At 38.6% G+C, this 72,089-nt stretch overlaps 2 long non-coding RNA genes across 3 annotated transcripts; one reads left to right on the top strand and one right to left on the bottom strand.

The window, feature by feature from the left end:
• Positions 1-12,971: 12,971 nt before the first annotated feature.
• Positions 12,972-25,926, bottom strand: LOC129651548 (uncharacterized). Of its 2 annotated transcripts, XR_008714189.1 has the most exons (4): positions 23,997-25,926; positions 16,762-16,929; positions 15,541-15,616; positions 12,972-14,638 (listed from the first exon to the last, which is right to left on the bottom strand). It is a non-coding gene; the product is annotated as an uncharacterized LOC129651548 (long non-coding RNA). The 2 variants fall into 2 exon arrangements; XR_008714190.1 differs by lacking the exon at positions 15,541-15,616 and having other exon boundaries at positions 23,997-24,245.
• A 17,388-nt stretch (positions 25,927-43,314) lies between these two features.
• Positions 43,315-63,453, top strand: LOC129649979 (uncharacterized). The gene is made up of 3 exons (XR_008713498.1): positions 43,315-43,551; positions 62,547-62,605; positions 63,264-63,453. It is a non-coding gene; the product is annotated as an uncharacterized LOC129649979 (long non-coding RNA).
• The last annotated feature ends 8,636 nt before the right edge of the window (positions 63,454-72,089 follow it).

Here is a 72,089-nt window from a genome sequence, read left to right as displayed (position 1 = left end):
TAATTAGAATTTTGAGTTATTAAGATTGATTTATATGGTCTGGGCTTTAATTGTAGGAAAAACAAACAAATTACTCCAAACAGTTTACAGATGTGGGGTTTTCTTCATGCTCTGATCTCTTTAATGTGACCCAAATGAGAGACTTGATGTGAAACGATCCACTAAAAGCAGATGACCTTGGCTTGCCATGGAGAAGAGCTTAGGGCACCTTTTGCCTTCTATCCCAAGTGTGCTTGTGTGAGTGTGGACAGATAAAGGAAGGATGGCTTTTTGAAGAATGATTCCCCCACGTGGGCTCTGACAGCACGGGGCAGGGAGTGGCTGGGACCTTCTCTGTGAGGCTCCTTTGGAACGATCACTTACAGAGCAGGAAAAAGTAGTCATGCTCTTCAGAATGATTTTTTGAATAAGGGCTATAAAGGAAGGTTACAAGATCTGTAAGGAAAAACGTTTCTTTTTTTTTTATTCATGAGGGTGTCTTAACCATTCCAATTCTGGGCTATTTTATTTAATCGGGTTTTCTTGTAAAAATGATTCTGAAATTAGGTAATGACATAGGTGCTTCTGATGTCCCAGATATATCCTCAGCTTTTCTAATAACATGACAATAGTTGCTTATGACTATTCAGTCCCCACTTTTTCTTTCCCATTTGTCTCTCCACTTTGAAGAGAAAATGAAGCTCTTTTCAGAAATATGAAAAAAATTTAGTTCAAAGGGTTAGTGTCTTTTTAAATTTGTTGAATCTCTTTTTTTTTTTTTTGGCTTGGCTGATATTTTAGATCCCCAAGTCCAACGCACACCTTGTTGAATCCATTTTTAAGGGACATAAGAACAAGAAAAATTATGTAACTAACAATTAATTTAAATTATTTTTCATTAATTTAAGTCAAGTAATAGAGGTATATAAAGAATTATTGATTTTCTCTTTTGCTACCTCTTACTACCACTGCCTGTGAACTAAACATGGTTAACAGTTTAGTATTTATACATCCTTCTATATATTTCTCCATGCTCAGAAAATATATTTATTATATAGTTCTCTTTTAAAAAATGAGATGACTGTTAACATTCCTTTGCAAAATTTTTTCCACTTCACGTGGAAAACTTTCCTGGTTAACATATAAAATTGTAGCAATATTTTAATAGCCAAATAAACTACATAGTATGGCCATACCATGATTTATTCAATCATTCTCCTATTAATGGATAGTTCAGTTGATTCCAGATTTTGATCACTTTCAATGATGTTGTAATAACTCTACAGCTGGCCACATGAAGGAAGGTGTTCCCCTTTTCAGGATCGATTCCCAGTGTGACATTGCTGGATCAAAAATAAAGTGCATTTTGCATTTCACAGATGCTATTACATTACTTTATAAAAAGATTATAGCAATTCACCTACTCATCAGCAATTAATAAATGTGTTACTGATCATTCAAGGGGGAAAGTGATATCTCATTATTATTTATTTTTTAACGTGAAATATACCATATATTCCAAAATATAAAATACCATACCTGCAAAAGAAAATTTATAGTACATATATGCGCTTTTAGAAGAATTACTATTTTAAACACCTGTGTGACTGCTATGCCACTTATTAGTAATATTTTATTTAACAAATAAGTGATGCAACAAATACTACCAACATTTTAACATCCCAGATGTGCTTGAGCACCATGCCCCATTAGTCCTGGTGTGGGTAGCACTACTCTGATTTGTTTTTTATTCCTTTGTATTTCTTCATATTTTACCATATGTATATATCCATACATAGTGTATTAGTTAGTTTTGCATGATTTTGAATTTAATACACATGGAAGAAGTTTGTATGCATTCTATGACTTGCTTATTCTACTCAGCATTATGTTTATGATACTAATTCCTGCTGACGCGTGCAACTAGTTCACTGATTTTTGCTGTTTTTTTCCATTGGATGAATATATCACAATTTATCCTTTCCCAAATCAGTAGACATTTTGGCTGTTTATACATTTTTTTGCCATTATAAACATAGGCACTGAGAACAATTTTGCCAATGTTTCCTGCTGCTTATATGCAAGAATATTTCTACAGTAATGGTTCTCAAACTTTTTGGTCAGGAAACCTCCATACCTGTACAAATTATTGAAAACCTCAAGTTGACAGGTGTTTATGTCAGTAATACTTATAGATATTTACTGCATTAGAAATTAAAACAGGAATTTAAAAATATTTATTAATTCATTTAAAATGACAACAAGAAACACATTCCATGTGAACATAAACCTTTTTTTATTTGCAAAAAGATGTATTTTCCAAAATAAAAATACTTAGCAACAAGAGTGGCATAGTTATACAGTTTTGTAAAAGTTTTTAATGTCTGATTTAATTAAATAACAGCTAGATTCTCTTCTCTGCTTTTGCATCAGTCTTTTGCTATACATCATTTTTATTGATGTGTATGAAGGAAGTCTAATCTCACACAGATATGAAGTTGGAAAAGAGAGCAGTATTTGAATAGCCTTTTCAGATACTTGTAGATAGGTTTGTTGGGATGGTGCACCAAAACTTGACAAGTAGTGGCTTCTTAAAAGTTAGTTGTTTAATAGAATTTGAAATTGTAGAAATGAACATTCTATACTCTTTTACATTAAAACCCACTGTCTGTCTTCTACTTTGAATGAGTATTTCACTCATGCAAGGTTTTGTAACATTATATATTGGTCAAAATATTGGTTAACTGTGGGTTCTTCTAATACGAAATTCTTTTTTAAAAAATTTATTTATTTATTTGAATTGGAGGGTAATTACTTTATAATATCGTAGTGGTTCTGCCATACATTGACATGAATCAATCATGGATATGCATGTGTTCCCCATCCTAAACGCCCCTCCCACCTTTCTCCCCATCCCATCCCTCAGGGTCATCCCAGTGCACCAGCCCTGAGCACCCTGTCTCATGCATCAAACTTGGACTGGCGGTCTATTTCACATATGGTAATATACAAGATTCAATGCTATTCTCTCAAATCATCCCACCCTCACCTTCTCCCACAAAGTCCAAAAGTCTGTTCTTTACATCTGTGTCTCTTTTGCTGTCTTGCATATAGGGTCATCATTACCATCTTTTAAATTCCATATATATGAATTAATATACTGTATTGGTGTTTGTCTTTCTGACTTACTTCACTCTATATAATAGGCTCCAGTTTCATACACCTCATTAGAACTTATTCAAATGCATTCTTTTTAATAGCTGAGTAATATTCCATTGTGTATATGTACCACAGCTTTCTTATCCATTCATCTTCAAATGGACATCTAGGTTGCTTCCATGTCCTAGCTATTGTAAACAGTGCTGCGATGAACACTGGGGTACACGTGTCTCTTTCAATTCTGCTTTGCTTGGTGTGTAGGCCTAGTAATGGGATTGCTGGGTCATATGGCAGTTCTATTTCCAGTTTTTTAAGGAATCTCCACACTTCTCCATAGTGGCTGTACTAGTTTGCATTCCCACCAACAGGGTATGAGGGTTCCCTTTTCTCCACACTCTCTCCAGCATTTATTGTTTGTAGACTTTTGGATAGCAGCCATTCTGACCAGTGTGAGATGGTACCTCATTGTGGTTTTGATTTACATTTCTCTGATAATGAGTAATGTTGAGCATCTTTTCATGTGTTTGTTAGCCATCTGTATGTCTTCTTTGGAGAAATGTCTATTTAGTTCTTTGGCCCATTTTTTGATTGGGTCGTTTATTTTTCTGGAATTGAGCTGCATGTTCAGTTCAGTTGAGTTCAGTTGCTCAGTCGCGTCTGACTCTTTGCGACCCCATGAATCGCAGCACACCAGGCCTCCCTGTCCATCACCAACTCCAGGAGTTCACTCGATGGCATCGAGTCAGTGATGCCATCCAGCCATCTCATCCTCTGTCATCCCCTTTTCCTCCTGCCCCCAATCCCTCCCAGCATCGGTCTTTTCCAATGAGTCAACTCTTCGCATGAGGTGGCCAAAGTACTGGAGTTTCAGCTTTAGCATCATTCCTTCCAAAGAACACCCAGGGCTGATTTCCTTCAGAATGGACTGGTTGGATCTCCTTGCAGTCCAAGGGACTCTCAAGAGTCTTCTCCAACGCCACAGTTCAAAAGCATCAATTCTTCAGCGCTCAGCTTTCTTCACTCATGAGCTGCTTGTATATTTTTGAGATTAATTCTTTGTCAGTTACTTCATTTGCTATTATTTTCTCCCATTCTGAAGGCTGTTTTTTCACCTTGCTTATAGTTTCCTTTGTTTTGCAAAAGCTTTTAAATTTAATTAGGTCCCATTTGTTTATTTTTGCTTTTATTTTCATTACTCTGGGAGGTGGGTCATAGAGGATCCTGCTGTGATTTATGTCAGAGAGTGTTTTGCCTGTGTTTTCCTCTAGGAGTTTTATAGTTTCTGGTCTTACATTTAGATCTTTAATCCATTTTGAGTTTATTTTTGTGTATGGTGTTAGAAAGTGTTCTAGTTTCATTCTTTTACAAGTGGTTGACCAGTTTTCCCAGCACCACTTGTTAAAGAGGTTGTCTTTTCTCCATTGTATATTCTTGCCTACTTTGTCAAAGATAAGGTATCCATAGGTGTGTAGATTTATCTCTGGGCTTTCTATTTTGTTCCATTGAGCTATATTTCTGTCTTTGTGTCAGTACATGCTATCTTAATGACTGTAGCTTTGTAGTATAGTCTGAAGTCAGGCAGGTTGATTCCTCCAGCTCCATTCTTCTTTCTCAAGATTGCTTTGGCTATTCAAGGTTTTTTTGTATTTCCATACAAATTGTGAGATTATTTGTTCTAGTTCTCTGAAAAATTGGTAGCTTAATAGGGATTGCATTGAATCTATAGATTGCTTTGGGTAGTATACTCATTTTCACTATATTGATTCTTGCAATCCATGAACATGGTATATTTCTCCATCTATTTGTGTCATCTTTGATTTCTTTCATCAGTGTTTTATAGTTTTCTATATATAGGCCTTTTGTTTCTTTAGGTAGATTTATTCCTAAGTATTTTATTTTTTTCTTTGCAATGATGAATGGAACTGTTTCCTTAATTTCTCTTTCTGTTTTCTCATTGATAGTGTATAGGAATGCAAGGGATTTCTGTGTGTTAACTTTATATCCTGCGACTTTACTATATTCATTGATTAGCTCTAGTAAGTTTCTGGTGGTGGATGACACATTTTATTATACAAAATTTAAAAATCATTTTTAATATTACTATCAATCTCTTGAGCAGGGATGCAATGGGGCTGAGGGAAATGAGGCATACGGGGTGCAGAATTAAGGAGAAAGTCACTCTCAGGGTTGTGCACCCCTGTATCTGCCTGACCCTGAAAGTGAATACCTCCTTGAGAGTGAGGTGCCTTGCTGCAAGTGAGTGTCTCGTTATATTTTGTGCCCTAGGCACCTCACTTGCTTCACACTGGTCTTGATCCTACTCACCAGAAAAAGTCTTTTAAGCTGTTATGGTCACAATGGTTGAGACATTTACCAAATTCTAACATTTCTTTAAGGCTGAATTTTACCATTATTGACAAATACTGTCAGATGTTTACCTTAAACAGATATGTTCATTTTGTTCATTTTTGAGATGTTTGCTAAATCTCTGAGTCTGAATTCTATAGCTTGTCATGAGTCTCACTTTCAAGTAAAAGTGGTATTCCATGAAAAAAAGTGGCTAATTCAGTTTGTAATAGAAATCATCCCTTAAGTACTTTTCCTTGAGATAGTCATCCTGCTTTAGTATTCTGAGAAAGTGCTTTTTGGTTACTTTCTCTTTTGTCACACAGCCTATTAAAAAGACATACACTCAAAGGTTAAGTTTAATAACACTAATAATATTTACTTCTTCATCAAGGGCATTCTTTAATAAAACTGCTTTTGTGTTTTTATTTTATTTTTATTGAGATAATATTGATTTCTAACATTATATAAGGAACAAATATATATTATATTTCTACTTCTGTATACACTACAGCATGCTCACCTCCAAAAATGTAGTTTCCATTCATCACCATACAACTGAGGACTTCCCTGGTGGTCTAGTGTTTAAGACATTGCACTTACATTGTAGGGGACACAAGTTCGAACTTTAGTCCAGGAACTAACATCCAACATGCCAAGTGAAATGGCAAAACAAAACCCCCAAACTGTGAGTCATACAGTTGATCTTCTTATACTCATTTAAGTGTACACTTGAGTGGCATTAGATACATTCACGTTGTTATACAACCATTACCACCATCCGTCTCAGAACTCTTTTCATCTTGCAAAACTGAAATTACTACCCATTGAACAATAACTCCCTATGCACTCATCCCACCATAGCCACTGGTAACACCATTCCATTTTCTACCTCAATGAATGTGACTAATTTAGGTACCTCATACAGTACTGGTCTTTCTGTGACTGATTTACTTTATTTGGCATAAAGTCCTCAAAATTCATGCATGTTGTAGCATGTGTCAGAATTTCTTCCCTTTTAAGGTGGAATAGTATTCCATTGTATAGCTAGTTTGGTTCAGTTCAGTTGCTCAGTCGTGTCTGACTCTTTGCGACCCCATGAACCACAGCACACCAGGCCTCCCTGTCCATCACCAACTCCTGGAGTCCACCCAAACCCATATCCATTGAGTTGGTGAGGCCATCCAACCATCTCATCCTCTGTCGTCCCCTTCTTCTTCTGCCCTCAATCTTTCCCAGCATCAGGGTCTTTTCAAATGAGTCAGGTCTTTGCATCAGGTGGCCAAAGGATTGAAGTTTCAGCTTCAACATCAGTCCTTCCAATGAACACTGAGAACTGATCTCCTTTAGGATGGACTGGTTGGATCTCCTTGCAGTCCAAGAGACTCTCAAGAGTCTTCTCCAACACCACAGTTCAAAAGCATCAATTCTTCAGCACTCAGCTTTCTTTTATAGTGCAATTCTCACATCCATACATGACCACTGGAAAAACCATAGCCTTGACTAGACAGACCTTTGTTGGCAAAGTGAAAGTGAAAGTGAAGTTGCACAGTTGTGTCCAACTCTTTGCGACCCCGTGGACTGTAGCCCACCAGGCTCCTCTGTCCATGGGATTCTCCAGGCAAAAATACTGGAGTGGGTCACCATTTCCTTCTCCAGGGGATCTTCCTGACCCAGGGATCGAACCCAGGTCTCCCGTATTGCAGGCAGATGCTTTAACCTCTGAGCCACCAGGGAAGCAAAGTAATGTCTCTGCTTTTTAATATGCTATCCAGGTTGGTCATAACTTTCCTTCCAAGGAGTAAGCGTCTTTTAATTTCATGGCTGCAATCACCAACTGCAGTGATTTTGGAGCCCAGAAAAATAAAGTCTGACACTGTTTCCACTGTTTCCCCATCTATTTCCCATGAAGTGATGGGACCAGATGCCATGATCTTAGTTTTCTGAATGTTGAGCTTTAAGCCAATTTTTTCAACTCTCCTCTTTCACTTTCATCAAGAGGTGCTTTAGTTCTTCTTTACTTTCTGCCATAAGGGTGGTGTCATCTGCATATCTGAGGCTATTGGTATTTCTCCTGGCAATCTTGATTCCAGCTTGTGCTTCATCCAGCCTGGCCTTTCTCATGATGTACTCTGCATATAAGTTAAATAAGCAGGGTGACAATATACAGCCTTGACGTACTCCTTTTCCTCTTTGGAACCAGTCTGTTGTTCCATGTCCAGTTCTAACTGTTGCTTCCTGACCTGCATACAGATTTCTCAAGAGGCAGGTCAGGTGCTCTGGTATTTGCATCTCTTTCAGAATTTTCCACAGTTTATTGTGATCCACACAGTCAAAGGCTTTGGCATAGTCAATAAAGCAGAAATAGATGTTTTTCTGGAACTCTCTTGCTTTTTGTATGATCCAAAGGATTTTGGCCACTTGATCTCTTGTTCCTCTGTCTTTTCTAAAACCAGCTTGAACATCTGGAAGTTCACGGTTCACGTATTGCTGAAGACTGGCTTGGAGAATTTTAAGCATTACTTTACTAGCGCGTGAGATGAGTGCAATTGGGCGGTAGTTTGAGCATTCTTTGGCATTGCCTTTCTTTGGGATTGAAAAGCAAAATGGCTGTCTGAGGAGGCCTTACAAATAGCTCTGAAAAGAATGGAAGAAAAAGCAAAGGAGAAAAGGAAAGATATACCCATTTGAATGCAGAATTCCAAAGAATAGCAAGGAGAGATAAGAAATCTTTCCTCAGTGATCAATGCAAAGAAATAGAGGAAAACATTAGGATGGGAAAGACTAGAGATCTCTTCAAGAAAATTAGAGATACCAAGCGAACATTTTATGCAAAGATGGGCTTAAAAAAGGATAGAAATGGTATGGACCTAACAGAAGCAGAAGATATTAAGAAGAGGTGGCAAGAATACACAGAAGAACTGTACAAAAAAGATCTTCATGACCCGGATAATCACGATGGTGTGATCACTCACCTAGAGCCAGACATCCTGGAATCTGAAGTCAAGTGGGCCTTAGGAAGCATTACTATGAGCAAAGCTTGTGGATGTGATGGAATTCCAGTTGAGCTATTTCAAATCCTGAAAGATAATGCTGTGAAAGTGCTGCACTGAATATGCTAGGAAATTTGGAAAACTCAGCAGTGGCCACAGGACTGGAAAAGGTCAGTTTTCATTCCAATCCCAAAGAAAGGCAATGCCATTTTATAGATATGCCGCCTTTTATTTATCCATTCATCAATCAATGGACACTTACGTTGGTTCTATATTTTGGCTACTGTGAATAATGTTGCTATAAACATGGGTGTGCAAAATTCTATATGAGACCTTGCTTTCAGTTCTTTTGGGTATATACCCAGAGTAGAATTGCCAGATCATACAATAGTTCAATTTTTAATTTTTTGAGGAACTGCTATACTGTTTTCTTGGGCTTCCCTGATAACTCAGGGGGTAAAGAATATGCCTGCAATGCAGGAGACATAGGAGACTCAGGTTCGATCCCTGAGTTGGGAAGATCCCCTGGAGGAGGAAATGGCAACCCACTCCAGTATTCTTGCCTGAAGAAACCCATGGACAGAGGAGCCCGGTGGACTACAGTCCAAAGTGTTGCAAAGAGTTGGACATGACTGAGCACACACACACACACACACACACACTATACTGTTTTCTAGAGCACCTATATCATTTTACATTCCCACCAACAGTAAACAAATGTTTAAATTTCTCTACATCCTTTCCAACACTTTTTATTTCCTGTTTGTTTGGGGGTTTGCTCTTGACAGTAGTTATCCTAATGATTGTGAGGTGGTTTCTTGTTATGATTTTGATTTGCATTTTCTTAATGATTAGTGATGTTGAGGATCATTTCAAAGGGGCATTGGCAATTTGCATATTTTCTTTGGAGTAATGTTTATTCAGGTCCTTTGCCCATCAGGTTATTTTTTTCTTATTTCCTTCTAAAGCCAATGATTCATTATGAATAAATTTTATTTTAGAAAAACATATTTAAAAATAACAGTTTTACATGAAATTTAAACATATTAAAAGTTTGTAAAATAAGACAGCAGACTCTACTTACTCTTGTTGTATGTGCATAGGTGCTGGGAACATTTTGAAATTTCAGAATAATTATTTATTGGATTATAAAAGATAACCAAAGATAACTTATAAGAGAAATTCAGGGATGATGTAAATTCAGGGTTGCAGTAGAAATTCAAGGATGAAGTTGAGTTAGTCCCTGCAAATGCAAACTTTTATATCCTAAACCTTCTAGATTAGAAAATTTGGAAAATACAAGAATACACAAGCATGCATTCTATCAGTTATAAAAGCAACCGTGTCCTCACACATGATCAAGTCCCTTGAAAACACCACTGGACACTCATGAGAAATTAAAAGACATTTGCTCCTTGGAAGAAAAGCTAGGACAAACCTAGACAGCACATTAAAAAGCAGATACATCACTTTGTCGACTAATGGGCATGAGTTTGAGCAAACTCTGGGAGATAGTGAAGGACAGGTAAACCCAGCAAGCTGCAGTCCATGGAATCGCAGAGAGTCAGACACAACTGAGTGACTGAACAACCACCACACACTTGTGAGATAAGGGCAGTGATAACAGCAGTATTATTATAAAAATAGTTTTGAATTTACAGACCCTGCCAAAAGTTTTTAGAGACCTTCAAGTTTTCTCTGAAACACACCTTGAGAAATACTTTTCTAGATTATCTCCCTATAAATGGAGTTTATATTTTGTATACTCTATGCCTCTTCATTTTCACTAAATGATGCCATTTTTTCCAAAGTAGTTTTTTTTTTTTTTTTTTTTTTTTTTTTTTTTTACCAATTCATACTCCTACCACCAGCAACACAGAGTGAATATTTTTCCACCTCTCTCATTGTTATTTTGTGTTAGTTTGGGTTTTTAAAAGCAGCTGTCAAAACAGGATTATAAGTTCAAGATATGTTAGGCAAATAATGGTAAAAGATAAAGGAAAAGGAGAAAGAAGAGATAGTCTTTGAACCATGATGCAGGTGTGGCACCTATAAAGGGTTGGGGAGAGAACTGGGTAGGAAGAGTCTCATATCTCAGCATAGTTTGAAGAACGCTTCTGCCAGTGTGAGTGAAAGTCACTCAGTCATTTCCAACTCTTTGCGACCCTATGGACTATACAGTCCATGGAATTCTCGAGGCAAGAATACTGGAGTGGGTAGTTTTTCCCTTCTCCAGTGGATCTTCCCAACCCAGGAATTGAACTGGGGTCTCCTGCATTGCAAGCAGATTCTTTACCAACTGAGATATCAGGGAAGCCCAACTAATGGTAAATACCCAAGCCAATGACCAGAGTCTTACTTGTCACAGGAATGAGCTTGCATTTGCACCTCCACTGTACAGTCATTGACTGGCAGTTCCTTGGAAAGCTTGACCTTTGTGGATCTAGCAAGACAACAGCTGAAGTCATCACTCAGTTGTGATCTTCACAGATGGGGATCTGACCATTCATGGGCTCCAAGCAAGTTATTTATCCTTGGATCTTATTGTATGATAAGTGTCTGTTTGAACTTATATCCTAGAAATTTCTTATTAATTTCCATCCCCCCCTCTAATTTCTATTGTTGTTACTATTCAGTCCCTAACTCGTGTCCAACTCTTTGAGACTCCCTGGATTGCAGCATCCCGGGATTCCCTGTTCTTCTCAATCTCCTGGAGTTTGCTCCCACTCACGTCAATTGAGATGGTGATGCCATCCAACCGTCTCATCCTCTGTCACCCCCTTCTCTTCCTGCCCTCAGTCTTTCCCAACATCAGGATCTTTTCCAATGAGTCAGCTCTTCGCATCAGGTGACCAAAGTATTGGAGCTTCAGCTTCAGCCTCAGTCCTTCCAATGAAAATTCAGGATAATTTCCTTTAGGATTGACTGATTTGATCTCCAAGGGACTCTCAAGAATCTTCTTACACACCTCATTTCAAAAGCATTAATTTGTCGGCACTTAGCCTTCTTTATGGTCCAACTCTCACATCCGTACATGACTACTGGAAAAACCATACCTTTGGCTATAATGACCTATGTCAGCAAAGTGATGTCTCTGCTGTTTAATATGCAGTATAGGTTTTTCATACCTTTCCTTCCAAGGAGCAAGCATCTTTTAATTTCATGGATGCAGTCACTATTTGCAGAGATTTTGCAGCCCAAGGAAATAAAGTCTGTCACTGTTTCCATTTTTTCCCCATCTGTTTGCCATGTAGTGATGGGACAGGATGCCATGATCTTAGTGTTTTTTGAATGTTGAGTTTTAAGCCAACTTTTTCACTCTCCTCTTTTAACCTTATTAAGAGGCTCTTTAATTCCTAGTTGCCTTCTGCCATTAGGGTGGTATCATCTGCATATCAAGAAGAGAAGGGAAAGGCAAAGTAGAAAAGGAAAGATATACCCATTTGAATGCTGAGTTCCAAAGAATAGCAAGAAGAGATAAGAAAGCCTTCCTCAGTGATCAGTGCAAAGAAATAGAGGAAAACATTAGGACAGGAAAGACTAGAGATCTCTTCAAGAAAATGAGAGATACCAAGGGAACATTTCATGCAAAGATGGGCACAATAAAGGACAGAAATGGTATGGACCTAACAGAAGCAGAAGATATTAAGAAGAGGTGGCAAGAATACACAGAAGAACTGTACAAAAATTATCTTCATGACCCAGATAATCATGATGGTGTGATCACTCACCTAGAGTCAGACATCCTAGAATGTGAAGTCAAGTGGGCCTTAGAAAGCATCACACTGAACAAAGCTAGTGGAGGTGATGGAATTCCAGTTGAGCTATTTCAAATCCTGAAAGATGATGCTGTGAAAGTGCTGCACTCAATATGCCAGCAAATTTGAAATACTCAGCAGTGACCACAGGACTGGAAAAGGTCAGTTTTCATTCTAATCCCAAAGAAGGGCAATGCCAAAGAATGTTCAAACTACTGCACAATTGCACTCATCTCACACACTAGTAAAGTAATGCTCAAAATTATCCAAGCCAGGCTTCAACAGTATGTGAACCATGAACTTCCAGATGTTCAAACTGGATTTAGAAAAGGCAGAGGAACCAGAGATCAAATGGCCAACACCCTTTGGATCATAGAAAAAGCAAGAGAGTTCCAGAAAAACATCTGCTTTATTGACTATGCCAAAGCCTTTGACTGTGTGGATCACAACAAACTGTGGAAAATTCTGAATGAGATGGGAATACCAGACCACCTGACCTGCCTCTTGAGAAATTTGTATGCAGGTCAGAAAGCAACAGTTAGAACTGGACACAGAACAACAGATTGGTTCCAAATAGGGAAAGGAGTACGTCAAGGCTGTATATTGTCACCCTGCTTATTTAACTTATATGCAGAGTACATCATGAGAAATGCTGGGCTGGAGGAAGCACAAGCTGGAATCAAGATTACAGGGAGAAATAGCAATAGCCTCAGATATGCAGATGACACCACCCTTATGGCAGAAAGTGAAGAAGAACTAAAAAGCCTCTTGATGAAAGTGAAAGTGAAGAGTGAAAAAGTTGGCTTAAAGCTCAACATTTAGAAAACTAAGATCATGGCATCTGGTCCCATCACTTCATGGCAAATAGATGGGGAAATTATGGAAACAGTGGCTGACTATTTTTCTGGGCTCCAAAATCACTGCAGATGGTGACTGCAGCCATGAAAGTAAAAGACGCTTACTCCTTGGAAGGAAAGTTATGACCAACCTAGATAGCATATTAAAAAGCAGAGACTTTACTTTGCCAACAAAGGTCCATCTAGTCAAAGCTATGGTTTTTCCAGTAGTCATGTATGGATGTGAGAGTTGGACTATAAAGAAACCTGAGCACTAAAGAATTGATGCTTTTGAACTGTGGTGTTGGAGACGACTCCTGAGAGTCCCTTGCACAGCAAGGAGATCCAACCAGTCAATCCTAAAGGAAATCAGTCTTGAATATTCATTGAAAGGATTGATGCTGAAGCTGAAACTCCAATACTTTGGCCACCTGATGAGAAGAACTGCCTCTTTTGAAAAGGTCCTAATGCTGGGAAAGAATGAAGGCTGGAAGAGAAGGGGACGATAGAGGCTAAGATGATTGGATGGCATCACTGACTCAATTAACATGAGTTTGAGTAAACTCCAGGAGTTGGTGATGGACAGGGAGGCCTGGTGTGCTGCAGTCATGGGGTCACAGAATCAGAAACGACTGAGCGACTGGACTGAACTGAACTGAACATCTGCATATCTGAGGTTGTTGATATTTCTCCCAGCAATCTTGGTTCCAACTTGTAATTCATCCAGCCTAGCACTGCTTGATGAACTCTGAATATAAGTTAAATAAGTAGGGTGACAGTATACAGCCTTGACGTATTCTTTTCCCAATTCTGAACCATTCCATTGTTCCATTTCCAGTTCTAACTGTTGCTTCTTGATCTGCATAAAGGTTTCTTAGGAGGCAGGTAAGGTGATCTGATATTCCCATCTCTTTAAGAGTTTTTCACAGTTAGTTGTAATCCACACAGTCAAAGGCTTTCATGTAATCAATGAAGCAGAAGTAGATGCTTTTTCTGGAATTCCCTTGCTTTTTCTATGACCCAGTTGTTGTCAACAATTTGATCCCTGGTTCCTCTGCCTTTTCTAAATCCAGCTTGTACATCTGAAGTTCCTGGTTCATGTACTGGATTGTGTTTGTCTTCTAAATTGATAAGGTCTTTGTGCATAAAAATTATTAGCTCATGTTTTGTCATATAATTTCTCTTAGTTAACTATCTTTAGATTTTGAATATGATACTTTTTTCATACAAATAATTTTAATTTTTGACACTGATAGATCTATTGTTGTCTTTAAATTTTCCCAGCTCCTACATCATATAAAGTATTCTAAATTTTCTTCTGTTGTCGAACAGTTTTTTTTTTGGCATTTACATCTGTAATTCATTTGTGTTTTTTTGTTGTATAGTTATAATGAAGTAGAAGTTTACATTTATTTTCCTCTAGTTGGATAGCCAATTATGCAAGCATTATTTGTTAGAGTATCATTCATTTTCCACGGCATTGAAACACCACCTTTATTCTTTCTAATCTGAGATCTTAGAAACGTGTAATTTCAATGTTCCTCAGTACAAATATTCACTTCAGTACCTGGAAGACAGTAAATCAGATCATTTTGGGAAAACAAATTATACTAAGTTGAAAGTTGTATATTAGTAAAAGGTGCCAGTTCCCTGAAAGTAGCATAAGACTACCAGAGACTTAATATGTACTTTTTTCTAGTAGGAAAAAGAGAAATAAAAAAATCTGTCTCCCACTAGTGTCACAAACAATGATGATTTTAATGTCAGTTTTTACTTTCAACTTTTTAGAAAGGAAGGAAAAAATTATAGTGAAAACATATGGAATGATATAAATCCTCAGCATAGTAGACTCTCTAATCTATTTGCTACTTTAAACGGGAAATTGTCCAAAAAATTGGTTTCTTGAAATTATGATAAAGAATCTGCCTGCCAGTGCAGGAGATGCAGTTTCAGTCCCTGGAAGATTCCTTGGAGAAGAGAAGGACAACCCACTCCAGTATTCTTGCCTGGAGAATTCCATGGACAGTGGAGCCTGGTGGGCTACAGTCCGTTGGATTGCCATGAGTATGACATGACTAAGAGACTGAGCATGCACACATATGCATATGTAAAGTTTTGTATATATTTAATTTCCCCATGATCTAGGTTCAATGATGTAGTCATGTGACTATATAAATTATTTAGCTTTCTTGAAACTCAAATTCTAATAGTTGTGATGAAAGCCAATTGTAATGTTTTCAATAAAACCTGTCTGTGCTAAATCTTGTTATCATAAATGTTAGGTGACACACTTAATTATGCCATTCTTTAGAAATGCTCACTATCAGGCCTTTTAATGCAACAATGAGTTAAGTATGCTGCTTCCTGTACCACAGTGCAGAGACAAGTGAATGCTGACAGCGCTACCCGCCAAATCCCAGGACAAGTCTCCAAATTGCTCAGCTACTACGAAAGAAGCAATTGACTCACCAGTGGGGTGATCACTCTTGCAAGCAGCACACACTTAATTGATCCTGTATGAGGGAGCAATCCTTTCCAGGAAATCCTAGGAACGGATTATTTTCTCAACAAGTAGAGACCAAGTAGTGGCGGTTTTTCAATGACTGAGAGACATTTGGCAGAACAAAAACTTGGAAATTGTGGTTTGCAAGGGTGTGTGCAAATCTCAACATAATGGGTCCTAGTCTAGGTATCTGGAGGTTAGCGTGACTGCAAGGATAATTGTTTTGTGGGTGAAAATACAAAGATACATATCTTAGCAACAAATAGGAGTTCTGGAGGGAAAATCAGGCTAAACCCTGAAATGGCAGAACCCTGAATGTTGATGTCATTTGTAAAGAACACTTTAGTACTCTCTAAAAATACACACAAGTGCTTGCAAAATTTCATGAATGCAACTCTCTCTCATTTGCTCCTGGCATGTTATTGAACTAATGCCCCCATTTAGGAGCCTAAGTATCTTTGAATGTCTGACAAAATTAGAGATCTCCAAGTATTAGGAGGGAGAACTTAGCTTTCTGAAAGAGGCAATAACTGTTGTTTCACACTTAATTATTTCCATGCTTTGTTCATTGTTAAATTTTGTTACAAACTGTGCAGTGGTAAAATGGAGAACAAAACTCTCAACAGCAGACTCCTTTAGGGCTGTGTTTAACTCTAGTCCAAGAAAAAAATAATATTTACATGTTATATTATGCCAGTGTTATAGATTATCTCACAGGGATCACTTTTCATTTCCATCCTTTTCATTTTTGGTGTTACTTATAATTGGGAGGGGGGATCATTTGTGTATGGAAACTTGACTTTGTTTACACAGTCTCCTCCATTTTATGTAGAGTAAAAGTATATTCCTGCCAATCATAACATTCTCTTCCCATCATTTAAATACTTTGCAATTTTCTATAAGCAGCTTCATATGTACTCTTACTTTGCGATTTAGTAAATTTTACACATAGCAATTAGACCTGGCAGGCCGTATTTATATAATAAAGTGTTACTTAGTACTTAACAATAATATCAGAGAGTAGGAGAGAAGAGTGTTTAACCTCTGAAAAAATGGGGTTGGCAAAATATTTGAGAATTTTACTGTTAATATGTTTGGCTTGTCCAATATTTGTAATAGAGGTTTCATTTGAGCTCCTATTTTTTCTACAATTTAAGGAAAGTACAAAGAACTCCAGGCATTCTTACCTCTGCTGGAATTTTATTGAGAGAGTCACTGAAGTCAGGGAAGGGTCACTGCCTCCAATCCTGGACTGTTCAGATGATGGTACACAGATTACTTAATATGTTTTCTCTCTTCTCTAAATCAGCTTCTACTCTACTGTGTTTATAGCATCGAACATTTGTTGTCTAGCCCTAGAAAATAAGACAGTTTTAGGTGTGGACAGTCATTCTTCTATGTGTTTACTAATTGCAGAATAGGGAAGAGTGGTACTGGCCTCTGGAAGTTCTTTTTTGAGTTTGACATCCAGTGTTAATTTCAGAAAACAAGTGGAAGAATCCTGAGGTTATATGTTGTAACTAACATCCAGCAGGCGCCTCTCTCTCTTGTTTTGAGTCCTTTCTTTTTTTTTTTTTTTTTTAGGAAAGTACTCTTTCCAAAAAATATATAAAAATATGAATCTTCCAAAGTCTTGAAAAATAGTATGTCTCTACTAAGTTAATGTTTAAACACTGTGTAAAGGGAAAGAATTACATCTCACCAAGTAAAGTAAACCTTCCTACAAATTCTTGTTACCTTGGTTTCTCCTTAAAGTTCCTTGTCTGTGTAGTAGCGCGTTAGTGCTCAAAACTCTAGTTACTGCATAGTCTGTTTCTTTTTCTCTCTCTTTGCAGATTTTTCCTTCCTAGGGCAGCATGGCAATGGCACCCCACTCCAGTACTCTTGCCTGGAAAATCCCATGGATGGAGGAGCCTGGTGGGCTGCAATCCATGGGGTCGCTAAGAGTCAGACACAACTTCACTTTCACTTTTCACTTACATGCATTGGAGAAGGAAATGGCAACCCACTCCAGTGTTCTTGCTTGGAGAATCCCAGGGATGGGGGAGCCTGGTGGGCTGCCGTCTATGAGGTCGCACAGAGTCGGACACGACTGAAGTGACTTAGCAGCAGCAGGGCAGCATGGTGTCCTTGCCTGTGTACATTAATCTACTCCCTTCTTCTGAAAGTGTTAGTTGCTCAGTCGTGTCCGACTCTTTGTGACCCCATTAACTGTAGCCCATCAGGCTCCTCTGTCCATGGAATTCTCCAGCCAAGAATACTGGAGTGGGTTGCTATTTCCTCCACTAGGGGATCTTCTCAACTCAGGGATTGAACCCTGGTCTCTTGCATTGCCAGCAGATTCTTTATTGTCTGAGCCACCAGTGCTTCCAGTGCTTTCAATTCTGTAGTTCTGTTCATTACTACCATGGTCAAAACAGAGACCCAAGTCCTATAGCATGCAACAGAGAATGTTTTCTTCTTGGCAGTAGGGTGGAGCAAATGCTTCTATGTTAATTTAATTTCATCCTTGTCACATGTATCACCGGGTATATATAGGAAACACACAGTAGAGGCCTCCTGGAGGATGGCCTCTTATATACTACAGATAGCCCAGTAGATTCAGAATCATCCAGCACTAGGAAAGCTAATGCCTAAAGTTTGCCTGCCATGATCAAAAGTTCTACAAAAGTATAGCAAGTTAACAGAAATCTCTGATGTTATTTGAAAATATTTAAATCTGCAGCAGATTTTCAGAATGTATAGTGAAAGTATTACAATTAGGGGGGAAACCAGTGAAAATGTAGAGTTTAGGTAAAAATGAGGCAATAATTGGAGTTTTGCACTTGGTTTCATTAACTGCCAACAATCCAAATGGTGCACAATGAAATCCATAAAACACGTTGCCAAGTTTCTGGTCAGTTGAAACTGCTATATTTCATTCTTCTCTGGTAAAAAAAAAAGTCTTCATTCTGGCTACGTGATATTATTTGTCTCATCTGGTTTCTTGGAGACTGAAGGCCCCTTCTTAACTGTACTAATAAATAGAAGAGTCACAAAGACACTGGGAGAAACGATGCAGCAACGCCACCCACTGAAGCCACTGTGGGAGTGATAACGGAAGACTGCAGGCCCCACAGATGGTAAAAGAATAAGAAGATGGGGAGCTGTTTTGGGGGTAAAATCTAACTTGCAAACTGGCTAGGATTCTGAGACGAGGTACTATGATGTGGTGGAGTGTGCTTTGGAATCACTTGGACTCACGTGTCCTCAGGCAAATGACTTGTTCTCTTGGAGCCAGTTTTCTCCTCTTTAAACATTGGAAGGGAAAATTTCTCTGCCTTTGACCTTGCAATTTAATGCGTTTCATCGACTCTAAGATGCCTTTTGTTCCCCCTACATTTTAACATTCTTGAAACGGTGTGTGCTTTGTAATCAATAGTGACTTACAATAACTGTTGTCTCAGTGTACTCATGTCGCATTGCCTGTGCCCTTATAAACATAAAATGTGCCAGTATCAAAACTACAAAATGTGAATGGGGGTCTTGGAAGAAAATCACAAGTGTATGATATAGTGGAACGGTGTTTTACCCTTCAAGATTTAATGATGATAAGGAAAGAGTGAGGAGGTGATGAATCAGATGTTTGGAGCTTTATCTACAAAGCTGAAGTCAAAAGCTAACTACATAATAGCAAAGCAGATTCAAGAACTCGAACTCAGTGCTCAGGTGCTCTGACTCTTTGGGACTCATGGACTGCAGCCCACCAGGTTCCTCTGTCTGTGGAGTTTTCCAGGCAAGAATACTGGAGTGGGTTGCCATTTCCTAGTCCAGGGGATCTTCTCAACCCAGGGATAGAACCTGCCTCTCCTGCATTGGCAATCAGATTCTTTACCATTGAGATACATGGGAAGCTCCAAGAACTAAAGACCAGTGGTTTAATTATTTGATGTAGTCTTTTAAGAAATGTAGCATCACCAGTGCCTTTGATGAATAGAGGAAAGTATTATATTGGAAAATGTGGACAATTCTGAGGGGGAAAGTGATTTAGAAGACAACCCCACAATATGCAGCAGGGTTAGGAAAAACTTAATCAACTCATTTTGCCCACATTTCCTGTGTATGCAGAAGCATGATATATAATTTTTAAAAAGTGCTCTGAGACTGTAAAATTAACATGTTAAATGACAAGAAAGCACAGTGTTTGTTTTTAAATGAAAATTGTCTTTGCTTTCTGGTTTTTAAAATATTTGTGTCTTAATGGCAAGTTGTCTTAAATTCAACAAGTTTCAATGTATCAATAGAAGTCTATCCACTAAAGCAAAAGATACTGCCCAATACCAAGAGATGTTTTTACTGGACACTGAGAGGGTGACTCTTTGGTTTTATGACTGCTGCCTCCCTGCCCCAATAAAAAGGACTGAAAAATTGCACTTATGGAAGTTGTTCATAATTAGGGAAGCTTTATAGCTTGTTCATAGAGTTTGCATAAACCCTGATGTAGAACCCTTACTAGAGCTAATTTGTTGTTGTTTAGATGCTCAGTTGTCCAACTTTTTTTGTGACCCCATGGACTTCAGCCTGCCAAATTCCTCTCTCCATGGGATTTTCCAGGCAGGAATACTGGAATGGGTAGCCATTTCCTTCTCCAGGGGATCTAACTGACCCAGGTCTTGAAGCCACATCTCCTGCATTGGCCAGTGGATTCTTTGCTACTGAGCCACCTGGGAAGCCCCTAGGATTAATTAATGTGTAGTAAATTATAAACGATTTATGAAAAGATCCCAGCCTAGTCTGATACAAAATAGTTGATATAATTATGGTTACCATTATTAATAAAAAGTATATAGTCTATGTATGAAAGAAACTCAAAGTGATTTTGGGTAAATAAACCAATTATTATACACTTTTATGAATCAATAAATTTAGTTACAGTATGGTAAATAGACCTGCCCAAACCATACAGTTTGCTATGCTAGAACCAGGGCTTGAATTAGGTTTTCCTGATTCAATTATTATCATGTGGCTTCATTTGTTGATTGCCTACTACATGGACACTGGGTGCATGTACAAAAATGTGTACAGTGTAGTAACATTACGTGTGCATTTGCTTTATTCAAATTCAACCAAAGCACCGGGAAATGTGAATGAGAGCAAGAGACAATTTAAGAGAGCAGCTAGTTCTGCCCACCTTCCCACTCAGTAAGCAGATGTCCAGAGTGAGTGTGAGGTTGGGGCTGTGAATGTTTCTTTTCCTCAAAAGCCTCAGCTTTCAAGTGTTTCTCATGATGTGAACCTCTCACCACACTGAGGATGATGATTGTTTTTATAGATGTGCATGTATCATACAATATCACCCTAAAACACAATTCAACTACTCCATCGAGTGTTTAACATGAAGATACAATCTGTTCTAGTGCAGGAAAAACAACTAGCTATGTTGAACTAACTGGTAGATTTAAATTTAATACACTTCTATGCAGAGTACATCATGAGAAACGCTGGACTGGAAGAAACACAAGCTGGAATCAAGATCGCCGGGAGAAATATCAGTAACCTCAGATATGCAGATGACACCACCCTTATGGCAGAAAGTGAAGAGGAACTAAAAAGCCTCTTGATGAAAGTGAAAGTGGAGAGTGAAAAAGTTGGCTTAAAGCTCAACATTCAGAAAACGAAGATCATGGCATCCGGTCCCACCACTTCATGGGAAATAGATGGAGAAACAGTGGAAACAGTGTCAGACTTTGTTTTTTCAGGCTCCAAAATCACTGCAGATGGTGATTGCAGCCATGAAATTAAAAGACGCTTACTCCTTGGAAGGAAAGTTATGACCAACCTGGATAGCATATTCAAAAGCAGAAATGTTACTTTGCCAACAAAGGTTCATCTAGTCAAGGCTATGGTTTTTCCCGTGGTCATGTATGGAGGTGAGAGTTGGACTGTGAAGAAGGCTGAGCGCCAAAGAATTGATGCTTTTGAACTGTGGTGTTGAAGAGTCTTGAGAGTCCCTTGGACTGCAAGGATTTCCAACCAGTCCATTCTGAAGGAGATCAGCCCTGGGATTTCTTTGGAAGGAATGATTTTAAAGCTGAAACTCCAGTACTCTGGCCACCTCATGAGAAGAGTTGACTCATTGGAAAAGACTCTGATGCTGGGAGGGATTGGGGGCAGGAGGAGAAGAGGACGACAGAGGATGAGATGGCTGGATGGCATCACTGACTCGATGGACGTGAGTCTGGGTGAACTCCGGGAGTTGGTGATGGACAGGGAGGCCTGGGGTGCTGCGATTCATGGGGTCGCAAAGAGTTGGACACGACTGAGCGACTGAACTGACTGAATGTTTGTTCTCTAGTGTGTTAACAAAACTACTTCATACTATGCTTCCTAGACCATACTGTGCTTCCTAGGCCAAAATATTTAAGAAATTTTCAAGGGTAATTTTGACTCTGTTTCTTAAAATCTTGGAGCTTGTGGTACATGAAAAAGGATACAATGATGGATGTGGGGATAGTGGATTGACAAGATGGATCAGAAAGGATAAAAACTGACAGGGAACCCAGTTAGAAGACTCCCACAATACTTGGAGCAAATGATAACAGAAGTCTCAACCAGTACAGTGGCAGCAAGGGCAGAGAAAAAGGGACTATGGAGCAGGTATGGAAGAGGCAGAAACAACAGGTAGGCAATGACTAGTTGTGGCCTCTTCTAGAGAAGGAAGAATTAAAGCTTACTCTGAGTTTTCTAATCTGGTAGATGAGGACAATGATTAGGATAAAAATGACAAGTGAAACAGAGAACTTACATGAATCATTTTATCAATTTGAGGGAATATTGAGTGGTCCCAGGTGAGGTCAGTTGTGGATATATTGAGCTATTTGAGTTAGCAGTGTTTGAGAGACAGCTGGGTGGAAAGCTCCAGTATGCAGAAAATACGAGATTTGTATTGGGGGGCATTGGGGGCTTCATATTTTAATCTAGTGAAGAAGATACAACTTTAATTAACCTGCCTTTGCTAGACTGAGAAGTATAGAATGAGAGAGTCTTGCATTTTAATATCCCAGATTACAATGGCTCTAACCCCACTAATTGATTGCCCAACCATAGCTCCACCCTGTCTCATTCTTTGTTCCCCAGAAAGCAGAACCTGATGCAAACCCTTGTGCACCACTTCACTGTTAGGGATTTTAACCCCAGGTTGCTGAAATGAGGGAAAAGGGGAGTGAGGCAGCAAAGAAGAGGAGCTGGCTTAAGAGTGTGTTTATTAGATTGCCAAAGCTTGGTATCAAAGATGATAGATTACCCAATCTCCCAAGATTCCATTGACATGACTAGTTCTCAGGGAAGCCCAGGGGGAGGAAGAGGGATTAATTTACTTTCTGGCTGCATTTCACCTGGGTCAAAGATTGCACTGTGGAGTTATAACTCTCTCAGGCTTTCAGGTGGTCTTGCATGGGTACTGCAGGGATCCCACTGCCTCTAAAGCCACAAAGTCTTATAAGGAAGCTCTCAGGTGAGGGCAACATGTGGGTGGTATGAGATGACTTTTGTGTTTTGCCCTGTGAACTCATGGCTGGTCACCAGAGCAGTGTCATGGTGGAAACAAATTGCTAATGGCTCTGGAAGATTGGAAAGGTCAAAAGGACCTCAGAGGGGTAAATTTCTAAACTAAAGCTGTCCCAGTAGATTCTGAGGATTCTGAGAGTCCCCAGAAGAATGCCTGAGAAGTGCCCATAAACCAGTCTGCCCACTTCATCGACTGTGCTCACTCCAGCTTTGCGCCATCCAACTGATGCCGCTCCGAGGTGCTCAAGAAAATGGCACTGCCTCTGCTGGCAGTGATCTTCAGGCAACAGTAGTGTCTGAGCAAGTTTGTGGTTCTGTGTTGCTGCCAAAGCCACTACTTGTGGGGTGTTAGAATTATTCTGGGTTCATGTGAGGGTTGGGAATGAGGAAAAGGACAAGAATCTAATCTCCAGCCTCTTTCCACACTTGTCACCAGCAGCTGAAAAACTCTGCTCTTACCGGTCACATGAAGTCCCACAGGACTGCTGCAACTTCTCCCTTCTGTTTCTCAGCTTCAGATCATCCCTCTCCTCACTCCACACACCAAAACAGTTCATGTTTCTCTCATGAACTCATCTCTATCCAAAGCAAACAAACAAAAACCACCTTCCAAAAAATTAACAAACCTATGCCCCACCCCCACCCCCACAAAACAAAGGCAAGAAGTTCAGAGAAGCAGTCTTAAGCAAAAGCAGGAATTTATGTGGGAATCCAGTACACTGAGTACCAGTGCTCAGGTAAGAATATTTTCAGTTTCTCTGAGGACCATGGGTAGCTACTTACTTTTCATATATGTCACCGAACGGGCCTATTCCAGTGACCCCCCACCCTCCTCCAAAGACTAGTCTTAGGCTCCAAATTAATTGAAGTCCCTTACCTTAGAGATAAAACCGCACAGAAGATAATCCTTGAAGTTAAATACTACTCGACTTAATAAATCAGTGTCTTAGCTTGGTTTTTCCCCAAAACAACCTGAGGCAAAGACTTGCAGCAGAAAATTAGTCTGGAAATTTGATCCCAGGGAGCAGAAGTTAGAAAGGAGTAAATTCAGGGAAGGAGAGGAAGCCAATCAAGAAGTCATTATCAAACTGTTTCCTAGTTAAGGGTGTCTTGGGACCTTGTGAGCAGCTGTTTGAAATGAACCACTCACCTAAGGGCTAAAAGAGAGGAGGAAGTGTTGATCTGTCTCTTGTTCCCCATTGGTCAGGAATGCCCTCAGAAGAGTGGACTTACCTGCATGTTTGTGTTGCAAGTTTTCTGCAAGCGGCCCATGTCAAGAAATACCTGTTAGGGACCCAAAGTGAGGTGCTGTGGGTTGCACCCATGAGAAACTGGCCAGAGCCTGCAAGGACTGGTCACCACAGCAGTGGCTACAGAGGGAAGTGGGGTTCAGAGGGTCTGAGTGGTACACAAGCAAATCTGATCCATCTGACACAAGGAGGTTTCCTTTATGAAGCAAGAAAAAAGAGGCCCAAGAACACAGATACACTTAGGAGTCTGGAGGAAAGATAGAAGGGGTTGAGAAGAGACCGATGAAAAGACACCAAAGAGAAGAAATAATAGCAATAATAACAGCTGCAGCTGTAAGAACCATAGCAATAGTAAAAATACTAATAACAGCAAGTGCTCTATAGATGTAGATGCTGGGAGGCACTTTTCTATAATTAATTCATTTAATGCACCCCTATGAGTTGGGCACAGTTATTTTCCCCATTTTATACATGGGGACACCACGTTGCTAAGAAGTTAGGATCAGCACTCTTGATTGGTGGAGACAAGCTTTGACTCTAGAGCCCGTACTCTTAATTACTTCATCACGCTGACCCAAGGAATATAAACATCCAGGAGAGGAGGGAATGGGATAATTTGACAAAGAAGGGAGTAGGCAAAGGTCAGTGTTACTTGTTAGGGAGAAGTGAATGAAGATAAAGAAAAGGCCATCTGATTTGTGACCAAGAGGTAATTGTCACTTTGGAAAAGAAGTTTGAGCTGAGTGGAGAGGGTGGAGTAGAGCCCCAGATCCATTTCTGAAGACATTTGCTAATAAAGGGAGCAGTGTATTATTTTAGTGTAATACTCCTTTGTCCTAATTTCCTCATAGAAGAGAGGGATTTTACATCTCGGGAAGGAGAAGGCAATCATCAGGACTCTGAATATTGCTAAGTTTGAAGAGGCACAGTTCTGTCAGGTACAGAAAACGCCCCTCAGGTGATGTCCCTCGGGCTAAATGTCATCAGTGAAAGGTTAAGGAGCAACACAGGACCCATCAGTGATAGACAAAGTCTTTGGAGAGAAGAATAATGAGTATATTTTCATTCTCTCTCTCTTTTTTTTTTTGCCCTTTCTGATTTCCTGCAAAATGGCAGAAAGGGACCGCTGTTGCCAGCCTTTTCTTTGCCTCCTCCCGCCTCATTATCTGAGGCCAGCCATTATGCTACATTTTCTGTGCCTTTGGATAGAAAAGCCAACTCTTCAAACCATAACGTTGGCAGCAGTTTTCTTCCTACAGTTTGTAAAAATTAGCTCACAAATCAAAAGAATATGAGCCAAACATGCCACAGCCATTTGGATTTACATGAAAGAGAAGCCATCAACACCTCCCTATCTTGGCTGATGAATGTATCTGATATTGCAGACTTCTTTCTTGGTTCTTTCATGACCGCAAGACCAAAGCTAATCACTCCAGTTAGACAAACTTCCAGATTATAGCTCTGAAGTCAACTCAACAAGTAACATATCCAGCAATGTAATTTGCCAAGTTTAATTCAGAGGTTGAGGGAGGGTGGTAGGTGGAGGGGAGACAGTTCCTGATTTATCACAGCAGCTAAAACTATACTTCAGTCTGAATACAAAACAAAGCAATAAAGCTAGATTCAGGGCATTCTAGCTTCTGATCATCACGCTTTACCAATATTAAAAAAAAAAAAGAAAAAAGAAAAAGAAAAACCTAAGTTAAGAACATTATCTTGTAGAAGCTCTCAAAATAGTTGCAAAATATGTGAGACGTCTTCAAAGGATTTAGTTAAATGTTTTTAAAAATCAAACCCAAAGAGAACTAGAATATATGCATAAATATTTACCAATTATGATGGTAGGGTAGTCTTTCTTGGAATGGAAAAGAAAAAAAATCATGTGGAAAAAGATTAACAGATTTCATCATACAAATACTTGATTTTTCTGTACTAAACAAAGACTGACTCAGTTCAGTTCAGTTCAGTCACTCAGTTGTGTCCAACTCTTTGTGATCTCATGAACCACAGCATGCCAGGCCTCCTTATCCATCACCAACTGTTGGAGTCCACCTAAACCCATGTCCATCGAGTCAGTGATGCCATCCAACCATCTCATCCTCTGTCATCCCCTTCTCCTCCTGCCCTCAATCTTTCCCAGCAGCAGGGTCTTTTCCAATGAGTCAGCTCTCCACATCAGGTGGCCAAAGTACTGGAGTTTCAGCTTCAACATCAGTCCTTCCAATGAACACCCAGGACTGATCTCTCTTATGATGGTCTGGTTGGATCTCCTTGCAGTCCAAGGGACTCTCAAGAGTCTTTTCCAACACCACAGTTCAAAAGCATCAATTCTTCGGTGCTCAGCTTTCTTCACAGTCCAACTCTCACATCCATACATGACTACTGGAAAAACCATAACCTTGACTAGACGGACCTTTGTTGGCAAAGTAATGTCTCTGCCTACCTGCCTGCTAATCCACTTCAGTTGTGTCCGACTCTTTGCGACCCCATGGCCTGTAGCCTGCCAGACTCCTCTGTCCATGGGATTCTCCAGGCAAGAATACTGAAGTGGGTTACCATGCCCTCCTCCAGGAGATCTTCCTGACCCAAGGATCGAACCTGTATCTCCTTCCGCTCCTGCATTGCAGGCAGATTCTTTACCTGTCCTAAGACAAATGGAGAAGTATGTTTTCAACATATATAATATGCAGATGATTTATAACCTTACTTTACTTTTAAAAGATACATTGGGATATAATTCACATACCATAAAATTTACCCAGTTTAAGTGTACAATTAATGGTATTTCGTATAGTCATCACTGCAATTAATTTTAGAATATGTTATTACCTCAAAAAGAAACCTCTGCCTATTAAAGATCATTCCCATTTCCTCCCATCCTATCAGCCCTAGGGGGTTTCCACTTTCTGTATCTGGATATTTTCCACTAAGGACATTTCATACAAATCGAATCAAACAAAAAGTAGTCTTTTGTGATTGGCTTCTTAGCATGTTTTCAAGGTTCAACCATTTGCAACATCTATTAGTACTTGGCTCCTTTTTTTTTTTCCCATTGAGATGTAATTCCCACATCATAGATTTAACCCTTTTAAAGTATACAATTCAGTAGTTGTTTTTTATATTCAAAAAGTCATGTAACCATCACCGCTATCTAATTCCAGACATTTTTGTCACTCAAAAAGAATTACCATACCCATTAGCAGTCAGTCCTCATTTCCCCCTTTCTTTAGACTCTGGTAACAAGGAGCCCACCTACTCTGTGGATTTGTGTATTCTGGATAATTCAAATCAATGGAGTCAGAAAATATGTGGTCTTCTTTTACTTGAAATACTGTTTTCAAAATTCATCCACGTTATAGCATGAATTGGTACTTCATTCCTTTTTAATGGCTGAATAATATTACATTATATGGATATGCCATATTTTATTTATTCATTTACCAGCAGATGGACATTTGCTGGGGTTTTCCACTACTTAGCTATTAAAAATAATATTGTTATGCACACCCATATACAAGTTTTATGGGTTTTTTTGTGAATATGTGTTTTCATTTCTCTTGACTATATGCCTAAGAATTTCTGGGTGATATAGTAAGTCTATGTTAAACCTTTTGAACAACTGTCTTCCTATATCAAGATATTCCCACCAGCAATTTATGAGGATCCTGACTTCCCTACATCCTCTTCAAAACTTGTTATGATCTTTTAGTTTATAACCATCTTAGTGAATGAAAGTGATACCTCATTGTGGTTTGGATTTGCATTTCCCAATACACTACTTTAATACTTTAATACCTAATGATGTTGAGAGTTTTTCATGTGTTTATTGATCATTTGTATATTTTCTTTGGAGAAATGTCTGATGACATCTTTTGTTCATTTCTTAATTGGGTTATTTGTGGTTTTGTTATTAAGTTGTAAGTGTACTATATGTATTCTGGACACAAGTCCCTTATCTGATAGATACTTTATAAATATTTTATCCCTTCTTTGGGTTGTCTTTTCATTTTCTTGACAGTGTTCTTTGAAACACAAAAGATTTTAGTCTGAAAATGTCCAAGTTTTTCATTTTGCTGGGGTTTTGGGTATTGCATTTAAGAATTCCTGCCTAATTCAAGGTCATAAAGATTTACCCATATTTTCTTCTAAGAATTTTATAACTTTTAGATCTTCTATATGTCTTTGATCCCTTTTGAGTTAATTTTTGTGTGTTATAAATTCTCTTGCTTTCTTTTACATGTAAGTCTCCAGTTGTCTCAGCATTATTTATTGAAGTGACTTCCCCAATGAATTATCTTGGCTTTCCTGTCAAAAGTCAACTGACCATAAGATATAAGGATTTATTTCTGGGCTGTAATTCTATTCCATTGACCTATTTGTCTATCCTTTTGCTAGTGATACTGTCTTAATTCCCATAGCTTTGCAATAGCTTTGAATTCAGGAATTTTAAGTCCTCCAAATTTGTTCTTTGTTTTTTTTTTAATATTGTTTTGGTTCTTCTGCATCCTTTAATTTTCCATACGAATTTTAAGATCAACTTGTCACTTTCCAAAGCTGTGATTTTGATAGGCACTATGTTATGGGGTCGCAAAGAGTCAGACATGACTGAGTGACTTCTGTGTGTGTGTGTGTGTGTGTGTGTGTATGTTGAATCCATAGATCAATTTTGGAAATATTACCATCTAAACAACATTAGTCTTTGCCCTAGAAACATGGGATATCATTCCAATTAGGTATTCTTTAATTTCTTTCAATGATTTTTTGCTGCTTTGAGAATACAAGTTTTGTGCCTCTTTTGTTAAATTTTGTTTTATTCCTAAACATTAAATTTTAATGCTATTTATAAAGGAATTCTTAACTTCATTTTTATTTTTTGTATTGTATAAAAATACAATTGATTTCTGAATTATGATCTTATACAGATACCTTGGTGAAACTGCTTGAACTTGTTCAAACAGTTTTTTAGTAGCTGCCTTAGGATTTTTATATACAAAATTATGTTATCACAAACGGTTATACGTCTTATATCCTTAACTTTTAAGAAGTTCTTTCAAAGCAACAAGAAAAAGACAAACACCCTAACAAAAATTGGCAGTGAATGTGAGTACATAGTTCACAAAAGAACTGTACATGGCCAGTAAGATACACTTAACCTCACTAGGAATTAAAGGGGTGCAAACTTAATCAATATGATACTACAATTTGCCTGTGAAAATAGCAACACTTTTAAAAAAGGAATAATATCCATTTTTGACCAGAATCCTACACTTAATTGAGTGGACAATTCTCCTGTAGTGTTATTTGGGGATGTGTATTAATTGTTTTAACGATGTCTACAATGTTAATCCGATAATTCTTATTTCAGAAATTTATTCTAAAGAACTAATCAGAGACGTACATAATGATCTATGTACAAAGAGACTCATAAAGCATTATTTGTAATATAGAAAAATGGAAAAATCTCAGATTCTTGACAATAAAAAACAGATTCATATTCATACAATGGAATACTACAATATCATAAAAAATTAATTGCTTGAGATGTGCCTGGTCATAGGAACAGGCCCCTGATATATTATTAAGTGAAATAAACATACATATTATAATTCCAATTTTCTTCAAAATTACTTTGTGTATGTGTGTTATGAGTGTAAATATATAAACATATACACATAGTGGTTTATTGCTGAATGAGAAAATGTGAATTTCATGTGATTTATTTTCTTCTTTGTACTACTTTTATTCTCCAAGTTTTAAATTTATACTCATTTATTACTTTTATAATAACAAAAAGCCATAAAATCATTAGAAAAACTTATTGAGGCTGATGTTCTGATCCATAGAGCCTCTATAGCTAGGACAATTGAAGTGGTATCAAAAACCAGATTCTTCCAAGTGGGAAGGCTGTGCTATGCAAGTGTAGCTAAATACAAGTAGAGAAACTGAAAATTTTCTGACCTCTGTTGCCAGCCTTGAACATACGGTACGTGCATGTTCAGGCTCTAAGTCGTGTCCCACTCTTTGCAACCTCATGGACCATATTCTGCCAGACTCCTCTGTCCATGGGATTTCCCAGGCAAGAATACTGGGAATATTCCAATAGTGGGTTGCCATTTTCTTCTCCAGGGCATCTTCCCAACCCAGGGATTGAATGGTATTTTTCCCCTGTGTTGGTTTATTTGACTTTTTTCCCTTGTGAAGACTCACCTAAAGAGAATTAAAAAGTATGTCTGCTTCTCAGGCTCTCTGCCCTGGAAAAAACAGACCTCTGATATGATTCTAAAGTATCTAGCATTCTATACACTATCTCACTCCCACAAGTAAATGGATTTTGCACTTCAGGACCAATAAAGGGATTGATAGGGGCTTCTGAGAATCAGAAAATGTGGCGTTGACTGGACTAAAGAAAGGAAGAAGGCAGACACTGAGAAAGGAACAGCCTTGGAGGCTAGTGAGTCCAACAGAAGCCCAGGTTGAATTTACTTTCTGGTGAGGTGGCTGCAAGGTACACCTCGTGAGGCTAAATAACAACCTTGGCTGCCTGGAATGTGCAGATTTGGGGAGCTAGGTTTGGCCTGAAAGACTGGAGACACCTGACTTTGTTCTAAATGGATTAGGCTGCCCACCGTGAAACTCGGCAGTGACAGTGATGAACTGAAGGCCTGAGTACCATTGTTTCAAATGTTCTGGACAGCATCAGTCCAGAGATTTTTCTGGACCCTAGGAATGGTGTGTGAGACCTCCCCTCCTGTAATGATACTGTGCCTCTCCACAATCTGGCAAGTAGTGACTTAGGCCTAGAATTTAAAAGTAATATACTCTTTCCTGCATCTGAGTATCATGGATGGGATTCATAGCTATTTGGCAGTCATAAACCAAAATTAGCAAATTATCAATGCTTGCTGAAGGCTAGTTCAGCATTTTCCTAATAAGTCTGGCAGAAGTATAGTAATTTGGCTTCTACTCTGTGAGGTATTAGGAATTCCTACTAGTTTCAGAAAGAATGCAGAGTTATCTGTGTATAATTATTGTTGACTGAAACTTTCCATGATTTTCAACTTCCAATCTCTTAGCTTTTTCATTATTTCACTAATTTTAAATTTTACTGTTAGTTTTGCTTCACCCTTATTATTTTTGTTTGCTGTGGTTTGTTCAGTTCACCCAGTGATGCATATGATGATGTGTGTTTACATCAACAGAATTGTACCCTGCAATTTCTCCATATATAAATAGATTTTTAGACATCTGTGGGTCACTCTATATCAAATACCCATCCCTTGTTGCTAAACAGGTGTTTGTATAATAATTATGACTCCTCCCTCAATCAAATTGAATAGTGGAATTTGATTGTGATTGTCAATTTTTTTTTTCCTGCTAAAATTTGGAATGGGTGGAAACTTACTTACTAAATGAGACTTGATCAGTAAGTTTGGGGATTTCCTTATAGCTCAGTTGGTAAAGAATCTGCCTGCAATACAGGAGACCCCAGTTTGATTCCTGGGTCAGAAGATCCACTGGAGAGGGGATAGGCTACCCACTCCAGGATTCTTGGGCTTCCCTTTTGGCTCAGCTGGTTAAGAATCTGCCTGCAATGCAGGAGACCTGGATTTGATCTCTGGGTTGGGAAGATTCCCCTGGAGAAGGCTACCCACTCCAGTATTCTGGCCTAGAGAATTCCATGGACTATACCATGGGGTTGCAAAGAGTCGGACACGACTGAGTGACTCTCACTTTCACTCAGAGTTCGTAACTACCCTGCCGTCTCTGAGGCTCTTGGCTTCTTCACTTTTTCCTTCCCTTGCCTTTTTGCCTTAGAAGTTATAGAAACAAGAGATGAAATTCCAGTTTATCAGTTTCAGTGTTGGAACCATATGTTTTGCATTTGATATAAAAGTCATGAAGAGGTATTAGCTTATACAAAGTAAAAAAAAATTTTTTTTGATGTGTCAACAGCAAAAATTCTGTGAGGTAAATCACTTGTGATGATAAGTTTTAAGACTTGATTTATACCTTGCAAGTCAGCTATTCCTTAGCATTGATGCTAAATTTTATTTGGGGCAATGTTTTAAAATTATGAAAAAAAGTTATTTTTAGTACTTAAAAATTTAGAAAATAATGTAATGTATATCGTACCTAGCACCCACAATTAGTAACTATTAACATTTTATAATAGTCCCTTCTTTAATTTTTTAAACTAAAACATTTCAGAGATAGCTGAAGCTTCTCTTCTTATAGTTCTGTTTTCCTTTTTCTCAGGACAAGCATGTGCATAATTTTGATATACAACTGACTTCTGGTACAAGTTTCTATACTATTGTTACATAAGTGTGTTTTCCTAAACTAAAGCATTGTTGTATGTTTTTAAATTTTGTTTATTTTTTAGTTGAAGGACAATTGCTTTACAGAATTTTGTTGTTTTCTGTCAACCATCAACATGAATCAGCCATAGGTGTACATATGGTGTCCCCTCCCACTTGAACCTCCCTCCCATCTTCCTCCCCATTCCACCACTCTAGGTTGATACAGGGCCCTTTTGTTTGAGTTTCCTGAGACATACGGCAAATTCCCATAGCAAGTGTCGATGTTACTCTCTCCATACATCTCACCCTCTCTTCCCCTCTCCCCATGTCCATAAGTCTGTTCTCTATGTCTGTTTCTCCATTGCTGCCTTGCAAATAAATTCATCAGTACCATCTTTCTAGATTCCATATATATGTGTTAGTATACGATATTTACCTTTCTCTTTCTAACTTACTTCACTCTGTATAATAGGCTCTAGGTTCATCCACCTCATTAGAACTGACTCCAATATGGTCCCCTTTATGGCTGAGTAACATTCCATTGTGTGTATGTACCACAACCTCTTTATGCATTCATCTGTTGATGGACAACTAGGTTGTTTCCATGTCCTAGCTATTGTAAATAGTGCTGCAATGAATATTGGGGTACATGTGTCTTTTTCAATTTTTGTTTCCTCAGGGTATATGGCTATGAGTGGGATTGCTCGGTCATATGGTGGTTTTATTCCTAGTTTTTAAAGGAATCACCATACTGTCTTCCATAGTGGCTGTATCAATTTACATTCCCACCAACAGTGCAAGGGGGTTCTGTTGTGTTTTAAAATTTACTTAAATGACACTATAAAGTACATGTCATTCTGTAACTTTGTTTCTCATTCATCATTATGTTTTTGGAATTTGCTTACACATACAGATTTAGTTATTTATTTTATGTAGTTCATTATTTGGGGCTTCCCTGGTGGCTCAGATGGTAAAGAATCTGCCTGCAATGCAGGAGACCAGCGTTCCATCCCTGGGTTGGGAAGATCCCCTGGAGAAAAAGAATGGCTATCTACTCCAGTATTCTTACCTGGAGAATGCTATATATAGAGAGCACCTTTTATTTTTCCATTCAACTACTGGAGGGCCAATCAAAATTTATTCTGTAAGTTATCAACATAGCTATCATGTCCTACAGGAAGTTTTCTCTATCTCTTCCTTCTTCTCACCATCAAGTTATGGTAAATGTCCTTCTTCCTCTTTGCTTGTCCACCTGTATCATAGATTTCATCATATATTATTGAAAATGACTCCCTTTGTCTTAGATTATAGACGCCTCAAGATCAGGGATCCTGTAATCTGTTCATAGTATTCATGGTGCAGACCCCAGGCTAGCACTGTGCATGGCACATGGCTGGTGCTTTGGGATAAATGGATGAATAAATGATTTTCTGCCACAGAATAACTTATGTCAACGACTTGCTGATGTAGCTTAAAATGAAGGTCCCAAACCAGGCCTTCATGAAGCCACAGTGTTCTATCTGCCAAACTTAGTTTTTCCTTCTAGTTGAATAATGGCAGCCTTTTATCCTTTGAGGTTACAGCAAATTAATCTAATGGATACAGTATTCTTAATCTTAAGTTTGTTAAGCATTTGCCACCTGATACCACTTGGTCATAGTAAAATCTAACGTTAAATGGTATCTGCTTTTATTCTAAATTATGCAATTATTTTAAAATAAATAAATCACAATTTTCTGATATTTCATAACAAATACATTGTCAGGTGTCCTGCCACTTGAGTAAATATGAGAAGCACTGTGTTTACTACATAAAAACATAGGTACTTAAGTTACCCTCTGCTGCTGCTGCTGCTGCTAAGTTGTTTCAGTCGTGTCTGACTCTGTGCGACCCCATGGACTGCAGCCTACCAGGCTCCTCCGTCCATGGGATTTTCCAGGCAAGAGTACTGGAGTCGGTTGCCATTGCCTTCTCCAAAGTTGCCCTCTACTTTCATTAATAATGTTTTTTTTTTTAAAAATACAATTCAAAGTAGTCAATTTCCTAAAGTTAAAAAATAGTCTTATAGGTATAAAGGGATATTCTTTTCCCAGGAGAAAAACCTTATAAAAGTTAAAGTAATTATTATTATACATTCTGACTTCCTCAGCCTAGCCAACTTGGTAGTGGCAAGAGTTCATTCAGAGGCTTAGTGAGAAGGAAGCAGCTCTAGGCACAGCCCACCAGCCATCCCCCTGTTGCCATGGATACCAGTGAAACCACGACTTTTCTTATGGACTGCCAACCTATCCCTCATTTCTCCCTAGATGCTTGGAAGACCCGAACTTTAAAACTTCCTATGCACACAGGAATAGAAGAAAGGAGCTATCTCCCCCACCATAATTAAAATGCTTCCACTCCCAACTGTATATGCAACCTTGATAAGGATGATGTCCTAACTCTTTGCCCACTTACCAATCCCTCTCCACACTGTCTCTGGTCTCTTTACCAACAAAGGGAGAGGAAGAATGGGTCATGAAAGAAGAATGTCATCTCTGTGGGACTGTTCAGAACTCTTGTGGGGGGCATTGGACTTTCCAATGTCTTTCCAATGAAGTGCTTAAACAAATCTTCAAGCCAATTTTCTAATGTTATGGGGCAAGGGGACCTCAGTTAGCATATGGATTGCACGTGCATTAGCCTCTTTATTCCTCCCCACAACCCTAAAATGTAAGTATTATTTTATCCATGCTTTATAGATAAGGAAACTATAGTCTGGAAAACTTAGTAATTTCTCCCAAATCTAATTAGAGATGGAATTGGAATTTTTACCCATTATATAACATGGCCTCCCTATCAACACACATTTTAATGTACTAGCAAGATGCTATTTGCTTATGAAGTATCCCTATAAAAGTCTAGAGTGGACTGATAAAAGGATATTAACCCAAACAAATGGGTTTGCAGAGGGGTTGTCTTTTTTCTTTTTATAGTTCATCTATTTAATTCATTCAAACAGCATTTATTGAACATTTATTTTATTCTAAGCATTTGATGAAAAAGATACATGGTTTCTACCACTGAGTGGTATATATATTTATATAATTATGATGGCGTCTCATAGGTATCCCAGGAACGGAATATGCAAAGTATATGGGAGTCAGCGGAGTGGATGACAACTTTATAGAGGGTTGTACAAATCTTCAAAGAAGAGAAGACATGTTAGATTAATCTATGAAATCGTGTAGGCTTCCCTAGTGACTCATTGGTAAAGAATCTGCTTGCAATGCAGGAGACACAGGAAATGTGGGTTCAATCCCTGGGTCGAGAAGATCCACTGGAGGAGGGCATGGCAACCCACTCCAGTATTCTTGCCTGGAGAATCCCATGGACAGAGGAGCCTGGCGTCCTACAGTCCATAGGGTCACAAAGAGTTGGACATGAATGAAGCAACTGAACATGCAAATATATGCATGAAATTGTGTAGAATGAAGGAGTCATGATGAAAGACATGGTTAAAAAACATTAGTTCTTTATCTGATGTGACTTTGGGCAACTAACAATATTTCTGAGTCTTATGTCTCCTCATGATGAAGACAAAAAAATATATTCCTCACCCAATTGACGGAAAGATTATACATAACAGTGGGAGTGATCGTTATAGATGGTTGAAGAGGTAGTTCATGAACAGAGAAAGTGAAAGTGAAGTTGCTCAGTCATGTCTGATTATTTGCAACCCCATGGACTGTAGCCTACCAGGTTCCTCCATCCATGGGATTTTCCAGGCAAGAATACTGGAGTGGGTTGCCATTGCCTTCTCCAGGAGGTCTTCCCCACCCAGGGATTGAACCCGGGTCTCCCGCATTGTAGGCAGACACTTTACCATCTGAGCCACCAGGGAAGTCATCAGTGGGAGTGGTCATTATAGATGGTTGAAGAGGTAGTTCATGAACAGAGAAGCCCCAGTGAAAACCTTAGTGATGCTGCAAGCCCTTACTGGTTACTGCTGTCAGCTATACTGCCCCTAGACCAGAGACTATTGCTCTTTTAACTTGCATATTCAAACAACAGATCTGCAGATTTCTGTCCCAGACTTACCCCTAGATACAAAGCTGGGGAGATGGACTTGTAGCCCCTCTTCTAGAGAAGTTCTATGCTGCTTTGGGGACCAGACAACTGGCAGTGAGACAGGGAAGGGAGAAGAAGGGCCTGCAATCTATTACTCACCCCACCTCCCATCCTCTTCAGAGAAATTTACACAGTCCTCCCAGTTTTACTCCTTTGAGTCCTTTCTCAGGTCCAGGCCACTTTTCTAATTTTTTTTTCCTTAACTGTTCCTCTAGAATAATAAAAATTATTAATGTTATGAACACAATTTCTTTGGCTTGAGTAATTTTACTGAGTATGGATATGCCTATGCTTGATTCAGCCAAATTTATATAAAATTTTTCTCTAAGTCATCTATGACTGAGTGGGGATCACAGAATAGTGGCTCCTTTCTGCTTGCCACTGTTCTAAGTATTGTAATTCTATTCACTCATTTCATCCTGATGACATCCTTGCGAGGGAGGCAGTCATCACCCCACTTTTACTAGTAGGAAAACTAGAGCAGAAGAACACAAAGCAATGCGTCCAAAGTCAAGTCGTTGGTAGTGGCAGAACAACTGAACCCTGGCAATCTACTATGTACTTTTAACCACCATGCTATCCTGCACCTGTAGAGAATATTCAGCCAATATCTATATACATGATGTTTAAGCAAAGAAGCTAAATTTTAGGTTGGCCTCAAATCAATCTTTTGACCTGTGCTGTGGTACCAGTGGTTTTAATTATATTAAGTTGTTTTTTTTTTGGTGTAATCTTTGGATTGATGCCTAGAGAGTAAAAGAGAATAAAGATAATAAGTAGGTCAATATGTAACTGGCTTGTTTTGATTACTCTGAAATGCTCCATTTTCTAAGATGACATCTTGGCCTCAACAACTTTGTGGCACAATTCCAGGGTATTTACATAATCCAGTCATTTGAAAGAAGGGGAAGGGGGGTACAAGGGAGGAAGAAGGAGAGAGAAGGAGGAAGAGGAAGAAAAAGAGAAGTACACAGAGATTAAGTGGGGTGGAATTTGCAGGAGGAAAAAAGTGATCAAGCCTCTAGAAGTGTGGAGTAGATACAGAATTTAAATGCCTTTTGACATTATTTAGAAATTTGTGTGTGTGTGTGTTAGTTGCTCAGTCGTGTCTGACTCTTTGCGACCCCATGGACTCTAGCCCACAGGGTCCTCTGGCCATGGGATTTTCCAGGCAAGTAACAATAAAAGAAAAGATCTCAAGATTAAAAAGTGGATATTAAGCAAATTAGAGAGGTTGCCAGTGATATCCACCAATTTATCAATGTTCCTTGGAGTCCCCTATGCTTTGCTTGATCATTTAAGTAATGTCTTCTAATTCCTTTTCCAAACAGCCACCCTGAACACATTAACACTGATATTGGTCAGGCCCAGCCGATTCAAACACCATTTATAGAGCAGGATGTTTTGTTAAGCTTACCAATAAGACAGATTTTTGAAAAATCATTTTATTTACTTGCAAGAATAAGTGGTTTTATGATTTCAAGTATCAGAGTTATTCAACATACACCTTATCTTCTTAAATGGAGTTTCATCTTGGGGAACTTTTAAAACAAAATCTGTAGAGCTGGAATTATCCAATGGCTAGAGAAGCCATTCAGCAAAGAAAGGGAAAAGCAAATCATGTTCTCTCAATATCTAGCTCGGTTAGGTTACCAGTTATTGATTTAGTCTGGGATACAGTTGCATTAAATCTTCTTCATTATACAAGTCCTATATATCTTTTTAGCTTCTCTATCTATGCTTTAATCTCTGAGTTCAAAATGAAGCACAACATGCACATACCCTTTTAAATGTTCTTGTGTAACTGGGAGCATGTTTGTTCAGAAAGTCTCTCCCAGCATTGTGATTTGATTTGGTTTGGCCAGGAGTTCCTCTAATAATTAAAACATCCTATCAGAAAAAAAAAAACAACAAAAAAAAAACAAAAAAAAAAAACAACAAAAAAACATCCTATCAGAGAAATGCAAATCAAAACCACTATGAGGTACCATTTCACACCAGTCAGAATGGCTGAGAGCCAAAAGTCTACAAGCAATAAATGCTGGAGAGGGTGTGGAGAAAAGGGAACCCTCTTACACTGTTGGTGGGAATGCAAACTAGTACAGCCACTATGGAGAAGAGTGTGGAGATTCCTTAAAAAACTGGAAATAGAACTGCCTTATGACCCAGCAATCCCACTGCTGGGCATACACACTGAGGAAACCAGAATTGAAAGAAACACATGTACCCCAATGTTCATCACAGCACTGTTTATAATAGCCAGGACATGGAAGCAACCTAGATGTCCATCAGCAGATGAATGGATAAGAAAGCTGTGGTACATACACAATGGAGTATTACTCAGCCATTAAAAAGAACACATTTGAATCAGTTCTAATGAGGTGGATGAAACTGGAGCCTATTATACACAGTGAAGTAAGCCAGAAAGAAAAACATCAATACAGTATACTAACGCATATATATGGAATTTAGAAAGATGGTAACAATAACCCTGTATACAAGACAGCAAAAGAGACACTGATGTATAGAACAGTCTTTTGGACTCTGTGGGAGAGGGAGAGGGTGGGATGATTTGGGAGAATGGCATTGAAACATGTATAATATCATATATGAAATGAGTCGCCAGTCCAGGTTCGATGCATGATACTGGATTCTTGGGGCTGGTGCACTGGGATGACCCAGAGGGATGGTATGGGGAGGGAGAAGGGAAGGGGGTTCGGGATGGGGAACACATGTACACCCATGGTGGATTTATGTTGATGTATGGCAAAACCAATACAATATTATAAAGTTAAAAAATAAAATAAAATAAAAAAATAAATAAAACATCCTACCATTTACCCTGTATGGCCATCTGACCTGAAAACCATTCAACATCAAAATCCTTTTGTTTGTGATTTCTTCTTTGGACTATTATCATACTTTTCTAAATTATGACTATGAATTATGCATAATAACCTAGATCAGAGTGATTCCTTCAAGTTTTCCAAGGCCTTGCACTGGAAATGCAGAATTGGGGGGCCCTACTTAAGTGGAGCTCCTAAGTTGGAGTCTGCCTTCTAACAATCTCTAAGCAAATGGTGAACATGTAAGAGTGATGCAGTGGTAAAGAATCCACCTGCCAATGAGGAGATGCAGCTTTAATCCCTGGGTCAGGAAGATCCCTGCAGTAGGAAATGGCAACCCACTCCACTCCAGTATTTTTGCCTGGAAAATTCCATGGACAGAGGGGCCTGGCAGGCTACAGTCCATGGGGTCATAGAGAGTGGGACATGACTGAGCAGCTGAGCATGAATGCAAGTGAATGGTAGATTCAAGTTTGAGAAGCTGTGCTCTAAGGAGTGGCTGCATAGGGTGATGTCAGTCAAGTAGAGGTAATGCCATTGGTCAGAGAATAGCCTTTCTTCAACTTGCTCGTGAAAAAAGAAAAAAGCTTTTTTCTTTGGCAATAAATGTAGAAGTAAGTACCAAAATATTGTATTCTTTAGCTGCAATTGCATTTATTTCTGAGCAAAAGAGCATGACTTAAGCAATTAAAGAGAGGGAAGTGATAAGGTAGTGGGTTAATTTGACTGGAGGAAGTTCAACCTGATCAGGTGTGAGGATTGCATCCAGTCCGGTTTTTAGCACCTGCAGCAACTGGTTTTGGTTTTCATCTGTCATTTTTATTCATCATTTTATTTAAAACTCCCATTGACAACTCACAGATCACCAGGCATGATTAACTGTTAATTGTTTTGACAAGATGCTTTATGTCACCACTTTAATTGTTGTGGCATTGACCTGGGAACATTTTTTATTTTTTCTTAAAACATTTCTTTGTCATTTTGTATTCTTTCTTTGTTTAGATCATCATAATATAGAATAAGGTAAGAAAAAGAAAGGTAAGTGAATAATTTTGTTTTGTAAAAACAAACATATACTACACATGGGCATTGACTTGAAAATATTCCAGAAAAATAGTTTAGTTTGCTAGATTTATGATCACTAATATTCATAATCTTCACTGGAATATAAAAATAATAATTACAGGGACTATGTTTTCTAGGCACTTCCCAGGTGTCTCAGTGGGTAAAGAATTCTCCTGCAATGCAGGAGACTCAGGAGATGTGGGTTCAGTCTCTCAGTTGGGAAGATCCCCTGGAGGAGGGCATGACAATCCACTCCACTATTCTTTCTGGAGAATCTCATGGGGCTACAGTCCATGTGGTCACAAAAAGTTGGACATGACTGAGTGCCAAACACACATGCATGTATTTTGTAGATCCCTAAATTAAAACATTCATTACCAAGAACAAAATATGTAAAATTAGAATATCTTGGGAAAACTGATTAGTAGGTTAATTATTGTTCATACATTGAAAGATGATTTTAGAAAAATTTACAGACTCATAGTGGAATTAAATGCAACATTATTTTAGGTAACATTCCTAATCTTTTAGAGGACTCCATATGCATAGTATCGCTTATATTTTTAAGACTGTTAGTTGAAATTCAAAGTATTCAGAGAAAGGTACATATTATTCTAAATATATCACTTGATACATTTTCACAGAAGGAACATACTCAAGAAGCAGAATAGAAGCAACACCACAAAGCCCCTCTTGTGCTCTCTTGTATTCCCTCTCACTCACTATACTACCTTTTAACAGCATAATTTAGTCTTACCTGTATTTGTACTTCTGTATAAATAGAATTACAGAGGTATTCTCTATTTCTTTCGACATAGTTTTTGAGATACACCCAATTTACTGTGTGTAGTTTTAGGTCATTCATTCTAATTGCTGTATAGAATTTCACTTTGAAGATATAAAACACACTCTATCCCTTCTACTGTTGATGGGCATGTAGGCAGTTTCAGTTTTTTGGATATTACAATTAGTGCTGTTCTGAACATTCTAGTTTGTATCCTTGGGTGAACCCAGATTGGTATTTGTGTATCTACTTGAGAGTGCAATTGCTAGATTTATAATGTTTTGCTTTAGTAGATTTTGCCAACTAAAATAGTTTTATCTGTTTATACCCTGGTATATGAGATCAAGGGCTACCCAGGTGCTCTAGTAGTCAAGAGTCTGCCTACTAACGTAGGAGATGTAAGAGATGAGGGTTTGATCCCTGGGTCAGGGAAGATCCCCTGGAGAAGGGCATGGCAACCCTCTCCAATATTCTTGCCTGGAGAATCCCATGGACAGAGGAGCGTGGCAGGATACAGTCCATAAGTTTACAGAGTTGGACATGACTGAAGTGTCTTAGCATGTACGCACATATGAGATCAAATTTTTCCACCTTCTCTCCAATGGTTGTTATCGTTTAACATCTCATGTTTAGATTTTGCTTTGTATTTTGATAGGCCTTACATTTTAGCCAAGGTTCAAAGAGCACCTTTTGTTGAATCTTTGTTGTAAGTGGTCTCAGCTCTCCTACAGTTACCCACGCACCATGCTTAAGCAGGGTAACTAGGCATGATGTGAGAGACCTAAAATGTTTATTTGCTGAAAATCATCTCCTCCATGAGATTTTATTTGAAATTTTCATTTTTGACATTTACCCTTTTTAAGAGTCTTGTGCAGCTGTGAACCTCTTGCCTGAGCTAGAGAATTATGCAGCCTGTAGAAATTATGTAAGTAATAATTGAATATTTAATTTGATTAGCTCATCCACCATTATTTATCACCTGAAGATGAAAAGGTCCTTGAAAATCAGAAAATGTGTCTTGATGGGAGTGTGTTAGAGAATGGAACAGGGCACGTGGGGGAATGAATGAGGCAGGGAAGTGAAAATGTGTCAAGCACAAAGCAAAGCATGAACATGTAGGGTCCATCAGGAGCCCAGGGGAGCCAGGGAGCTGCCCATCGAGGGGAGCAAGGAGTGACCAGGAGGGCATTATTGCTCTAGAAGTCTAGATTATGAACAAACTGGTTTAGAGTTTTACCCACACTTGGCCCTGACTGCAATAGACAGGTGCAGGTTTTTTTGTGTAAAGAGAAATTAGACTTACAGTCCTAGACAGCAAATGTTCATCAACTTCAAATTACACCTCAAATGCTGCTGGTGTCTGGACCATTGATGGATGAGCTAGGTGTTTCCAGGTCTAATGCTGAGTAATGCAAATTAGATTCTCCTGAGTTATGCCTAGTGCAGCTGGAGGGCACAAAATAGTTGCCAGGGACATATCTCCATGCCACATTCTTGCCAGCGTTGTTAATGGTATTGTACCCTGTACATGTGCAAGCACTTAGTTTTATTAATGACAATATTGTGCTTTTGCCCTTTCTTTCACCTTTTCATTTTTGGGTAGAGAATAACTTTGGTTTCATTCTGACTCTTCACGAAGCAAATGCTAAGCTGAAAGGCATTCCGTCCAGTCTACCATGCATGCAGTGAACAGGATCCACTGAGATAAATTTGGCTGTGCTGTCTCACGTAGATTTGTGTGCCATGGGGAATAGACAATGTGAAGAAGGGAGGGAAATGCCTGGGGATGTCATGGGCAGGAATCACATTTCTCTGTTTCTTTTTTTTTTTTTAGGGTTGTGGCTGGCCACCCATTCAGCTCAGCCGTTGTCCTCTGACCCAGTAACAAACTCCTTGTCATTTTTCTCCTGGGAATTTTAAGGAGAAGTGTTCACACACGAGTCATGCTAATTACTGGTTATGAGTGAGAATATAGTGGAAAGATGATGGTTCTTCTCCCTTATACACTAAGAACAGAGAGAAAGTGAAGATGGATCTATATGGAGCTGCTCTCACACTGCGATGTTCATTTGCAAGTTATGTAAGTAAAGGCATTGTTAAAATATACAGTAGATTTTGATAGTTCTGGTAGACGTTATAAGCCTCCTTACCACGGTGCCTCAAGAAACTCCTTTGAACCACATCATTTCAATCCGATTAGAGTCTTTACATGAAATATGGGATTACTGTCAAAGTGCATATTAAAACAGGAGACTATTACAAATATGTAACCAATTTGCGCCTTCAAATCACATCCTACCTACTTTATTTAGGTTTCTGTTACAATCTGAGAAGCCTGTTGCCTTGCCAAAAAAGCGCTCAGCTGTCTATGGAATACAATTCTTAGGAAAGAATGGTTTAACAGGAATCTCAGGTGAAACCAATAGAACCAAGCCTCACCGAGGCCTGCTAACCACTAGAGGGCAATGTTGGACGCACACTTAGGGGCTCTAACTCTAGAGAGCGGTGTACCTATAGAATGGATTGCTTTATACACAAATTTTTGTTGAACACCCAGTGTGTGCTGGAGTACTGCGTTCTGTAGTGTTCATGGGCCTGGAAAAGACTTTATGCTTCATCTTGAGGAGCATATATTAAAAAATAAGAGCTTATAGTCATGTATTGATTATGATTGAACTGTTGTTTAGTTGCTAAGTCATGTCTGACTCTTTGCGACCCCATGGACTGTAGCTCATCAGGCTCGTCTGTCCATGGGATTCTCTAGGCAAGAACACTGGAGTGGGTTGCCATATATCATTTATTTTTATTGAAGTATAGTTGATTTATTAGTTTCAGGTGATGTAAAAGGGTGTGTGTCACTCCGTCATGTCTGACTCTTTGAGACCCCGTGGACTTGCCTGCCAGGCTCCTCTGTCCATGGAATTTTCCAGACTGGAGTGGGTTGTCATTTCCTATTCCAAGGCATTTTCCGGACCCAGGGATTGAAACTGGGTCTCCTGTTTGGGAGGCAGATTCTTTACTACTGTGCCACCTGGGAAGCCAAGTGATGTAAACTGTATTTTAAATTATTTTTAGATATCAACTGATAGATGATATTTATTTATTTAGATACCAACTCATAGAAAAATGAGTTGGTAGGGGAGGAAAATTACTTTTCCCTCTGCCCTTCTAGGTTCTTGGCTGAGACCCTCCCTCTAGTGAAAGATTAACAGGAGGAAAAACAAACTGAAGTTTAACAACATGTATACCTTCTATATATATGGCAGATCCCAAGGAGGCTGAGTAACTCCCCCATATGGCCCAACCAACATATTAAATATTGTCTCCAGCTAAAGAAAAAAGAAACATGTTGGGTTATGGGGAGCAAGGTATGGGAGATTTTCAGGCAAACCACAGTCAACAATGGTCCAGTTGTTAAACAGACTTAAGACTCTGCCTTCTCTGTGGATAAGAGTTTCTAGAGATTTAGTCATCCCCCTATTCCTGGTCCAGGGAGAGAAATGCCCCTACAAATGGAGATTTCCCTTATAAATGTCTCTTACAAAGGGGTGACTTCCACTCCGTTTTCAGAGCTTCTCTTGTGTCTGATGTTTCTTAAAAAGAATCAGCCTAAAATAATTCTTGTGCCAAAAAGGCATATTCTGCTCCTTTGTAATATATCCAATTTGATGTAGATGACATTAAAAGAGGTGCAAACACTGCCACTTAAAAAACTATGCAAAGCATAAATAGAATTAATTTGGACGTCTGTTTGGCATAAATTAGTATTAGAGGACAGACTAAGTTATTTTTATTTTGTCTTGTCTATAGTTAAAAAAGATGCTTGCTAAATTTTTAATAGGTCATTAATTTTTCTTCTAGTGTAGATATACTACCTAGTTCCCTTAGTAGTAAACCTAATTTTCACTCAATTTACTGGTTAAAAGATGAGAATAAATTCTTACTGAATTATTTGTCATTTCTCTGTAGGATTAAAAATTACTTTTAATTCAAATTGAATATTAGCTTAACTAGTTATTTCATAAATTAAATGGGGACGGGAGTCAGTATAAATCCATAATTTTATTACTTTATTGACTTTGCCCATTAGCATAAAAAAGTATCTCAGGAATATCAGCTAATATTTATTAAGCACTTTTTAGATACTTTAAGCAATCCTATCAAGTGCAAGTTCTTAATTTTTAAGAAATATCAGACACAATATCAGACATTGGTATATTAATGTGATACCAAGAAATCTATTTTTGATTAAGACAACATTTGGTTTGCATGTTTCTTAAACATCAAAGATTAAAAAAGTGTAGCACCATTAAAACTGACAGTTTTTCAGTCAATGTTGATTGAATTAAACTCAGTTTGGAGAGTAGGAAATGAAGAAACTAGACCAGAGCAAATAAAAAAGTCTCAATTAGTGACTTTACAGTTTTGACATGTGGACAAAAGCCAGATTAAGCAGATGCTATCATCAATTCATTTGTTGTCATGTTTGCAATGTGGCAACTGGCTCCAGAGACAGAGGTGGTATATCCTGGGACACTGTTTTCTGTTTACTCCACAAATGATCATCAGTCATCATGATGCGGCGATATTGGTGTTTGCATGAGGAACTGTCAAAGCAGAAATCAAGAGAGACCAAAGCATTAGCACATGCTATTCTATTTTAGAAAATCAAAACGATTACTTAACATATTTTCCTCAAATTTCTTAGCTTTCCCAAAAGGAAAACAAACTCTCCCTCCCCACCCAACAACCCACAAAAAAATCTACAAGCGCTTAAAATACATCAGCAACTTATTTATGACAGACATACCTTAAGTAGGTCAAGAGACCAGAATTCCATCAAGTGAAGAGATAGGCATGCATTACATGGCTCCTTTATTTAATTACAAAATACAAAAGCCCATTAGCAGAATGGCCTGTTGGCCTGGAGAGAGGATGCTAGCCTGCCATGTGGTGGACCTGCAGCTCTCTCTCCTGCTCTGGCTTGCCAAGCTGGCAGGGGCTTGAGAGCAGGCATTGTGCACACGGTCAGTCTCAAGAAGGTAATGTGTAATGATGCTGAACTATGACCACTTTGTTGTTTTCACATTAGGGAAACATACGTATGAAATTCCTGCAAAATATGACTATTAAAGGAGTTTTGTAAATGTTTTATGTGAGTTTGAATAAAATATCTTAAGGCGCAAAGTATGAAAGTATAATACAAATCTATAATCTAGTTTGGTTCTGCTATCAGCTGTATGATGTGGGGCTGAGTGGGAGAGAAATTATTTTAAATCAGTGATTGGAATGCCTGGTCTCCCCATTAGTAATGGAGATAACTGACCTAACCACAGGAAGTTTATACGGATCACGTGAGATTATGTGTAAACAACACCATGTAAATTGGAAAGCACAGGTCCTTATTCTGGCATCCATGACTGGTTTGGGGACCATCTTTAAAATTGCAGTCAGAACTGACTGTGAATGTCCTTACAGACATTTTCCTGGAGAGTTTATATCTGTTTCTAAAAAACAGATATATTAAACAAATATAAATCTATTTTTAACCCCAAAATAGATTTAAATCTACTGTATTTTTACTATTGTAAAATAGGAAATAGATACTTGATCTTACTTTCATTATTATTTCATTAAATGGTTCATTTTTATTAATTTTTATCTATTTTTTCAGAACTGTACAGTAATTTTAATATCACCATTAATGTTGTCTACCCAGCTGACACATACATATCCCTTTCATATGTGAGGAATAGATAAATAAATACTTTTGACATAAGATTATCATACTTCTCAGGTTGAGAAAAATTTTAATGTAATTTTAATGTCAATAATATGAAACATCCATTGTAAGAAGGAAGAGATGCTTAGGAGGAAGGAGGTAGGCCTAAGACAATGGGCTGTCCAAAGACAGCCTTTCACAAGGAGAGACATTTCCATTGGCTGGGTTTCCATCAAACTCTCTTTTATTCCCCAGTCCGGTCCAGTTTTATTTAAAATAAAGAAAAACTATTGTTTTTGGGCTTCCCCGGTGGCTCAGATTTGGTAAAGTGTCTGCAATGCAGGAGACCTGGGTTCGATCCCTGGGTCGGGAAGATCCCCTGGAGAAGGAAATGGCAGCCCACTCAGTACTCTTGCCTGGAAAGTCCCATGGATGGAGGAGCCTGGTAGGCTACAGTCCATGGGGTCATACAGAGTGAACTAAGTCAGAAAGAGAAAAACAAATATCATATATTAACACATATATATGGAATCTAAAAACTGGTACCAATGAACCTAATTGTAGGGCAGCAGTAGAGATGCTCACATAGAGAACAGATTTGTGGATGCAGTAGGGAAAGGAGAGGGTGGGACAGATTCAGAAAGTAGCATGGAAACATAAACATTACCATATGTAAAATAGATAGGCAGTGGGAACTTGCTGTATGATGCAGGGAGCTCAACCTGCTGCTCTGTGACAACCTAGAGGGGTGGGATGGGATGGGTGGTGGGATGGAAGTCCAAGAGGGAGCGGACCTACGGCTGATTCATGTTGATGTATGGCAGAAACCAACACAACATTGTAAAGCAATTATCCTTCAATTAAAAGTAAATCATTTTTAAAAATCAAAAATATTAGTTTTTAATTATAAATTATTTCCTGTTTGTAGAAATTTTTCAGATAATACAGACTTGCAAGGAATGAAAAATCCTTCTTCATTACCTAACTCTTGACTGCCTAAAACTAACTACTATTAAATGCAGAAGAATTAAAATTCTCAAATAATAACCTAGAGTCACTTTGCATATTATATGTTCAGTTGGTATTTATGGAGTGCTAGACATGGAGTATCTGACTCTGCTAGACTCAGAGATGGAAAAAGAGAACAAGATAGGTTCAATTTCTGTCATCATGGAGTTAACAATTAAGTAGGGGTCATGGAAAAGCAAACCTGTGTGCTAAGCATGACATCACACAATGGGAAATCACAGGGCACCATCAGAGGAGAGAAAGGAGGTCTAAGATGAGATTTAGAGCAGGAGTGAGCTGGACAATTGGTGTGGGGGTGGAGTGGTCATGTTTTATTATAGTACATATATAAAAAGTCACTCATATAATCAATTTTAGCAAATCTTGTTTTGGAGTCTTTCTGTAAATGTCTTATCTGCCCATTAAAACATTGGTTGAACTGATGGTTGGTTGATAAAGTTTTCCACCTACACAGCATCCAACTTCTATCATTTTTAGTGGCACCAGCCATGGTAAACCAGCCACCTGTCAAAGCTGCCTAATCATCCAAACCCACCTCCATCTGTAAAACACGTAAAATAAAACTGAATTAGATATGGTCATAAAATTATTCTCTGTTTCATCTATACAAGTTTCAAACGTATTAGAAGCAGGAAAAAAATATGTATTCTTTTGTATGCCCCAGCACAGTATTATTCAATTTTTTTTTTTTTTACTGCAACCCACAGAAAAAAATACATTGTACTTTGGGATCCAATATGTACATATATAATGCACTCTGATGTTCTGTATTTCATTCTATTTCATTTTCTTTAAAAATACATGCTAATTGTGACCCACCAAATGGATTTTATGACCCTAAATTGATTTCCTTATGGGTCTTAACCCACAACTTGAAAAATACTTCTCTAATATTTGTAGTACACTGTGGGGCACAGATTTAGGGGTCAGTTAAAAAATAAACCCTTTTCCTAATTGATCTGTTTAATCAGAATGTTACTTCAGCCACACAGGAGGGAAGGCCTTTGAACTCACAGCTTACATTATCTGGTATATAAGGAATATAGGAAAATTAAAGGGGCCAGAGCCATTCTTCCCAGAATTGTGATTTTCATCCATTACCCCTAGCATGAAGTTGAAGCAAGAAGCAGAATGGAAAAGCCCTATGGTCCTGAGTCAGATCTTCACAGCATCACTTCTTTTGTGTTGCTTGAAGTGTTTTGATGGAAAACAAAGTCAAATATAGATGATTTGGTTATTTTCTGTCATTTTAAATTTTGTATCTTTATTCCATTTTACTTTATGAATTTATATAACAATATCTGGAGCCTGGGGAACACACAGAGGAAGTGATTATATCTGCAGAAATTAGAGATGGGTGCAAAAGCAGCAGAACAAAATAGATGGGTGATTTGGGCAGGTTTATCAGAATAAATCAGTAAAGACCCTTGAGGAATTTTTCTTGCTGGTGAGGAAAGAGAGGCAGGGCACTGTACAGAGACCAGCATTAGCACAATCTCAATATAAGGGTACTGGCAGGAGGATTAGATACTCTGACTGACAGAACAGGAGCCAAAAAGCAGAAGGATCAAAGATAATGTCTTAGATAATTAGCTGACTGGTGGTGACAAAAAAAAGGAACTCAAAATGAGGAGGGCTCAGAGGTTTGGGGAGGAAAATATTGCATTTAGCTTTAGACATGCCAGTGTCAGATTCATTTAAATAAACCATCTTGGGTAAAATGACAAAATCAATGGAAAATTAAATTCAGTGAAAGTTATATAAAACTGTTACTACTGTAAATTCCTTTATATACTGTCTCATGGAATTACTTATGAAATGAATTCAAGTAGACTGGCATAAGAGTACTGTCACAAGCTTTAAAATCTGGCTCCAAGAATGTGAATATCAGCGATGATAAATGACAATGTATTGGAAATAGGGAGTTGTCTAAAGGTGTGGTTGGTGCAAAGGTTAGTCTTGTTTAACAACATTATTAATGAGCTAGAAGATAAATTAGCAGATGATACATAAGAAAGATGAGAAGAATAACACAAGTGGATGGATGAGGATACATTTAAATTATATTTGGAAGATGAGTCTATTCGTGGATAATTTATAAAGAACACAAATATTCAATGGCTGGGGAGAACATCTGAAAAGTTACAAAAACAAAATAGGTATGGAGGTAAATAGGTATTACATTTAACTTAATTTATAGCAAGAAATAAGAAAACTGAAATTAATACATTACAAAGAGGTAATTTTTCCAAAACTTTGCAGTAATATTTTTCTTCCACAGGCCCTTGGCAGTCTGGCAGTCTGTGTAACATTAGTAATAATTGCTGAGGAATACAGAGCAACAGGTGACCAAAAAAAAAAAAAAAACACACTTGGCCAGCCAGACTGATTAGTAATTTCCATATCTTTTAAAACTCAGGTAAAAGGCATGATCATATAAATGTGCAGATCCAAAATGAAAAAATAAAATTGAAATATGAGATCTGTAGCCCTTATTTTTCTCCTCGTATTTTGGATGGTTGTATGCATCCAGTGAAATATTGCTAAGGCTACAGGCTGTTAAGACAGTGAAAATTTCCCTCTGAACATGAGAAGTATTCTCTAAGGAAATCTTTCATTTAAAAGTAGTCCTGGGGTACAAACTAGATAACATCATTCTTTATCTTTGTTCTATTTTTTATGAATTATCTTTCCTGATTACCAAATAACATTTATTGTAAAAAATGATTTTTAAAAAAACACAAGTAATTTAAATTACTCATGATAATAGCATCATTTAAGTTTACCCAGAGTTAACCTTTTTAGTCTGTATTCTTCCAATTATTTTCTATGCTCATAGAAACAAAATAAAATTGGGAACACATTACAAATGTTGTTTTGTAAACTTTTTCACTTAATAATAAATGATGAGAAGTTCTTATGTTTTTAAATTGTCTCTGATAACATGACTTTCATCACATGAAGGTGCCATACTTTATTTAATAGCATTTTGTTTTGTATATAAGTTGCTTCTCATTTTTAGTGTTATAAATAACATTGATGAATATCTTTGCACCTAAACCTTTGTTTATCTGATTTATTATAAATCTAAAGGATATAATTCCTAGGAGTAGAACTGCTGGATCAGAGAGTATTAATGCTTTTTTTATAGCATGAAAATATATTAATATTCCTTCCATAAAACTTTCACTGGGGCATGAAGTGCCTGTTTAACCTCCTCCCTCTCTGCATGGCTACACAGTGAGGAGATATTTACATACCACATAATAATAATATTGTCTTATGTGTGTTTAGTGTTCACATTTTTGCAAAATATTTTCTAATTTGGCTCCAAGTATATTGTACATCATGACTGATCCCCAAAGACTAGTTAATGTTTTCTCAGAGAAGAACAATGTTTAACTAAAAGAAAATTTCTGTATTTGACACATCCAAAACCAATCTATGCATCTGAGCCAGGGCCATGTAGTCATAGGAAAGAGGCCTGGGAATATCTTGTCTTGGCAGAGAAATCAAGTATCTGGTCTAGGAAGAGATGGATTGGTCAGACCAGCAGCAGATACCTGGCAGAGGCCCAGGGGATGCAGGGATACATAACCAGTGGTTAAGCAGAAATCAGAATATACTTGGAGGGAAAACACAGTGACGTTGAATTTCTATAGACTTAATTGATCTATGAAATAGGCATCATAATAGCAGTCATAATATAAGCCCAAATATTCATTTGAAGATTAAATGAGATAATGTTTTTGAGAGTACTTTGCACATTTTAAAACCACTATAGAAAAGCTAGTTATTATCAGGCTGAAGGGAAATGCAATGAGGTGACAATCAGATAAACGATCTGCGATGTCATATTTGACAGGCTTTACATTTTAATTTTTAATTCTTCAATTTTTATATAACATCTATAAATGTTATTATTTTCTGATTGCAGAAGTACTACATGTCTACTACCAGCACAAAGAAAAAAATTAAAATGACCTTCTTTTTTAACCATCCTGTGATAACCCTGTTAAATGTGTGTGTGTGTGGGTCCACGCGTACTCAGTTGCTCAGTCATGTCCTACTCTTTGCAACCCCATGGACTGTAGCCCGCCAGTTTCCTCTGTCGGTGGAATTCTCCAGGCAAGAATACTGGAGTGGGTTGCCACTTCCTCCTCCAGGGGATCTTCCTGACCCAGGGATAGAACCTATATCTCCTGCATTGTCAGGTGAATTCTTTACCATTGAGTCACCTGGGAAGCCCAACCTTGTTAAATGCTTGGCTCAAATTCCATGTTTCCTATTTACTAGAGAAGGCAATGGCACCCCACTCCAGTACTCTTGCCTGGAGAATCCCATGGATGGAGGAGCCTGGTGGGCTGCAGTCCATGGGGTCCCTAAGAGTAGGACAAGACTGAGCGACTTCACTTTCACTTTTCACTTTCACGCATTGGAGAAGGAAATGGCAACCCACTCCAGTGTTCTTGCCCGGAGAATCCCAGGGACGGGGGAGCCTGGTGGGCTGCCGTCTATGGGGCTGCACAGAGTCGGACACGACTGAAGTGACTTAGCAGCTGCAGCAGCAGAGGTATGACCTTGGTAAATTATCTCAGGGAAATAAGAATGGTAATAATAACAATGCTTTTCAATTATTGTATACCTATCATTGCCAGTGCTGCAATCATTACTTCATTTGGATTAATTCATCTCATACTTACACCTTATGAAGTAGACCTTGTAATTATCCCCATTTTACAGATGAGGAAGCTAGGCTTATAGCAAGGTTCTCTGTGCTATACAGTAGGTCCTGGTTGGTTATCTAGTTTATACATACTAGCATGTATATGTTAGTCCCAAACTCCTAGCTTACTCTTTCCCCACTTTCCCCTTTGGTAACCATAAGTTTGTTTTCCATGTCTGTGAATCTCTTGCTGTCTTAGGCAAAGCTGTTCTCAGTTCACATGCTGTTAAAAATCTATCAATATTTATGCTATTCCAAAGAGAATACCACAACTTTACAGGTGCTTTCCATCTGAGCAAGTTTGAGAACATGTGTGTTTGTGTTTGGCACTTCATATTGCACACACACAATATGTTTTTCTCCCAGGAAAATTGTCCTTAGTTCATATGAAATTAAATATATCAGCATTTCATAATACATTACAAAGAATACCATAGATTTTCAGGTGCTTTCCATCTGGACAAATCTGTGTGGGTGGATGATGAAATTTTCTATAGGGTTTCTCCTAGCTCCTTTTGAAATTCTTCATTTTTTAAAGTGTTTCCTTAAATTGTTCCTTCTGCTCATCCTCCTCTTGCCATTTTTTAAAAACCCAGTTTCAGCTCTTTTATCCTGCCATCATCTGTTCTGTATGCAGCCAACTCAGGAGGGTTGTTTTGCTATGAGTAGAGTATAACACATGTAGGAAGGGCTGGATATTTTCCAGTACCTCAGTACTGCTAGACTGTTCTACCATTTAGCTCAGGGGTCAGTCCAGGGAATTTGACTGAAGGTCTTATACAACATCTCATTCTAGCTTTTAGGCATAAATGTTGAAAGTCAATCAGTAATAGGATTTGCGTGTGTGTGTGTGTGTGTGTGTGTGTTGTAAATGAAAGAAAAGGCTAGATAAAGCTAGATTTCCTGGAGGCCTTGTCTAGGCTTATCCCTGCTCTATGATCTTTGACAGCAGCTGGATTCTATACCTTACTGGAGTGGTTTTCTGTCTTGTCAATTTATCAAGTTTGGAACTATTTTTCCTGGAATCTCTTTGCCTACATGGTACTGGGTTAAGGGTTGTGCCAAGAGTGTTTTGCACAAAATTTGGAAGGCACAGGTGAGGGCGTGGTCATTCTGTTCTAACGTTTGGTGGCAACAGGAACGCTGAAGCTTGTGCACGTTATTGCTGATTGGCTAGTTCTAACCTGCCCTCCCACGGTCCAGTTTCTTTCTCTCCTTTGTCACATCTAGTATCTCCTTCTTCCTGCTAATCCTACTGCTCCATAGTGACTTCAGGTAGATGCAGAAGCAACATTCTTCATAGATTCCCCAGCTTCCACAATTGTGTAAAGTGTAATCCCTGTAATAAATTTTTCAGTCCACAGTGCTCATGGTGATTCTGCTTTGCTGATGAAACTCTACGTTGCTTTTTCAACCTTGCTTTTCCATATAGAAATGTATTAATATTAGGAAGAAACACATCCAAGCCTTTTCTCTGCCCAGAGCAGTCCTTCAGGAGAAGGCAGTTGATCTTGCTTCTCTCAAGAGCACTGCTGTCTGATATGACTCAGAGCACCACTCTTGGAAGTAGATATGGATTGGAGGAAATGGATACAGAGATGAAAAGAAAACATTCACTCAAAAGGTCATTTCTGCTGCTGCTGCTGCTACTGCTAAGTCCCTTCATTTGTGTCTGACTCTGTGCAACCCCATAGACGGCAGCCCACCAGGCTCCCCCATCCCTGGGATTCTCCAGGCAAGAACACGGGAGTGGGTTGCCATTTCCTTCTCCAATGCATGAAAGTGAAAAGTGAAAGTGAAGCCGCTCAGTCATGTACGACTCCTAGCAACCCCATGGACTGCAGCCTACCAGGCTCCTCCGTCCATGGGATTTTCCAGGCAAGAGTACTGGAGTGGGGTGCCATTGCCTTCTCCCGTCTCTGCACTGGCTTCCAATTTATGCCTCATATCCTCTCATTTTCAGAGTGCTGCTTCAGTTTGGTCTTGTGATTTCTGTGGTGCCTTCAATCTCAGGAAGTAAAGATCAGTGTTCAAGATATGTCAGTGACTATTGGAACAACTCACTTCATCGTAAATGAAATGCTACTTATTACTTGTGCTATAAAGAAGGAGTTGAACTTTTGATGAAAGGCTCATGGGACTGGGGGTGGGTCATTACTGTTTTTCCAAGCAAACAATCACAGAAAAACAGGAGCTTCTCCTTAAACCTACCACCACTCTGAGAATAGGGATAGGCTATGATTCTTTACCCAGAAATGGGGAGACCGAATGTCAGAAATGTCTTTACTTTCAAGGAAGCCTACAGCCTGGACTTTCTTTTTTTTTAATTTAATTTTAGGGTTAGGGCTCATTGCTACTCTGACACCTCTAGCAGTCAGAGCCAGAACTCAGTCGTCCTTGTGCCAGGCTAATATTTTACAAACTTCACTTATTTATATACCTGCCTTCATAATTTCATACACCTGCGTTTTTTAACTTAATAATTTCTACTTAAACTCAAGTATATTGACCATATTTCATTGAATCTAATGTAGGATCCATTACAAGATACACCTTTATTTTTTGTGCCACCAAGAAAAAAATTGTTTTTTCAAACTAAATTGCACAATTCCTTATCTTAGAAATTTTATCTTCCATGTATTGAAAGTGCTCGTTTAGATTTCCCCTCAGCCCTGAATGAGTTTTCCAACTATTTCCTGTGTGTGGGTGAGCTAACTCCCTTCAGTCATGTCCAACTCTTTGAGACCCTGTGGACTGTAGCTCACCAGGCTCCTCTGTCCATGGGATTCCACAGGCAAGAATATGGATTGAGTTACCATTCCCTTCTCCAGGGTATCTTCCTGACCCAGGGATTGAACCTGGGTCTCTTGCATTGCAGGCAAGAATACTGGAATTGGTTGCCATGCTCTCCTTCAGGGATCTTCCAGACCTAGGGAGCGAACCTGCATCTCTTAATGTCTTCTGCATTGGCAGGAATGTTCTTTACCACTAATGCCACCTGGGAAGCCCCAACTATTTTCAATTAAAAAAAAAATGTCTTTGTGATTTGTGTACATAGCTGATGAATATTAACACTGAGAAACTAGCCCAAATAAATCCACTTTTCCTTGCAGTAGGCTTGTCCAATGCAAGACTTCTGAGTTTTCAATCCAAGGAGTCCCAGCTTTGTGTATGGAGTAGAGAAGAACAGGACAAGGAACCTGAATGGGGTGAGCTGGAGAGAAGGGTTAGGGAGGGGTTGTGAGTAGCTACCTTAGAGCTGCTTTGCTTTGCTCCATGGAACAAGAAGGCAGCTAGAGGCAGGAAAAGACACATCCTGATTTCAGAGGTATTAAAATATGAAAAAAAAAATGCACCTTACACTCAACAAAATAATTTCTTAAAAAGGAAACTTTATATTACCACCAGAGCCAGAAAACCATATAGCTTCCTAGATATATAAACAGAATGTAATACAATAAAATAGATGATATTAATCTCTAACTAGACACTACAACTGTGGAGACTCTCTACCCGGGACATGCTCTAAACAGGGACATTTGTCAGTGTTAATCATGTTGGTACCAAAGACTTTCTTCTTGGTTTAATGAGAAGGACTGGAAGAGAGTTGGAAAGTTAATAACCTTTGCAGTTGAGACTCAGTGTTAATTGATGCTGAGTCTGGGAACCGTCAGAAACCATGTCAGTAGATACCACTAGTGGTTTGCAGCTTACACTCTGTCCTTGATCTTTCCTGTTCTTATCTGCCAGCAAGAGCACTAACAAGTAGACCAGGAAAGATGAAAAAAAGGTTTTTATCAGGTCCAAGCAAGGATGAGTAGATAAGAGGGATAAGTCACAGCTGGAAAAATGAGTCCTTATGTAACTTCAGAATTGGCAGAACAATCTGCTGAACTGACTGCTAAGTCGCTTCAGTCGTGTCCGACTCTCTGCGACCCCATAGACGGCAGCCCACCAGGCTCCCCCGTCCCTGGGATTCTCCAGGCAAGAACACTGGAGTGGGTCGCCATTTCCTTCTCCAATGCATGAAAACAAAAAGTGAAAGTGAAGTCGCTCAGTCGTGTCTGACTCTTAGTGACCCCATGAACTGCAGCCCACCAGGCTCCTCCGTCCATGGGATTTTCCAGGCAAGAGTACTGGAGTGGGGTGCCATTGCCTTCTCCAGCTGAACTAACTACTGAAGCACTATTGTATTAGATTTTTTGACTTCGTAACAAATTACCTCAAATTTAGCAATTCGAAACAACATCTACCTATTAGCTCTGTCTGTGGGAGAAGTCTTACCTAGAATGTTCAGTAGAGGTTTCTGTTTAGGGTCTCATAAGGAGTCAGCCATGCTGAGCTCTTATCTGGAGTATCAGGGGAAAAATTTGCTTCCAAGCTTATTCAGATTGTTGGCAGAATTCAGTTCCTTGTGATTGCAGGGCTGAAGTCTTCAGTGTTTTCTTATTGACTATCAACTAGGAGGTCACACCAAGTTCCTCTATGCTCTGGTCCTTGCCTCATGGATCCTTCATCTTTGAAGCATGTCAAACTGTTGTTTTTGACAGTGATTTTCTCTTCTGCTAGTAGTCAGAACAAACTCTGCTTTAAAGGGCTCATGTGATTAGATCAGGATTTTACAACTGCAAAATACTATCTGTGTTAACATTTGATTGAACAACCAGAGGCAGGAATCTTGATGGGCCATCTTTAGAATTCTGCTACCAGAGTTGTTCTTTGAGAACAAGCTGAACTGCATAGAAATAAAAATGAGACCCTCGATATGTTTCCATAATAATTTTGGACAGAATTAAAAATGGACTTTAAACTAAGATGTCTTTTTGTGGGTAAAACTATAGCTAGTCTCGGAAATAAATCACAAGTCATAACAGATACAGAGGAATTAACCTATTTATATTATGTGAACACAAGTTACTAATTTCACTTAGAAATAACACTTTGACAAACAAATAAAGTATCTAAATCTCCATCTTTTTGTTTTCTGAGATGCTCCTAAACACTAATAGAGTTTTTTTGTTTTTTTTTTTTTGCTGTTAAATCTTGAACTGGGGTCAATTTTCATAATCAAATTAATTCTCTCATCTTTTAAAAAGAATTTTGGGGCTGAAAATATCGATATTTAAGTATGTGAACTGCACATATGCACTTTTATCTGTGTCTGCTTAACAGCTGGAATCAACAGCTGACCTCTCACTTTATTACTCAGAACTCAGTCACTGTAGGAACACAGAGAAGTTCAAAGATACAACATGATTTTGAAGCCAAAATACACTAACTTCTTCCTATTGAAAGGAGACGGTTGTGTCCCACTGAGATGATGGAGTTCAGGCTGCAACGAAAGTTCAGGCAGGCCTGCGGTAGCCCCTCCCCGCTCTGCAGTATGCAGCTTCTATCTGGTGCTCCCCAGAGCGGGGAATTTACCACAAACACTGCCTTGGGGAACAGTGTTAGCAGCTGAGAAACTGCAGAAACAAGCTGCTTCTCAGTGAATCCCAGATATTATCAGAATGCAAGAAAATAATTAAAATCCTAATTAAGTAGTTTCTCATCTGGTCCATTTGAAGATGCTCCAAAACGATCAGATTTAAGGCATGATAAACAGCTGAAGTGTTGAATGTGCTTGTTAGTTAAAACCTTTGTCAGAGGTCAGGTCTATATGTGAAATATGAAATGAATTGAGGTGATATCTGTGTAATTCAAAGCCAAAGCAATTTTGCTTGTGTTATTTGTATTTTTCAAGTGAAAAACCTATCTTTCTTTTACTTAATTTTTTGCACAAATACGGATTCATCATTTGTTAGCATAGTATTCTCTCAGGATTAGTTTTCAAATTCATAAGTGATATGGAGAATATGGGAAATGGGCTGAAAAAAATCTGAAGAATACAATGAAGTTTTAAATGCTAATTAGTCAAAAATTTTCATTTTTTAACTATAAAATTATAAAGCTATATATGTTATACTGTCTTGTATCGTGTATGATGTGGTTTAGTCGCTAAGTCGTGTTCCACTCTTGAGACCCCATGGACTACAACCTGCCAGGCTCCTCTGTCCATGGGATTCACTGGGCAAGAATACTGGAGTGTGTTGCCAATTCCTTCTCCAGGGGATCTTCCCGACCCAGGGATCAAACCTTGGTCTCCTGCATTGCAGGCAGATTCTTTACCAACTGAACTAGGAGGGAAGCCCATATAGCCTTGTATTAATTTTATGCTAATAGCTTAAATACAAAATATATGATATCTGTTTATTTTTACAAGTGAAATTTAATCTTGGCTCTCTACTTTGGAGTCTGATTATCTTCTGGGTACCTTCTCTCAGTTTTACTTTATTTCCCCTTTTATATGGATCCAGTAAGAAACGAACATTCTGTGTTTTCCAGAAATGTAGTTTCCTAGAAAACATTTGTTAGAATTATACTGTAGAAAATGCGTCTAACAAGACTAAGTATTCTAATCCATAACCTTTGACCTGTGTGTATGTATGTAGCGGGTATACGCTACAGATTCCTCAAAAGTAATTTATGTTATTGCTTTGAAATTGCTATTTAGAGGTGAATACACTTACCTATATTTAGAATTTTAAGTATGAGTAGTGTCATACTCAATTTTATATCCAGGCATTTTTTCCCCTTTTTTTGGGCAGCTGATTTTTTTTTCTTTTTGTAATTGCACTACTTCACAGTCATCTGGGAAACTAGTTTGGTCCAGCCAGCTACCTTCTCCCAACATGCTCTGGGGGAATGGCATGGAGTGAGAGGCCACCCTCTGCAGTGTACTGCCGCCCATGCACTCCGAAGGGGGAAGGGAGGCACTCAGAAATTGTGTAAACCCCTGCCTCCGGATAGAGGAGTGAGGGCAGATGGCAGCACTCCTGGGACCTCCCTGCCCCGGGTGATGCAGGGTCTGAGCGGCTGGAATGGCCAGTCCAGGCAGGCCCCAACTTGCCCGACTCCAAAACTCTGCGCTGCTCTCCTAGTAGACACCAGGGACTTATTTTCTAACCAGGAGAAGGGGCAGGGTCTGGGTGGAGCAACAGCCACCTCCAGCCTTTTTCTGCAGAGGTTCAGGGAGACCGCCCTGCTTCCAAAAGTTATGTCTGACCTCCAACTCTAGCCAGGCTGAACCCTGGGAAGGTTAAATGAAAATAAGAAGGCATGGAGGGGGAAACCAGGATGCTGGGTGAGTAGGGTGGGTTGAGTTTTACATTGGTTGTTGTTTAGTCGCTAAGTTGTGTCCCGATTCTTTATGACCCCGTGTACTGTAGCCCTGTAGGAGCCTGCCAGCCTCCTCTGTCCAGGGGATTTTCCAGCCAAGAATACTGGAGTGGGTTACCATTTCCTACTCCATATATCCAGGCAAATTTTTTAAAAGAAGCATGCATCGCTTGTGATTCTCACCATTTTCAGATTCTCCCTGACCTTGTTTGTTTTGCCAAACCTTGCCCCTGGGAGTCTTATCAACTTGTTGTTTCCTCTTTTCTGATTCTCCCTCCCACTCTATTAAAAATTGAATAAATTGGACTCATAACATTGTGTAAGTTTAAACAATCTAATTTAAAAACGGGCAGAAGAACATTTTTCCAAAGGGGTTATCAAAATGGTCAACAGGCACATGAGAGACATCTCTAGTCATCAGGGAAAGCAAATCGCTTTATACCTGTTAGAATGGCTGCCATCAGGATGAGAGACAGCAGGTGATGGAGAGCGTGTGGTGAAAATGGAACACTTATACATGGTTGGTGGGAATATACATTGGTCCAGTCACTGTGGAAAAACAAGATGAAGTTTCCTCAAAAAACTAAAAATATATGTATCATATAATCTAGCAATTCTACTTCTGTGTATGTACCCAAAATAAGTGAAAACAAAAATTTCTACCACATATTTGCACTCCATGGTTATCGCAGCACTATTTACAATAGACAAGATGAGGAGACAACTCAAATACCCATCAGTGGATGAATGGATCCAAAGGGTGTTGGGCTTATACACAATGGAATATAATTCATTCTTGAGAAAGGAGGATATCTTCTTCCTGCTCTTAAACAAACCTTTTCTTTGGAGAAGAGATTAGTGTTTCAAAGCAGGAACCTTGGAACTGGACTGCCTGGTTTGCATCCCAATTGTGACACTGATAAACCATATGATATTGGGGAAAATCACTTAATCAGTCTTGCTTGTTTCTTCAAACTGGAAAATGAGGAGACTGTTAACACTAATCTTGGATTGTTGTGACGAATGAATGAGTTAAACATATACTGCCTACTTGTTTAAGTATTTCCTTGGTTACATTCCTAAAAGTTAATTCCTAGTTAAAACTATATATACATTAAAATGTATTACACAAAGAATCATTATACAAAGAATACTTGGAAGTTGTAAAAAAGTCCAGTCATTAAAATACATTCAAATATATATTTGTCTACTCACACTCCCCATTTTAAGTGTTGCTAGAGTGAAAATTTAAAGATATTCAATATTTTCCTTAGGATAATTCCTAGATATCACATTGCTAGATCTCAGATGTGCATTTTGAAAACTCTGACAACAAAAATGAACTTAATTACAAGATAGAAACAGACTCCCAGACATGGAAAACAAACTAATGGTTACCAAAAAGGAAAGGGAGTGAAGGAGAAATAAATTGGGAGTATGGGATTAGCAGATACAAACTACTATATATAAATAGATAAACAACAAGGTCCTACTGTATAGCACAGGAATATTCAGTATTCTGTAATAAGCCATAATGGGAAAATACCACAAGGAATATGTATATATGTGTTACTGAATCACTTTGCTGTATACCAGAAACTAACACAACATCATAAATCCACTATACTTCAATAAAAAGAAGAAAGAAAAGCTCTGACATACACTGCCAAATTGCCCTTTCTTCCAGCCATGCATGAATTCTGTTTTCCCTGATCTAGCCCAATAACAGATACTACCAAATAAAAAAGATCTTTGTCAGTTTGGTAAGTGAAAAGTTGTAACTTTTAAAAAAAGTTGTACTTTTGATTTGTGGTGCTGCCAAATGCCTTAAAATTATTGGATTTATTTCATTTTGGGCAAATTATCTGTTCATATACTTGTTTACTTTTTCTATTAAGACATGCTTCAGAGACTGGCTAGCTCTTTAGCAAACTCATTTAATGTTTCTCCTAAGCACACAGCTAGACTACCATTTACTAGCCTCCCATGCAGTTGTGTAAGAAAATACCAAACTGAGTTCTAGCCCAGGCTGTAACAAACCTCTGTAGGTCACAAGTTTGGTACAGGTTTCACCAGGCTAAAGTCCAAGTGTCAGAAGGGTTTGTATTTCTTTCTGCAGGCCCTAGAGGAGAGAGAATCTGATTTCTTGCTCGTTTTGGTTGCTGGCAGAATTCATTTCCATGTGGTGATAAGACTGCCATCCTCTTTTAGTTTGCTGCCACTCAGGTGAGGGCTGTTTCTAACTTCTAGAAATACCAACATTCTTTGACTGTCACCTCTCCTTGTCCACCTTTGAAATCAGCAATGGCAGTCCCTCTCATGCTGCAAGTTCTGCTACATCTCTCTGACTCATGCTTCCGCCTTCTTCTTCCACTTAAAGGGACAATGTGATTGCACTGGGCACACCTGGATGATACCGGATAATCTCCCTGTGTTAAGGTCAGTGGATTAGCAACCTCAATTCCAACCTTGGTTTCCTTCTGCAATGTTAGGTAATATATTCATAGACATAATACAAGTAGGTAAAGATACTGGAGCCAAAATCCTGCTGACCACACACTCTCTTTCTCCCCCTTTCCAGAAGGTAATGTGTGGGACAAGTATCATAATCTTTGTTTAGACCAGTGCTTGGCACAAGTAGTGTAGCTAAGAGCTACACTAAGTAGTGAAGCTAAGTTAGTGTAGCTAAGAATATATGAAGAAAATTTCCATCAAATAACTTGAAAATACTGTATCATTAAACCTGCATTACAGTATCCTAGTATTTCAGTAACCATTCTGTGCAGCTTTATATGGTTTTGAGATAAACAAATAACATGTTTTCCAAAACATACCATTAACTTTGGTAAAATACTTTTTTTTATATGTTATTTTCGTGTCTTACTCTTCTTGATAAGGCCTTTCATTTTTCTTCAATAAGCCTTCTGTGGGTGTGGAAAATATAGCCAATTCCAAGTAGAAACTGAGATAAATATTTAAGTAAAATTCTCAGAATAAGCCTTTGTAAAGATAGGACTATAAGTCTTGCACAACTAATTTCTCATGGGTATATCCCTATCATAAAACTGAACAATCTCTGCTTCTTCCATTTTTATAGTGGTAAAATATATATGCTGCTGCTGCTGCTAAGTCACTTCAGTCGTGTCCAACTCTTCGTGACGCCATGGACTGCAGCCCACCAGGCTCCTCCGTCCATGAGATTTTCCAGGCAAGAGTACTGGAGTGGGGTGCCATAGCCTTCTCCGAAAATATATATACATAACATAAAATTTGCTATTTTACCCATTTTTATGTGTATTATTCAGTGGCATTAATTACATTCACACAATTGTGCAACCATCACCGCTCTTTCCAAAGCTTCTCATTACTCTATCATCAAACAATTTCTTTTAAGAAACTTTTTTAATTAACTCATTTCGGTTTTCAAAAATTTATGACGTTTAAACGTTCCTACTTTCAAGGAAAATCTCCTGTGACACTTGCCCATCACAAGGTATGATTCAAAGATCCATAATTATTTGGAATTGGTAAGTTTGATAAAAATCTTTTTCCCCATCAAACATGTGCCTAGTGAATCTTGTTTTCTCAATTTTCAGTATTAATATAAGGATATCTTCCTATGAAAAATATTTTAGTTGAAAGATGAATAAGCTTAAAAGCAAATGTAAAAACAACTTGTCTCAGATAAATATTCATGAATATATTTAAAGAATCTTATTATTAATATTTATTTATTTAAATAAAATATAGATATTATTTATATTAAAATATTCAGTTCAGTTCAGTCGCTCAGTCATGTCTGACTCTTTGAGACCCCATGAATTGCAGCACGCCAGGTCCCCCTGTCCATCACCAACTCCCAGAGTTTACCCAAACTCATGTCCATCAAGTCAGTGATGCCATCCAGCCATCTCATCCTCTGTTGTCCCCTTCTCCTCCTGCCCCCAATCCCTAGCAGCATCAGGGTCTTTTCCAATGAGTGAACTCTTCGCATGAGGTGGCCAAAGTATTGGAGTTTCAGCTTCAGCATCAGTCCTTCCAATGAACACCCAGGACGGATCTCCTTTAGGATGGACTGGTTGGATTTCCTTAGAGTCCAAGGGACTCTCAAGAGTCTTCTCCAACACCACAGTTCAAAAGCATCAATTCTTCAGCACTCAGGTTTCTTCACAGTCCAACTCTCACATCCATATATGACCACTGGAAAAACCACAGCCTTGACTAGATGGACCTTTGTTGGCAAAGTAATGTCTCTGCTTTTGAATATGCTATCTAGGTTGGTCATAACTTTCCTTCCAAGGAGTAAGCGTCTTTTAATTTCATGGCTGCAATCACTATCTGCAGTGATTTTGGAGCCCAGAAAAATAAAGTCTGACACTGTTTGCACTGTTTCCCCATCTATTTTTCATGAAGTGATGGAACGAGATGCCGTGATCTTCGTTTTCTGAATGTTGAGCTTTAAGCCAACTTTTTCACTCTTCACTTTCACTTTCATCAAGAGGCTCTTTAGTTCCTCTTCACTTTCTGCCATAAGGGTGGTGTCATCTGCATATCTGAAGTTATTATTATTTCTCCTGGCAATCTTGATTCCAGCTTGCGCTTCTTCCAGCCCAGCGTTTCTCATGATGTACTCTGCATATAAGTTAAATAAACAGGGTGACAATATACAGCCTTGATGTACTCCTTTTTCTATTTGGAACCAGTCTGTTGTTCCATGTCCAGTTCTAACTGTTGCTTCCTGACCTGCATACAGGTTTCTCAAGAGGCAGGTCAGGTGGTCTGGTATTCCCATCTCTTTCAGAATTTTCCACAGTTTATTGTGATCCACACAGTCAAAGGCTTTGGCATAAGCAGAAAAAGATGTTTTCTGGAACTCTCTTGCTTTTTTGATGATCCAGTGGATGTTGTCAATTTGATCTCTGGTTCCTCTGCCTTTTCTAAAACCAGCTTGACAATCTGGAAGTACACGGTTCATGTACTGCTGAAGCCTGCCTTGGAGAATTTTGAGCATTACTTTTCTAGTGTGTGAGATGAGTGCAATTGTGTGGTAGTTTGAGCATTCTTTGGCATTGCCTTTCTTTGGGATTGGAATGAAAACTGACCTTTTCCAGTCCTGTGGCCACTGCTGAGTTTTCCAAATTTGTTGGCATATTGAGTGCAGCACTTTCACAGCATCATCTTTCAGGATTTGAAAGAGCTCAACTGGAATTCCATCACCTCCACTAGCTTTGTTCGTAGTGATGCTTTCTAAGGCCCACTTGACTTCACATTCCAGGATGTCTGGCTCTGAGTGAGTGATCACACCATGATTATCTGGGTCATGAAGATCTTTTTTTGTACATTTCTTCTGTGTATTCTTGCCATCTCTTCTTAATATCTTCTGCTTCTGTTAGGTCCATACCATTTCTGTCCTTTATTGTGCCCATCTTTGCATGAAATGTTCCCTTGGTATCTCTAATTTTCTTGAAGAGCTCTCTAGTCTTTTCCATCCTGTTGTTTTCCTCTATTTCTTTGCATTGATCGCTGAGGAAGGCTTTCTTATCTCTTTTTGCTATTCTTTGGAGCTCTGCATTCAGATGCTTATATCTTTCCTTTTCTCCTTTGCTTTTCACGTCTCTTCTTTTCACAGCTATTTGTAAGCCCTCCTCATACAGCCATTTTGCTTTATTGCATTTCTTTTCCATGGGGATGGTCTTGATCCCTGTCTCCTGTACAATGTCACGAACCTCCGTCCATAGTTCATCAGGCACTCTATCAGATCTAGTCCCTTAAATCTATTTCTCAGGTCAGATACTGTAAAGAGCAATATTGCATAGGAACCTGGAATGTCAGGTCCATGAATCAAGGCAAATTGGAAGTGGTCAAACAGGAGATGGCAAGAGTGAATGTCGACATTCTAGGAATCAGAGAACTAAGATGGACTGGAATGGGTGAATTTAACTCAGATGACCATTATATCTACTACTGTGGGCAGGAATCCCTCAGAAGAAATGCAGTAGCCATCATGGTCAACAAGAGTCCAAAATGCAGTACTTGGATGCAATCTCAAAAATGACAGAAGGATCTCTATTCATTTCCAAGGCAAACCATTCAATATCACGGTAATCCAAGTCTATGCCCCAACCTGTAATGCTGAAGAAGCTGAAGTTGAACAGTTCTATGAAGACCTACAAGACCTTTTAGAACTAACACCCAAAAAAGATGTCCTTTTCATTATAGGGGACTGGAATGCAAAAGTAGGAAGTCAAGAAACACCTGGAATAACAGGCAAATTTGGCCTTGGAGTACGAAATGAAGCAGGCCAAAGGCTAATAGAGTTTTGCCAAAAGAACGCACTGGTCATAGCAAACACCCTCTTCCAACAACACAAGAGAAGATTCTACACATGGACATCACCAGATGGTCAACACCGAAATCAGATTGATTATATTCTTTGAAGCCAATGATGGAGAAGCTCTATACAGTCAGCAAAAACAAGACTGGGAGCTGATTGTGGCTCAGATCATGAACTCCTTATTGCCAAATTCAGACTTAAATTGAAGAAAGTAGGGAAAACTACTAGACCATTCAGGTATGACCTAAATCAAATCCCTTATGATTATAGTAAAATATATGTTAAAATATTTTAAATATTATATCTTATTATTTAATTATTTATTACTTAAGAATCAAAGAATCTCCTTATTGCAAAATTCAGACTGAAATTGAAGTAGGGAAAACCACTAGACCATTCAGGTATGACCTAAATCAAATCCCTTGTGATTATATAGTGGAAGTGACAAATAGAGTCAAGGGATTAGATCTGATAGACACAGTGCCTAAAGAACTATGGATAGAGGTTTGTGACACTGTACAGAAGGCATTGATCAAGACCATCCCAAGAAAAAGAAATGCAAAAAAAGCAAAATGGTTCTCTGAGGAGGCCTTACAAATAGCTGAGAAAAGAAGAGAAGCTGAGAAAAGGAGAAAAGGAAAGATTTGAATGCAGAATTCCAAAGAATAGCAAGGAGAGATAAGAAAGCCTTCCTCAGTGAACAATGCAAAGAAATAGAGGAAATCAATAGAATGGGAAAGACTAGCGATCTCTTCAAGAAAATCAGAGCTACCAAGGGAGCATTTCATTCAAAGATGGGCTCAATAAAGGACAGAAATGGTATGGACCTAACAGAAGCATAAAAAATGGTATGGACCTAATAGAAGCAGAAGATATTAAGAAGAGGTGGCAAGAATACACAGAAGAACTATACAAAAAAGATCTTGATGACCCAGATAACCACGAGCCAGACATCCTGGAATCTGAAGTCTAGTGGGTCTTAGGAAGCATCACTATGAACAAAGCTAGGGGAGGTGATGGAATTCCAGTTGAGCTTTCCAAGTCCTAAAAGATGATGCTGTGAAAATGCTGCACTCAATATGCCAGCAAATTTGAAAAACTCAGCAGTGGCCACAGGATTGGAAAAGGTCAGTTTTCATTCCAATCCCAAAGAAGGGCAATACCAAAGATGTTCAAACTACCGCACAGTTGCACCCATCTCACACTAAAAAAGTAATGCTCAAAATTCTCCAAACCAGACTTCAGCAATACGTGAACCATGAACTTCCAGATTGCCAAGCTGGATTTAGAAAAGGCAGATGAACCAGAGATCAAATAGGCAACATCTGCTGGATCATCAAAAAAGCAAACAAGTTCCAGGAAAACATCTATTTCTGCCTTATTCAGTACGCCAAAGCCTTTGACTGTGTGGATCACAACAAACTGTGGAAAATTCTGTAAGAGATGGAAATACCAGACCACCTACCTGTCTCCTGAAAATCTGTATGCAGGTCAAGAAGCAACAGTTAGAACTGGACATGGAACAATGGATTGGTTCCAAATCGGCAAAGGAATACTTCAAGGCTGCATATTGTCACCCTGCTTATTTAACTTATATGCAGAGTACATCACACAAAATGCCGGGCTGGATGCAGCACAGGATGGAATTAAGATTGCCAGGAGAAATATCAATAATCTGAGATAAGCAGATGACACTATTCTTATGGCAGAAAGTGAAGAAGAGCTAAAGAGCCTCTTGATGAAAGTGAAAGAAGTGAGTGAAAAATTTGATTTATAACTCAACACTCAGAAAACTAAGATCATGGCATCCGATCTGGTCACTTCATGTCAAATAGTTGGGGAAATATTGGAAACAGTGAACGACTGCAGATGGTGACTGCAGCTATGAAATTAAAAGATGCTTACTCCTTGGAAGAAAAGCTATGACCAACCAGACAGCATATTAAAAAGCAGAGACATTATTTTGCCAACAAAGGTCCGTCTAGTCAAAGCCGTGGTTTATCTAGTAGTCATGTATGGATGTGAGAGTTGGACTATAAAGAAATCTGAGTGCCGAAGAATTGATGCTTTTGAACTGTGATGTTGGAGAAGACTCTTGAGAGTCCCTTGGACTGCAAGGAGATCAAACCAGTCAATCCTAAGGAAATCAGTCCTGAATATTCATTGGAAGGACTGATGCTGAAGCTGAAATGCCAATCCTTTGGCCACCTGATGCAAAGAACTGACTCATTTGAAAAGACTCTGATGCTGGGAAAGATTGAAGGCAGGAGGAGAAGGGGATGACAGAGGATGAGATGGTTGGATGGCACCACCGACTTGATTGACATGAGTTTGAGCAAGCCCTGGGAGTTGGTGATGGACAGGGAAGCCTGGCATTCTGCAGTCCACTGGGTCACAAAGAGTCAGACACGACTGAGTGACTGAACTGAACTGATCTTAAAGACACTAGAAAAAGACAGGGAATAGAAATTATTAGATACTGTACTGTTGGGGTGTGCAAGAGATTTAGAAGAGTCAGTTGCATGATAATATGAAACTTACACTCCATCAACAATAGAGTCAGGGGACTGAGTGACGGCGCACACACCTACCTCCCCCTGCTGTTTTCTTGCACTGCTGCCAATATTGATGCAATTTTCCAATTCTTCCTTAATCTTTACTTGTTAATAGAAAAAAATAGTCATTGCTCTTAAAGTATTTTGGAATTATAAACGTATTGTGCATTTCTGCCTCCATTCCATTCTATGTTTAGAGAGATAATATAAAGCCCTGAGGAAGAATCACAGAAATCTGTTTTCTTTTAAAATTCAACACTGTTGACAGGGGTTAGATTTAAAATGGTTATCAAAGAGACCTCAACAGTGTGGAAAGTGGATTAAGTAATGAATTACATGCTAGTCTGGGTTACATGATGTTAACAATATGAATATTTAGTTCTATTGATAACAAGGTATATGTAAACTTAGAAAAAAATCTTTGGGTGTGTTGGACAATGAAAAAAGAAACTTTTGGTTATTTTGTAAAACAATGGACAAGGTTCACTTCATATATGAGGAGGTGGAATCTTGTGGAATTGAAGAAAGCTCATCTTACATCCAAACTAACTAATGTTTGAAACATAGAGATGCTCACCCTCTCCTCAGATGCCTTCTCAGTGTAAGGACGGGGTATAAATGCAGAGTTGGTGGTGCGAGATGATGGATGAGGGTCTCCTCTGGTTGCCAGAGGATCTGTGACCAGCACAAAAACTGCTTGGTCTGGGTTAATTAATTGCAGGAACAGTTTATTCAGATGCAGGGCAAGCACCTTGGCTAAAATCTCAGCATCTGTGTTGATTAAAGATCTGAGGCTGAAGGAAGCACATAGTTGGGGGTCTTAGATGGGTTTGTGAGCCATATGGGCTTCTTTTAATGAGGGAGGGTTCTGTGATCCAAGTCTCAAAGCTATGCTGTTCTAGTCAGCACTAACGGAGCATCTCTTGTCCAGCACCAAAGTACTTCCCAGTCCTATTAGGGCAATCATTTTTCCTGGTTATTTGTTTCAATAATCTTTTCAGAATCTCAACACTATTTTTCATTTTTTACAGACCTAGTGATAAGAGAATAAGGTGCAAAATCTTGCTGGCCTCGTTTAAGTTCAGGGTAGATCCCGAATAAAAATGTTTTGAATATTATTGCTGATGAAATGTCCACTAGTCTATTATGGCACTGTAAAGATGTGAGTTGTAGAATATATATTCTCTGAAATTTTATCTTTAGGATATTATGTCTATAATCAGTTTTTCTTGGCTTTGACTTTCTGTTCATTATAGCTATAGAAATGGACACAGAAGTTCAACTGAAAAGGAAATTATAATAAAAATTTAAAAATACAGCTGCATCAATAAAACTGAACTTCTTTAGGTTGCACAATCTCCTGAAACATTCATAATTTGAAAATACTGTGGACCTTATCCAAGGATTTTTTAAAATATAAATTTATTTATTTTAATTGGAGGTTAATTACTTTGCAATATTGTATTGGTTTTGCCATACATCAACATGAATCCGCCACAGGTATACACATGTTCCCCATCCTGAACCCCTCTCCCTCCTCCCTCCCCGTACCATCCCTCTGGGTCGTCCCAGCGCACCAGCCCCAAGCAACCAGTATCATGCATCAAACTTGGACTGGCGATTCGTTTCATATATGATATTATACATGTTTCAATGCCATTCTCCCAAATCTTCCCACCCTCTCCCTCTCCCACAGAGTCCAAAAGACTGTTCTATACATCTGTGTCTCTTTTGCTGTCTCGCATACAGGGTTATCGTTACCATCTTTCTAAATTCCATATATATGCGTTAGTATACTGTATTGGTGTTTTTCTTTCTGGCTTACTTCACTCTGTATAATAGGCTCCAGTTTCATCCACCTCATTAGAACTGATTCAAATGTAAAAGGATTTTTAAGAATCATAAAGCTATGCCACACAAGGATCTAAGTTAGATGTAAACTTAGATGCTTACTTAGGTAAACAAAAGCTTGAGTTATGAGCAGTGTTTTTTCCCTGAAGTTCTTTGTTCTCTTTACTCCATTTGATTTCTGTACAGATCTAAGTCAACTACTGGCATTAGAGTCTATTCATCCAGGTCATCACACTTAAAACATCTCTTTATCTTGTGAGTTTATTTGTAAACTTTTCTATTATGAAATGTGTCACAAATAAATGAGGGCATGTAATGTACAAGTAGATTTCTAACATAATGATGAAGCAAGCATCCATTTTTCTCTCACCTTAAGAATTAGTACATCTTTAATTTGTCCTGATTCTCCTCCAAATTGTGATCTCCAACCTTTCTCAGAGGTAATCATCATTGGAATTTATATGATTTGGTATTTCCCATTCCTTTACTTTCAAGTTTTCCATCTACATAGCTATTTGTCCTATAAATAAGTTGGAATCATATGTTTTGTTCTGTAACTTGCCTGTATTGCTTCCAATATGCTGCAGAGATCATCCATGTGGATGTGCATACTTGTGGTTCATTCATTTTTACTGCTGAAGTGTAATCTATTGAATGCTGCTGCTGCTGCTGCTAAGTCGCTTCAGTCATGTCCGACTCTGTGCGACCCCACAGACAGCAGCCAATTAGGCTCCTCTGTCCCTGGGATTCTTTAGGCAAGAATACTGGAGTGGGTTGCCATTTCCTTCTCCAATGCATGAAAGTAAAAAGTGAAAGTGAAGTCGCTCAGTCGTGTCCAACTCTTAGCGACCCCATGGACTGCAGCCTACCAGGCTCCTCCATCCATGGATTTTCCAGGCAAGAGTAGTGGAGTGGGGTGCCATTGCCTTCTCCGAATCTATTGAATGAATATACTATAATTTATCAATCAGTTCTACTGATGAAAGACTGTGGATGGATTCAATTTTTGCTATTGGGAAAAGTGCAAATATAAAGATGTCTTCTTGTACAAATGGGCAAGAATTTTTCTAGATACAGAACTAAGAGTAGAATTACTGGGTTATGAAGTATATATATACCAGAATCAAAATTTCTAAGTATTGTCTAATGGTTTTCTAAAATGATTTTTACCAATATTTACATT

This window comes from Bubalus kerabau, chromosome 4, assembly GCF_029407905.1.
Source record: "Bubalus kerabau isolate K-KA32 ecotype Philippines breed swamp buffalo chromosome 4, PCC_UOA_SB_1v2, whole genome shotgun sequence".
NCBI lineage: Eukaryota > Metazoa > Chordata > Mammalia > Artiodactyla > Bovidae > Bubalus > Bubalus kerabau.
The sequence above is the reverse complement of the archived record's forward strand: the minus strand, read 5'-3'. Positions and strand labels throughout refer to the sequence as shown.